The sequence below is a fragment of the Dichotomopilus funicola genome (genome assembly GCF_033296635.1).
Source record: "Dichotomopilus funicola strain CBS 141.50 unplaced genomic scaffold C8A04scaffold_2, whole genome shotgun sequence".
Lineage (NCBI taxonomy): Eukaryota > Fungi > Ascomycota > Sordariomycetes > Sordariales > Chaetomiaceae > Dichotomopilus > Dichotomopilus funicola.
Genome location: NW_026944023.1, coordinates 1 through 62,513, shown reverse-complemented (window position 1 = coordinate 62,513; position 62,513 = coordinate 1). Strand labels below are relative to the sequence as shown.

The 62,513-nt window shown below is 57.2% G+C and overlaps 8 protein-coding genes across 8 annotated transcripts; 7 read left to right on the top strand and 1 right to left on the bottom strand.

The window, feature by feature from the left end:
• Window positions 1-24,110: 24,110 nt before the first annotated feature.
• On the top strand, window positions 24,111-25,682 carry C8A04DRAFT_8780 (uncharacterized protein; the record flags this gene model as incomplete). The annotated part of the gene is made up of 1 exon (XM_062785240.1): window positions 24,111-25,682. The coding sequence occupies one exon, from the start codon at window positions 24,111-24,113 to the stop codon at window positions 25,680-25,682; it is 1,572 nt and encodes a 523-aa protein (XP_062640972.1).
• A 7,973-nt stretch (window positions 25,683-33,655) lies between these two features.
• Window positions 33,656-40,241, top strand: C8A04DRAFT_8746 (uncharacterized protein; the record flags this gene model as incomplete). The annotated part of the gene is made up of 4 exons (XM_062785228.1): window positions 33,656-33,788; window positions 33,990-38,785; window positions 38,886-40,061; window positions 40,125-40,241. 4 exons carry the CDS (start codon window positions 33,656-33,658, stop codon window positions 40,239-40,241), a joined length of 6,222 nt encoding a protein of 2,073 aa, XP_062640971.1.
• An 8,170-nt stretch (window positions 40,242-48,411) lies between these two features.
• On the top strand, window positions 48,412-50,031 carry C8A04DRAFT_33769 (velvet factor-domain-containing protein; the record flags this gene model as incomplete). Its single annotated transcript, XM_062782593.1, has 6 exons — window positions 48,412-48,719; window positions 48,809-48,863; window positions 48,932-49,011; window positions 49,082-49,344; window positions 49,422-49,722; window positions 49,782-50,031. The coding sequence occupies 6 exons, from the start codon at window positions 48,412-48,414 to the stop codon at window positions 50,029-50,031; spliced, it is 1,257 nt and encodes a 418-aa protein (XP_062640970.1).
• Window positions 50,032-51,953: 1,922 nt separating this feature from the next.
• On the top strand, window positions 51,954-52,613 carry C8A04DRAFT_24142 (uncharacterized protein; the record flags this gene model as incomplete). The annotated part of the gene is made up of 2 exons (XM_062778998.1): window positions 51,954-52,153; window positions 52,238-52,613. 2 exons carry the CDS (start codon window positions 51,954-51,956, stop codon window positions 52,611-52,613), a joined length of 576 nt encoding a protein of 191 aa, XP_062640969.1.
• Window positions 52,614-53,423: 810 nt separating this feature from the next.
• On the top strand, window positions 53,424-54,848 carry C8A04DRAFT_24141 (uncharacterized protein; the record flags this gene model as incomplete). Its single annotated transcript, XM_062778997.1, has 5 exons — window positions 53,424-54,253; window positions 54,356-54,429; window positions 54,500-54,531; window positions 54,585-54,757; window positions 54,809-54,848. 5 exons carry the CDS (start codon window positions 53,424-53,426, stop codon window positions 54,846-54,848), a joined length of 1,149 nt encoding a protein of 382 aa, XP_062640968.1.
• Window positions 54,849-54,934: 86 nt separating this feature from the next.
• Window positions 54,935-56,474, bottom strand: C8A04DRAFT_24140 (Uroporphyrinogen decarboxylase; the record flags this gene model as incomplete). Its single annotated transcript, XM_062778996.1, has 5 exons — window positions 54,935-55,017; window positions 55,081-55,477; window positions 55,534-56,069; window positions 56,152-56,193; window positions 56,420-56,474. The coding sequence occupies 5 exons, from the start codon at window positions 56,472-56,474 to the stop codon at window positions 54,935-54,937; spliced, it is 1,113 nt and encodes a 370-aa protein (XP_062640967.1).
• Window positions 56,475-56,594: 120 nt separating this feature from the next.
• On the top strand, window positions 56,595-58,184 carry C8A04DRAFT_33767 (kinetochore Sim4 complex subunit FTA2-domain-containing protein; the record flags this gene model as incomplete). Its single annotated transcript, XM_062782592.1, has 4 exons — window positions 56,595-56,640; window positions 57,120-57,331; window positions 57,421-58,014; window positions 58,080-58,184. 4 exons carry the CDS (start codon window positions 56,595-56,597, stop codon window positions 58,182-58,184), a joined length of 957 nt encoding a protein of 318 aa, XP_062640966.1.
• Window positions 58,185-59,381: 1,197 nt separating this feature from the next.
• Window positions 59,382-61,574, top strand: C8A04DRAFT_8808 (uncharacterized protein; the record flags this gene model as incomplete). Its single annotated transcript, XM_062785247.1, has 1 exon — window positions 59,382-61,574. One exon carries the CDS (start codon window positions 59,382-59,384, stop codon window positions 61,572-61,574), a length of 2,193 nt encoding a protein of 730 aa, XP_062640965.1.
• Window positions 61,575-62,513: the final 939 nt, after the last annotated feature.

Here is a 62,513-nt window from a genome sequence, read left to right as displayed (position 1 = left end):
GATCCAGGCGCCGAAGCCGAGAGTGCCCGTTTCACCGCGCGTGTTGGAGGAGCAGCGCGGCGTTGCGGTGGAGCGTGAGCAGCAGCGTGAGCAACCGCGTGAGCAGATCCCGCAACATGTCCAGGACGGCAGTCCCCGCGAGCGACGGTCGAAGCGCGATCGTGACCGCGATTCGGATCGGTCGGCGCGGAACCCAGTCGAAGCGGTGGTCTCTGGGGCCTTGCCTGCTGTCGTCGGTGCTGCGGCGGGCGCGGCACTCGCCGGCATTGTTGGCGGGAGCAAGGAGGATGACGGCAGGCGGAAGGAGGAGAAGAAGTACCGCGATGAGCCGCGGCGGTACGAGGCTGCCCACCCTGTTGACGACCATGTGTACGACACTGGTACGAGGCGGGATCCGCCGCGGGGTAGCGGTCGGTATGACGACGCTGCCCAGTCCACAGCCGTCCCTGTGATCCCTGCGGTCTCCGATGTCCCCAGACCGCGCGAAGACCGCGAGTACCGCGACGAGCGCCGTCAGTACGAGCGGGAACGACAGCCTGAGCCGGAGAAGCAGCGCCAGCAGCCACCGCGACCGCGCGACGACGATCGGTACTCCTACCCGCCCGCGGAGGTCCCTGCCGAGTACGAGCGACGCGCCCGTGAAGAACGTGAGACGCGATACAGGGAGGAGCGGTTCGGCACCGGTTACTCCAACAGCAACAGTGCGGTGCGCGAGCGGTCGGAACCAGAAGACCGGCTGGCGCGGGATGCTGAACGGAAGCGGGATCGTGAAGAGCGTCGGCAGACGGAAACGCGTGAGTACCGGGAGGAGCGCAGTCGGGAGCGGGAGGAGGAGCGGCGACGGGCTGCTGAGAAGGCTCGTTCGCGAGAGGAAGTTGCGCCTGTTGTTGTGGATGAGCGTTCTCGCGGTGTTCGTGGCAGTGAGCCCTCCGTTGTTTCGTCCACGGCCCCTTCTGCTTCTGTTGTGTCTAGGCCGAAGGAGGAGAAGCCGAAGCAGAGTGGGAGTGGCAGTGGCAGTGGTGGGCTGGTGCCGGGGTCGACGAAGCCGTCGCGGGAGGAACGCCGGGCTAAGAGGGAGGAGACGCGGCGGATGATTGAGGAGATTCACCGTCAGATTGAGGCGGAGAAGCAACGGATTGCGGAGATGGATCGGGGGAAGGAGGATAAGGGGAAGGGACCGGCTGTGGGGGAGATCTCGGCTCGTGAACCTGAGGCTGTGGTTGTGGACAAGGGGAAGGGTCCGGCGGAACCTGAAGTAGCTACCGGCTCTACTAGTGCACCTGCACCTGCTCCGGTTCCGGCCCCGGTTCCCGTTATTCGCACCGTTGAACGCGTACCGCCGTGGGCGCGTGAGGAAGCCAGCCGGGGTGCTGCCTCTGGTTCCGCTTCTGGCTCTGGCTCCGGCTCTGGATCTCGGCCCGGCCTTCCCGTGCGCGAAGAGAGGCTCAGCCGGCGCTGCTCGTTTGAGCGTGAGATCCAAGAGGCCCAGGCTAGCGGGGGTGATGTCGCTAACGACACGACGAACGACCCCACAGCTACTGGTATTTCGGACGAGTTTGGGGCACCCACCCCCCTTCCCGGCGCAGACCAACAAGACCGCGCTCGCTCGCGTTCCCGCCAACCGTCTCGGGGCAGAGAGCGAGACCGCGAGCCGGTGCGCGACCTCGTGCAGGAAGAGGTCGACCGGCGGTACCGCGAGGAGAAGCTGGCGGAGCGCGTGGCTGATGAGGAGATGCGGTCGCGCACGCCGTCACCGGCGCGGTCGGTGGTGGATAAGTACGACGATGACGACCACGACGGTGATCATGCCAGTAACAAGGGTACCGACGAGCCCATCAGCCGTATCGTCACGCCCCCCGAGATGAAGCGCGCCCCCGTCAAGAGCAAGTATGACGGCCCCAATGCTGATGTGCGCATCGACAATGTAATCATGCCGCATGATATCTACCGTTTCCAGGCGCCTCCTGCTCCTGCTGCTCCGATGGGTGTTGCCGGCGGTCTGGGTCCTGTGATGATGCCCATCTTCAAATCACGTGACCCCTCATGCGAGCGCGAGCGCCCGATGCTGAACCTCGTGTTGCCCACCCCGCGCACGTCGCCGTCGCTGGAGAAGATGAAGGCGCGGCAGGCCGCGGCGCAGGCGGCTGCGGACGACGCCGGGATGTCGGAGGACGAGAAGAGCAGGAAGGGCGGCGCTCCGTCCTCGACATCTTCTCAGCCTGAGATTCCTACCCAGGAAGAGCGTAAACCCCGGATCATCATGAACCACCGCGGGCAGGCGGTCGAGGTGCCGGATGATTATGGCACGGGCCGGGCGGTCGAGTCGGCTGATAGTCGGGATTCGTCGCAGGAGCGGCCGGCGCTGAAGTTTAAGTTTGGCGGGCGCAAGAAGAATGCGTGGGGGAGTCTGATTGCTGCGGCCGTTACCGGGGCGGCGGCGAAAGGGGAAGTGAAGGAGAAGACGGCCGCTAACGTGGTTGCGAGCACGAGTCCTACGAGTACGCGTGCAAAGGGTCTGGGCGCGATTGCGAGCGCGACCACAAGCGGGAACGCGACGGCGCGTGCGCTGGCTAGGGCTGTTCAGGCTGTCAAGGCTGCCGAGGCTGCAAAGGCTGCTAAGGCTGCTGAAGCTACAGAGGGCGTCTCAGCTGCATCTCAATCAGAAGAACAGCCGCCGTTACCCACAACCGAGAAGACCGCGGAAGCCGAACCCCAGCAGGGACAAGCATCGGCTGTTGCTGCTGATCCCCAGTCGTCCCCTGCCCGGAGCATCGTCTCGCAAACCCCGTCTACCCCCCCGCGCCGGTCCCGTGTGCCGTTCGAGTTCGAGGACGAGCCGCCCCAGATCGGGCCCAAGCCGACGACGGCGACCGGCAGCCCCGAAACGGTCCGTGACGAGTCAGCCCGTGGTGCCGAGGACATTGACTTTCCCGCCACCGTAGCCGCTGGGCTGGAGATTGCTGGGTTCAACCCGAACATCGTGATCGATGACCTGAGCTACCGACGGCGGGATTCACCACCTGGGTCGAACGAGTTGGCCATGCAGGAGCAGTCCACAGCCAAGAGCAGCGGCGGCGATGGAAATGTGGTCCCGGAACCGTCGGTGGCGGATGCCGACGATGAGTGGTCCAAGAGCTCTGCCGTGTCGACCTCCAGTAAGAAGGGCCGCAAGAGCAGCATCGGCAGCACCGGCATGGTTACGCTGAAAGATCGTGTCTCGGGGGACATACCAGGGCGCGATGATGAACCGCCGGACCGACCGGGGACGTCTAAGTCTAATGGTGATTATGAGCATTCTGTGTCTGCTACCAACGGACACGCTTCTACTCAGAATGGGGACGGCCAGAATGGAACAGACGAGAAGAACGGCGAGAAGCATTCTTTTTTAGGTAATGCCGGCACCTTTGGCGCAGGTGCCGGCCTGGTGGGAGCTGCCGCGGCTGTGATTGCTGCTCAGCTCTCCCGCCCTAAAGCCGCCCAGGACTCGTCCTCCGCCGTCCATGACGAGAACCCAGACCAAGAACCAAGGTCGTTCGAGCTCGAGCGCAGTCCCAGCTACGACTCGCAAACAGTCGACCCCGAAATCGTCCAGCGGGCCATCAAACCCTCCATTGACCCCCAGTACGGCGATCTCCTGCCGCTTCCGCCCAGTGAACCTGCCTCGCCCGTTTCTACGGCCCCCGACCCGATGGCTGGTTATGACTTTTTACGAGGGGACGCTCACCTCCTCGCTCGCTTCATCCCCCTCCCTGACAGCGATGATGAGGCCTCACCTACATCTCCTCAGCAAAGCACGACGACAGCCACCCGTCCGCGTCGGGGGGCCATTCACTCCCATACCCGCCAGCGTAGTTCTGTCGAGCAGCAACAACCCAAGACACCTAGCCGCACGGCTGTGCCTGTGCAGTTCCGCCTCGGCACCGGCCGTGCAGCTGGCTCGCTCCCGTCGACGCCTGCGAACTTCCCCTTTCATTTCTCCTCGATGTTCTACCAGCCCGCTCTTCCCCTGGTCCCGGTCAACCAGCCCAAGCTGCCGGAACTTGAGCCTGCCGGGGGTAGTAGTGAACAGCCCAAGAGTGAAAGTGCCAGTGTTTCGCCCGATCGCCGAAGAAACCGCTCGCGTCCGACATCCTGGGATAGTTCGCGGGATTTCTTGCCGTTGTATCTGCTCGAGAAGAAGGCCGCTGCCTCTGCCTCTGCCTCTGTTCCCGGTCAAGAGAAAGCGTTACCGGGTGAAGAAGCGAAAGAAGAGCAAGAATACCCACCCCTTCCGCCCAGCGAACCGTCATCCTCTCATCACAGCCCTGCCTTGGAACAACTGGCGCGACAACTCAGCAACGAGGACGAAAGCGAGGACCACGAAACGTTTGATTACCTCGATGTTGGACTCCGTGTGGCTGCTGGCATGGGTGCGTCGGTGGGGTTGCTTAAGGCTTTGCAGCTGGACTCTTCTGCTAGTCAGGGTGCGGATGCGGGACCGGTCGAGTTTGGTGAGCCGCTTGCCGCTGCTGGGCCCATCTCCCGTGCTTGGGGTGCGCGTGGCGGTGTGGTGTTTGAGGAGGAGTTGCCGCCTTTGCCTGAGAGTCGGAAGGGGTCTGTTGGTTGGGAGGAGGAGGATGTGGAAATCATCGGACAGCAGAAGCAGGAGCAGACTGTGTTGCCTGTGTTTGAAGAGTGGGAAAACCTACCTGCGCTGCCTGACAGCGTCCCTGCTTCACCAGTCCTCCTGCCTGTGTTGTCCGCAGCTGCAGCTTCTCTCCCCCAGGACGATGAACTCGAGGGCTTGCCCGCTCTCCTTGACAGTCTACCCGCTTCGCCCGTCATTCCCCTGCAGACGCTACCCGAGCCCGATATCTCGTCTCTTCCGTTACCCTCAGACGACGACCTTGAACAACTCCCCGCGCTTCCGGAGAGTCTACCAGCCTCGCCTGTTCTTGAGCCTTCCCTGCCTGCTCCCACAACAACAGAAATTCCCTCAGAGGAAGATGTCCCTGCCCCGGTTCTACCGCGCCTTATGGATAGCTTGCCCGGCTCACCAAGCTACGAAGCCGCCACGCCGAGTTATGAATCCTTCTCGCCTGTCCAGCTTGCGTTTTCTCCCGTTGTTGCCGCGCGGGAGTTGGCTGTGGAGGAGGATATTCCGTCCCTGGAGTCGGAGCAGGTCGAGCAGGTTGAATTGCCATGGGCACTGGACCTCCCGCCTTTGCCTGAGAGCCGTCCGTTTTCGCCTGTTGAGGAAGAGCAGGAGACCTTTGACACCCCGCCTGAGCTCCCTTCGCCGTCGCCCGCTCTCGCTCGCGCTCTCGACGATGACGCCCTCGATGACCTGCCACCCCTCCCCGACAGCCGGCCGCTTTCGCCTGAGCTGGAGGGTCCCCTTACTGCTGCCGCTGCTGGTCTCGCTGCGGCTGCCGCGGTCAGTGTCGTTGCCGATGAGGATAAGGAGGTTGATCAAGCCCCGACGGAACAGTCGACAGAACAACCAACGGAACAAACCCCGCTTGTGTGGGAGCAGGAGCTGGATGCGCTGCCTGCGCTGCCGGAGAGTCCACCTGATTCGCCTGTTGAGCGTTCGGTTCTTGTTGAGGTGCCTGTCAAGCCTACTGCGGAGGCCCCTTTCGAGGAGGCTGTTCAGGTCCCCGAGGAGGCTGATGAGCAAGGTCTCGAGACGATCCCCGAAGAGGCCGCTATCCAGCCTGACGGTTTCGATCTGGACAACTTGCCTGCCCTTCCGGATAGCCGGCCAGAGTCTCCTGTTGCTGAGGAAGTGCTTGTCTCTGCTGAGCCTGTTGTGGAGGAGGTTCTTGCCGAAGAGATTCTTGTTGAGGAGATCTTGGTGGAGAAGACTCTTGTGGACGATGTTCCGGTTGAGGTTGTGCCTGAGCAGTTCAGCTTGGAAGAGTTACCAGCCCTCCCCGAAAGCCGGCCCGAATCGCCTTATGAAGCCGAGCTGCCTCCCTCTGACCTTATTGTCGACGAGGTGCCAGAGGAGATCCCGGTTGTTTCGAAGGAGCTTTCAGAGGAAATTCCCGAGATCCCCGAGGTCGCTTCCAAAGAGATCACCGAGGAAGTCCTGCCTGTGCAAGACCGAAGCTTTGAAGCCGACTTGGAGAACCTGCCTGCCCTCCCTGAAAGTCGACCGGACTCACCATTCCAGCCTCCGGTTGAGGTTGTTGTTCCTTCATCACCTGCGCTGGTTCCCGCTGAGGTCACTGCCGAGGTCATCCCCACTGCTAAAGAGATCACACCGGTACAAGACAAAGCACAAGAACCCACCTTTGACAACATTGACCTGGACGACTTACCTGCGCTCCCTGAGAGTCGTCCCGAGACGCCTGTTGCGGTCGAGTCTGTGGAGACCGCCATTGAGGAAATCTTGCCAGCACAAGAACGGGTTGTGGATGTTGTGGAGGAAGAGTGGCCTGCCCTCCCGGAGAGTCGGCCTGATTCGCCGGTTGAGGTTGAGTTGGCGCCCGTTGAGGCTACTCCGGTTGAGGCTGCTGCGGTTGAGCCTGTCGTCGAGGACGCTCCGGTCGAGACAGCTCTGGTTGAGACAGCCCCGGTTGAGATTGTTGAATCAGAAGTGCTTCCCTCTGTGGAGACTGCTCCCGTCGAGACTATCACCGAGGACGCTCTAGTGCACGACCCGGAGTCTGGTTTCAATCTCGACGACTTGCCCGCCCTCCTAGAGAGTCGCCCCGATTCACCTCTTGAGTTTGAGATGGCCCCGGTCGAGACCATTGTTGAGGCTGGCCCGCAGGAACTCGGCGTTGAGGTGGATTTTGAGAACCTCCCTGCCCTCCCTGACAGCCGGCCGGAATCACCTGTTGAGGTCCAGGCTGCTCCGGTTGAGGTTGCTGATCCTGTGGTTATCGAGGAGTCTGCCCCCGTTCAAAGCCTCCCCGTTGAGAGCCGGGACCTCGCTTCTGAGGTGGACGAGCTGCCGCCTCTGCCAGAAAGCCGCCCCGAGTCTCCTCTTGCTCGCGAAGCAATCGAATTTGCAGCTCTGGAGCCCGAGCCTGTTCCGGAGGCTGCAGTCAGCGAGTCGGCACCCGAAGAGGACTTCAAAGACCTGCCTCCTCTTCCCGAAAGTCGCCCGATTTCGGCCACGGATGCGCCGGTCTCTCAGGATGAGCTCGAGACCACAGAACCCGCCCCTCAATTGGACGAGACACCCGCCCCCAAAGCTATCGAGCCCACCTTCAGCCAAGAGTCCACGATCCAAGAACTGGATTTCGCCAAGATCCCCTCCAAGGACTCCCAATTTGACCAGCCATACCAACCGCCGTCGACTTACGAGGACCTCAAGCACGCCGGCTTCGAGAAACGGGCCCTAAGCCCCATCTCTGCGGAAAAGCAACGCCCCTGGGACATTAGCGAGAAGGAAAAGCCCGGCATCCTCGGTCCAGCAGCAGCCAGCACCGCAGCCGGCGGTCTCATGGTTGCTCACATGCGCCACGATGAGCAGCGCACCGACGCCTACGATAATCTCGGCTACGAAAAGCCACACAGCTCGGATACCTACGAGCGCGCTGAGAGTGTCGACTCCTTCAACGAGGACGCGTCTACGGTGGCCGCTTCAGAAGCGTTCACATATCTGTCCGGTTCGACCTTTGTTGACCAGCCCCAACAGTCGTCGTCGTCGTACTCCGACCGGCACCAACAGCGGGTCGAGAAGCAGGATGAGCCACCCCCGCGACCGGGCACGCTTGCTTACCTCTTGGCTAAGAGAGGCGGGTTTGGATCCGGATCGCCGCGGCTGCGGGATGAGGAATGGACCGCCGCTCCTGGTGTTTCTCAGAGGGATCAAAGGGACAGGCGTGGGGATCGTGATGGTGATCTTCCCACTGATGAGAGGGAGCTTGCAGAGGCGGGTGGCACACGGGAAAGGAGGAGGAGGAGGTCTAGCAAGAAGGAGGTTTCGTGGTTTGAGCCCCGGGCTGAAGCTGAGACTGAGGTCCAAACGCCCGCTGAGGCCGACAAGCCTGCCCCTGCCTCCGAGTCCGACAAGAAAGGCAAGAAAACGAAGAAGGGCAAGAAAGGCGATGAAGCCGCCGAAGCAGGTCTGACACAGCGGGAGCCCGAATCGCCAAAGACACCCGAAAAGAAGGAGGCTGAGGCTGAGGCACCACGGCCGACGTCGTCTGCCTCCTCGTCTTCCTCGCCGACGCAGCAAAAGGCCAAGAAGAGCGGTGGCATGTGGCCTTCCCCGTTTTCTGTGCTTGGCGGCGTGGGCTCGCTTTGGGGAAGGAATAAAAGGCAGTCGCTTGATTCGCAGGCGGAACAGCAGGCCGAGTCTCGGCCTGTGTCACAGGGAGAGTCGCAGACCCGGGAGGTGGCCGCTGAGAAGGACACCTCTACGGTCGTCGAGTCTCTGGAACAGCAGAAGCAGGAGCAGCAGCCGAGTGCGGTTCCTCCCGTCGAATCCAGCAGGGAAATCCCTGCGGTTGAGCTGCAGCAATCAGAGCCGCAACAGGAGCAGCCAGAGGAACAACAGCAAGAGGAGCAGCAGCAAGACAAGCAGCCGGACACCACCACACTTGACTCACCCGACAACAAGCCCCAAGCTGCTGATATCCCTCCTGTGGTAGCCGACGACATCCAAGAAGCACCAGTCGTCGCCGACAGTGAAACTGCCGTCCCCCCTCTAGTTGTCGCCGATGCACCCCAGCCTGAACCCGAGCTGGCTGAATCTACGGTTCAACAAGAAGCGCCAACCGTCCCAGAGCCTGTGCGCGAGCTCGAGGTCGAGCCTGTTCCTGTTCCTGTTCCTTCCTCCGAGGAGACTACGAAAGCGGTTGACGAACCTGTTCCTGATCTTCCCACTGCCGAGGCTGAGGCTGAGGCCAAGACTGAAGGAGACATCAAGATTGAGACTGAGGTCAAGGCCGAGGCTGAAGCTCCTGCTGATGAGGAAGCGCAGACTGCCGGTGGCAAGAAGAAAAAGGCCAAGAACAAGAAGAAGAAGAAGGCTGCTGCCGCCGCGGCTGCCGCTGTTGAGGCTGAGGCTGAGGCTGCTGAGACAAGTCCACCCGCTCCCGTTGAGGCAGAGACGGCTGCCGTTCCTGAGGCTGTCCCCGAAGCTGTCCCCGAAGCTGTCCCCGAAGCTGCGCCGGAGACTGCCCCCGAAGCTGTTCCGGAGGTGGCGCCCGAGCCGGTTTCCGAGCCGGTTCCTGAACCTGTGGCTCCCAAGGTCCAAGAAGCTGAGCCCAAAGAACCGGTTGCACCCACAGACACCACCGTGGCCGAGCCCGCCGAGCCCGCCGAACCCGCCGCAGCCACTCCGAGCAAGAAGAGCAAGAAGAAAAAGAAGAAGGCCGGCTCGGTTTCCGTGGACACGCAGAATGACACCCCTACCACGACGACGACAACCGACCAGGCAAACGGCCAGAACGGCCACAATGGAGACACAACGATAGCAGCGGACGCCGTTGTTCTCTCCCCAACTACGACAACAACTCAAGATGACACCGTTGACAACGTTGACAACGCCTATCAAGATGAGGCTGATGGCGATGGCAAGGGCACGAGCAAGTCGAAGAAAAACAAGAAGAAGAAGAAGCGGGCGAGCATCGCCGCTACGGAGCCGACGGATAATACGGCGAAGGACACTAGATTGGATCATGATGATGATGAAACGGCACGGTCTGTCATGCAACGGGTGGAGGAGGTTGGGGGAAAGGGGCTGGAGGAGCAGGAGCAGGAGGAGGATTTTGGTAAAAGTACGTCGTCTTTGATTGATGGATGATGATGAAATTTGAGAAAATATAGCGTTGTTGGATTTTTGCTGTTGTTTTCTTTTACTTTTTTTTTCAATTTTGTTTCCCTTTTTTTGTTTCTCCTGTCTTGTTAGGTTACTTACGCGGTGGTTTTTGTTGTTATCGTGAGCTGATTTATTGGTGTTTTCTTCAGAATCTGCCGTTGCCGATTCCCGAGCTTCGTCCCCGTCCACGTCCACGTTTCCGTCCACATCCGCGTCTAAGTTAACCGACGACAATGCTATTGCCGAGGACTCGCAGCATCCACCGCAGCATCCACAAGATGCACAACATCCACAACAACACCAAGCAAAAGAGCCACTTTCCAGCGCACAGGGTGACACGGCCGCTGCAGAGGTCGCTCCATCAGGCCCTGCGGCCGCGACCGCCGCGTCCGACGCTCCACTGGACGATGCGCGCAGCACCACTGAAGCGCTGCCAAGTGGTGCTGTGGGCGCAGGGGGGTGGGGGCCAATAATAGGCGCACCCGCCTCTGACCCCTGGCTGGTGACAGGGGGGTTTGCCGAGCCGAGACAGGCAGGGGCTGCCGATCTGGAGGCTGAAGAGAAAAATGGTAAGTGAGAAAGAGAGAGAGTGTGTGAGGAGGTGGTGTTGGTTGTTTTGTTGAATCCTGTTGTGGTCGACAACTAACATCTGTTGTTGTTGTTGTGTTAGCCCCTACCGTCATCGATGAAGCCCAATCATCCACTCTTCAGGACACCAGTGCGACCGCTGCGGCCCAACTAAGCGAGGGTGAGTTGCCATTTTTGGACAGTTTCTTTGTTACTCCCCTCCCCCCTGCAGCCTAACCTACGTCCACCCCACATACCTTTGCTTTGATACCTTACCAGCCACCCCCAGGGACTCACCGCTAATGCACTATTAGACACCGTAAACACCGTGGACACCACGCACACCGTGGACGCTGTGGACGCCGTAGTCACCGTGAACGTCCCGGACCTTCTAGACACCGAGAAGGGTGAATCCCCAGCCACACCACCACCACCACACGAGGCTCAGCAAGCCGCCCTACTGCAGGAGGCCGCGTCAACCCCTATCCCTGACCACCCGGACTCCGACTTGGAGTTGTCTTATCAGTCCGAGGGCGAAGAGGAGAAGTCACTGGTTGAGGTTGTTTCTGAGCCTGAACCTGCTCGTGAGCTTGAAGTTGAGACTGGGTCTGAGCTTGAGACTCAGGGTGAGACTCAGATTGAGGCTGAGACTGAGATTGCGACTGGGCCTGAGGTTGAGCCTGAGCCGTGGCCCGTCAATGAGCCGGCTACTGTTGATACCCCCCACATTGACCACGACGACGACCCGTATGCCGTCCTCGCTGACCGCCAGCAGCTCGACACCATCGACGAGGTGAGCGAGCCGCCGTCGGAGGCTGGTGAGGTTGTTGCCGAGCGCGAGATGGAGGCCGTGGTTGGACCTGAGCTTGAGCCTGAGGTGCTGAAGTCAGCGTTGACAAGAAAACCTGAGACCACCGTCGTGGAGGGGTTTCGGGAACCCCCTGTTGGGGAGGCCGAGCCTGAGGCTGTTGCTGCGGGCAAGAAGGGCAAGAAAAAGGGCAAGAAGAAGAAGAAGGGGTCGCAGTCGGCTGACGATGTGACGCCCACTGCCCCGGCCGAGTCTGCCGCGGTGGTGGAGGAGGAACCGGCGAAATCTACTGTAGAGCCTGTCCTGCCTGCTGAGACCTCTGTCTCTGCTGATGAGCCTGTTCTAGAGGCGCCTTTGGCGGTTGAGGCGGATGCCACCAGGGAGATTGCTGGCGAGACACCGGCTGTTGTGGTTGAGCAGCCTGTTGAACAGCCCACTGAACCGCTGATTGGGGAGCCAGGTGAACAGTCCGTTGAACCGCCGGCGGAGCAAGCAGTTGAGCAGCCAAAAGAAGAACTGGTGGAACAGTCAGCAGAGTTGCCCGCAGAGCAAACTGATGAGAAACTGGAAGAGCAAGAACCGCAACCAGCAGAGATCCCAGCAGAAGAACCAGCAGAACAACTCCCCGAACCACAGTCAGAACAAGTGGCTGAGGTGGCAAAAGAGCAACCAGCAGAGAGGTCCCTTCAAGATCAGACTGAACAACCAGCTGAGGCTCCTGCAGAAGCATCAGAAGCACTACAGGTGGCAGAGGCACCGGAGGCACCTGCCATTGAGGCGATCCCCACCAAAAAGTCAAAGAAGAGCAAGAAAAAGAAGGGATCGCAGGCACAAGAATCTGCAGAGCCTGAGCCTGAGCCTGCACCGCCTGCCGAGGATATTGCCACGCCTGCTGAGATTTCTGCCCCATCTGATGTTGCGGAACCACCGGTTTCTGTTCAAGAAATCTCGCCCATTCAAGAGACCTCGCACGCTGAGGAACCTTCCGCTTTTCAGGAACGTTCTGTTGTTCAGGAACCCACCGCTTCTCAAGAACCTTCCGCCTCGCAAGAAACCCCCGCGCCCGCGGAGGAGCCGACAGCCTTAGCAGATATTGCTACCATCGCTGAATCGGTTGTCCACGAGACTCCCAGTGTCGACGTCAAGCCACTTCCAGAAACGCTAGCGGGGCCGCCCGCGGAACAAACCAAAGAGTCGATAGAACAACCCGCAGACCAACCCTCAGAAGAACCCCCAGCCGAACCTGCGTCGCCCAAGATGTCCAAGAAAGCAAAGAAGCGGGCGGCCAAGAAGGCGAAGGAGCAGAGCGAGGCTGCGGCCGTTGTGGCTGCAGCTGCAGCCGCAGCCGAAGCATCGGCATCCGTTACTGCTGATGTGCTCGGTGATGCGCCTGCCACTCAAGAGGAGACTATGGAAGAGGTTCTCCCCACTGTGCAAGAAGAGTCTGTGTCTGTGGATAAAGCCGTTCCGGTGGAAGAAACTCAAGCTCTGATCACCGAGGAGGTTCCCGCCCCTGAAGAGGTTGCAGCTAAGCCTACACCTACTGAGGAGGTCGCTCCCGTTCCCGTTTCTGCTGAGGATACCACCCTAGTTGCCGAAGAGCCCGTGCTTGCCGAGACTGTTTCTGTCCCTCAAGGCTCCACGGAAGAAGCCGAGGGTGATAGGTCTCTGCCAGTGGAAGAGACTGTCCCCGCGCCCGTTTTGGTTGAGAAGAGCCCTGTCGAGGAGCCGGTCAAGGAGGAGCGAGCTGCCACGGAAGAATCTGTGCCTGTCGCCGAGGAGCCAACCACAATTGAGCAACCAGCCACACTCGAGGAGACCTCAGCCATCACCGAGGAAAAGACAGCTCTGCCACAAGATGAGCCTGTCGCGACCACTGCAACGACCGAAGCACCCACAGAAACCGCCGCACCACCCGCCACGGAAACCCAAGAACCCCCCGTGTCCCGCAAGAAAGCAAAGAAGGACAAGAAAAAGAAGAAGGGGGTTTTCCAAGATGCGGGGCCATCCGAACCGATCTTGGAGCCCTCTACTTCGGGGGCTGTGGAAGAGCCTGTAACAGCGCCCGAGGAGCCGGTATCAGTCGCTCAGGATCCGATTACTGCTGCCGTCGAAGAAGAGCCCGTGACTGAGGCGCGCGAGCTGGTATCAGAACCCGCTGAGCCAGATGCTGAGGTGGTGTCGGAACAACCCCCCGCTGATGCACTAGTCAATGCTCCCGAGGCGCAGGTTGAGGAGACCACGGCTGACCCACCCGTTGATCCGCTTGTCGATGTCCCAGCTGAGGCTCCAGTCGAATCCGTTGCGGAAGCTTCCGCCGAGCCGGTCGAGCCGGTCGAGTCCGCCCTGCCAACACCCGCTGAAGTCACAACCAAGGAGATCTCACCGTTAGAGCCTGCACCCGCTCCAGTCGAACAGCCGGTTGAGGAACAACCCACAACGAAGAAGGGCAAGAAGAAAAAGAAGAAGGGCAAAGGTTCGAAGGACGCGGAGCCCGAGCCTGAGATTGCACCTGACGCAGCATCTTCATCCGTGCTAGAAGAGCCTGCCCCTGTTTTCGTCGGTACTGAACCGGCCCCATCTGAACCTGAAGCTGAACCTGAGGCGGCTGTTGTTGAGTCTACCGTCGTGGAGCTTGCTGGTGTTGAGCCCGTCCAGGAAGAGACGTCAATCGAACTCGCCGTGGCTGAACAAGCGCCAGAGGTGGACCAAACCTCTGAGGTCGCTCGCGAGCCAGTTCTCGAAGAGCCCGTTATCGCTCAAGACCTGGCTTTTGTTCCTGAAGAACCCGTCACCCTTTCTGCAGACCCCGTTCCTGTCTCCGAAGAGGCCGCTCTACTGGTGGAAGAGCCCACCGTCACGGTCGAAGAACCCGTCTCCACGGAAGAACAGCAAGAAACCACTACTTCTTCTGGCCTGCCCGACAAACCCGGCAGTCCTGTTCCCGAAGTCCCTAATACCCCTGTCCCAGAGGTACCGAGCAAGCCCGTTCCTGAGTTGCCCGGCAAGGAACCTGAGCCTGTTCCTGAACGGCCGAGCGAGCCTGTACCAGATAAGCCCGCGCCCGAGACAATTGCGGATGAGCGCGAGGTTGCCACGGAGGTGGCTTCTTTCCCTGAACCCGGGAAGAAGGGTAAGAAGGACAAGAAAAAGAAGAAGGGTAAGGGGTCTCAGGTTGTTAAGCCTGATGCTGTGGTCGAGTCTGGCTCAGGGACTGCTTTGGAGGAGCAGACGCCTGCCGTGGAAGAACCGGTGTCGGTTCTGGACGAGCCCGCCTCTGTCCCTAAGGAAGTACCCCCAGTTGAAGAACCTGAAGTCACAGTCCCTGCTACCGAGGAGGGCTTGCCCACTCTGGAAGCAACCCAGCCTGAGCCCAAGCTTGAGACGGCGCCTACGGCAGAACCCACAGCAGAACTCGTCCCCGATGCAGCAATATCCGTCGAGGAACCCGCTCCTGCCGTCGAGGAGCCAGTCGTCAACCCCGAGGAGTCCGTCGTTCCCGCAGAACCCACAGAGCCTACCCTTCCTACTTCCGCACCGGCCGCTGAAGAGCCGTCGTCAGTGTCAGTCCCCGATGCACCGCAGACCGAGTCCCAGACCGAGCGTGAACCGCCCTCAGAATCCCAGCCGACACCGCAGGCCGCGTCTCAAACTGAGACTACTGAGCAAGAACAACCGGTCGATTTCGGCAAGAAGCCTGCCAAGAAGAGAGGCAAGATTGCGGCGCTCATGTCCCTCTTTGAGTCCCAGTCCCGGTCTCAGGGCGGTGCGTCTACCCCTGAGCCTGCTGGTCGGCCTGGGAAGTTGAGGGGGCTACCGAAGGGTCTGGGGTCTGCCGAGGAGGCTACTCCCGTCAATGAGTCTACTTCGGAGGGTGTTCAAGAGCCTGCTTTGGATTCTGAGTCCACACCCGTGCTGGCAGACGAGTCTGCTCAGCCCGTTGAGGAGCCCGTTGTGCAAGAACTTCCTGCGGCTGCAGAGGCGGCTCCGGCTGTTGAAGAGCCAGTCCCGATCGCTGAAGAGCCCACTCCCGTTGCCGAACCCACTTCTGTCGCCGAAGATCCTTCTCCTGTTGCCGAAAAGCCCGCCCTCGTCGAAGAGACCGCTCCAGCCAGCGAGGTATCCGCGCCCGTCAATCTCGAAGAATCACTTCCGACTCAGACTCTCGAACGAGCTGCTCCCGAGGAAGAACCCACGCTTGCATCGGAGCCACCCAGCGCTTTTGCCGAAGACCCAACCCCAGCTGTCCCGGAGCCCGAGCCAACTGTCGAACCAGTGGCCGCGGAAGAGCCCAAGGCCGACCCCCAAACTCACGAGACGCTCGCTGAGGATGAGCCAGCTGCCTCTGCCAAGAAGTCCAAGAAGAAGAAGAAGAAGGGAAAGGGTGCAAAGGCCGCAGAGCCAGAACCAGAGCCAGAGCCGGTTCCGTCTGATGTCACAGTTCCCGCGGAGGAACCAACACCGGCCCCAGAAGAAGTGTCTGCAGCCCCTGAGCTACCCACAGTCTTGGAACCCGCACTTCTTGAGCCACCAAGCACATCTCGAGAGCCCGAAGCCGAAATCCCTATTGAGACTCCCGTTCAGTCGGCCCATGCCAAAGAGGAAGCAGCGATCCCCGAAGAGCCAACCCTCCCAGTAGTGGACAAACAACAACCGGCTGAGCCAACCCATGAGACGCAGCCCCAACCCGAGCCCGAGCCTGAGCAGACTACCGACGTCCCCACGAAGAAGTCCAAGAAGAAAAAGAAGAAGGGCAAAGGGGCCGAGACTGTCGAGGCCGATCCCTCCAACTTGGCCGTGCCGCCAGCCGTTGAGGGAGAAGTCAAATCTGAGACTATCGTCGAGCCACTCGTCGAGCCAGCCGCCGAGCCAGTCGCTGAGCCAATCTCAACTGCAGAAGAACCCGCCTCGCGAAAACTCGAGGTGGAGGCGCCCGCTGCAGAAACGACCGCTGAACCAGTCGAAGTCGTTTCTACTCAGACAGTCGAGGAACCTTCTGGTCCCGTCCCTGAAGAGCCGGCCACGGAAACCGAACAGCCTGCTCCCGCGGTTGTTGAAGAACTGGCCCAGGCTTCGGTCCAGGCTTCAGACACTCTCTCGGAACAGCCCGAGCCAAGCGTGGACGCTCCTGTCAAGAGATCCAAGAAGGACAAAAAGAAGAAGAAGGGATCCAAGGGGGTTGTCGAGCCTGAGCCTGAGCCTGTTTCTGAGCTAGCGGGTCCTGTCGTGGAGGAGCAGAACGTTGAAGAGCCTCTAGTCCAGGAGCCGGTCGTTGAGGAACCGCCTGTCGTCGACCAACCAGATGTTGTTGAGAAGCCTGTTACCGAGCCAGCCATTATCGAGAAGGCCATTGTCGAGGAGCCTGTTGCTGAGGACCCTGCACCCATCCAAGAACCCATCTCCGAGACTCTGGCCACAGAAGAGACGCCAGCTGAACAAATCAACCCCGTCGCTGGCGAGGAGCTTATCCCAGAGCCTTCTATCGCCCAAGAGACGCAACCCGAGCGATCGATGAGCCAAGACGAGCCAGCTCCTGTGACTCTTGAGGAACCTGCCACCGTGGAAGAGCCGGTTCTTGACGCCCCAGCACCTGATCTCGAGCCTGCGGCGGAGATTCCCTCAACGTCGGTTCTCGAGGATGCTCCAGTTGTCGAGGCGCCTGTGGAAGCCCAGCTAGATGTGGTCCCGACCAAGAAAAAGAAGGGCAAGAAGGGGAAGAAGAAGGCTGTTGAGGCCGAGCCTGAATCTGTTGTCGAGCCTGCTGTCGAGGAAGCCACTCCAGCCATTGATGAGCCAACTACCCTGGAGGAACCGGCAGCTGCCCCTGAGCAAGTTCTCGAGGAGCCGGTTCCCCAGAAGCTCTCCCCAGTGGAAGAAACCGCGGCACCAAAACCAGCTGATGAGCAATCAGCTCTTGAGCTGCCCACTGAGCTATCCACAGAGGAACAGATCGCCGAGGAGCCAGTCAAGCCTGCACCCGAGACCGTGGATCTGCCGGAAATAGTACCTGTGGCTGCGGAGGGACCGGTCGAGACTCCCGAAGCGAAGGAAGAAGCCCTCCCAGAGCCAGTAGAGACACCCCGGGAGCTCTCGGAGCCCACAGAGGAGGTTCAGCCTGCCAGCGATGACGCTCAGCAACCGCCCGCTGAGCCTGAACTCGTAAGTTTCCACACCCCAGATAACATGACAGTCACTTTCAGCCTTGCTAACCTTCTACAGCTACCCGAGCCCACTCCCGCGGAGGAACCCACCCCGCTTACCTCGGAAGTACTTGAACACCAAGACCCTGAAGAAGTTCTCCCCAAGCCTGTGGAGGTTGCAGAGACCACGCAAACCGCAGAGACCACACAGCCAGACGCGCCCACAGACGAACCGTCCGCTGCTACCTCGTCCAAGAAGAGCAAGAAGGACAGGAAGAAGGAGAAGAAGCGAAAGGGCAAGGCCGTTGAGTCCGAGTCTCAGCCTGAAACCCAACTCGAGACCCAGCCAGAGACCCAACCTGAGCTTGAACCTGAGCCTGTCCGGGAACACCTAACCGCTCCTGTCCCTGAGCTGGAAGTGGCCGAGACCACAAGGGACCTCGAGACGGAGACAGAACCTGCTGCCTCTGGGTCACAGTCGGTCGTTGCTGAGCCTCAGACAACTGAGGTTGTACAGGCTGCAGAGACTGTGGAGCCCATCAAAGCCGTGGAATTGACGGAGGTGTCCGAGCCAGAACTGCCTGCCACAAGCACCCTCGAACTGGAGATGACAGCCCCCTCGGGGCCGAAGTTGGCCCAAGAAACAGAACGCGACGTTGACCTTGCAGAACCCACTTTCGCCATCGAGGACGTCCAGCAAGTCGAGGTCTCGGAGGAAGCCGCCCTGGGAAATGTTGACACTGCGATACAGCCTGAAGAAACCACTCTGGAGGCCGTCCAGACAGAAGTACAGCCCGAGACTCAACCTGAAGTCCAGCCTGAAACGCAGCCTGAAACCCACCTCGATGAACCCACTCCGGCACCCACTAAGAAGAGCAAAAAGGACAAGAAGAAGAAGGGCAAAAACAAGGCAGTCGAGACCGTCCCCGAACCCCCGGCTGAACCCGAATCTTCTGTTCTCCAGGCTGAGTCCGCCGAGCCCAAGGAACTTTCTCCCGCTGCTGTCGAGGAAGTCTCAACTGAGCTCGTCCCCGAGGTTTACAGCACCACCCAGCCGCCGCAGTCCGAGGAGAAGACCGAAGAAGCCCTCTCGTCACTCACAAATAAGGAGGCTGTCGAGGCTATTGAGCCCGAGTCCAAGCTTGAAACCGAGCCTGAGCCTGTAAGGGAGCTCTTGGCTGAACTGGCTGAACCGACTGAGCACACGGCAGAGGCTGTGCTTGACAAGGAGCCGGAAGCCGTCCCCGAACAAACTCTCCAAGAGGCCCCTGAACCGCCAGCCACCGCCGAAGCCAAGGCCGAGGTCGACACTTCTCTCGTCACGCTCGCCAAGGAACTGATTTCCGAACCCAAGAAGTCGGAACGGGAGATTGTGGCTGCTGTTCCCACGCCACCAGAACCTGAGAAGCCCAAGCCGCAAGACAAGCCCGCACCACCAGCCAAGAAGAGCCGGTTTGCGTCCTGGATGTCCTTCTTTGACGGGAGCTCTGCGACTGAGCCTGAGCCACTTTCCAAGGCCGCTGCCGAGCCTGAGCCCGTTCTTTCTCCACAGCCCTCGAAACCCGAGGTTGAGGCAGAAGCTTCCAACACCACCATTGCAGAAGACAGCCAAGAGCCAACACTGGAGGTACCAACCAAGAAAGGGAAGAAGGGCAAGAAGGGGAAGAAAAACAAGAATGCGGAGCCAGCACCAGAGGCACAGCCAGAGCCCTCAGAGCCTGAGCCAAAGATCGAGGCTGTTCCCGAACCCACCCCCGAAGCACAGCCCACCACAATCGCCGACCTCGCCGAACCCATCAAGGCCGTCGACACCCCAGATGACGCTCTTCCTTCCCCCGTCCCCGCTCCGGTCCAAGAGGGGCCTTCTGAACGACAAGAACAAGAGGAAGAAACCATCCCAGACCCCTTCGCGAAACCCGAGCAAGAAGCCACCGAGGAGGAGTTGTGGGTGGCCTCAGGCAAGTTTAGCAAAGGGGGTAGGATTAGAAAGGGCAGGTATCGGTCTGTCTCGCCTGAGCCTGAGTCGGAGATTGACGTGTCGAGTGATTCGGAGGCTGAGGGGGTGTCGAGGTTCCGGGATGTTGTGCCGGAGCCGGTGGAGGATCTTGAGGAGGTTGAGGATGAGGTACCCGTGCTCTCTGAGGAGCCGGTCGTCGAGGAGGAGCCTGTTGTCGAAGAGCCGGCTGTCGACGACGAGCCCAGTGTGGTCGAGGAACCTGTCAAGACCGATGAACCCGCCACAATCGAAGAGACTGTCGTTCCCAAAGAGGTCCCGCCAGTCGAGGAGCCTGTCATTACCACAGACCGCAGCCTCGTCGACAACGACGACCCAGCTCAAGATATTACTCCCATCACGTCTGAGCCTCGACCGCAAGACCTCGAGCTCGATCTCTCAGCGGAGCCTCAGTCCCAGCCGCAGTTCGAATCCCAGCTTGAATCCCAACCTGAGCCTCCCTCTGAACCACAGCCCGAGCCCGCCGTGGCAGACGTCCCGACAAAGAAGAGCAAAAAGGACAAGAAAAAGAAGGGAAAGGACAAAGGCAAGGCAATTGAGCTTGAAGCGGAACCTGAGACTGCCCCTGAGCCTAAGGCTGAGGTCGAGCAGGAAACACCGGTCACTGCTTCTGAGACTCCAGCCACCCAGGAGTTTGAGGAGCCCATTGCTCGTGACCTAGAAACTACGGTTTCTCGAGACATCACTTCCCAGGCTCCGGTGGAAGCTGTTCCAGAGCCTGAGACTGAGCTTCTCCCTGAGATTGCCATCCAACCAGCGGCCGAACAAGGTCTCGAGATCCTTCCTGCACAACCCACCGTCGACGAGCCTACCGATGAGACCGCCTCTGAAGGCCCCACGACTGAACCCACAATTGACACCGCGGCCGAGGTTATCCCTGAGCCAATGACCGAGGCCGTTACGGAACCGGTCGTTGAGACTATCGAGAAGGCTGTCCCTGAACGTCCGACCGAGCCCCAAGTCGAGACGATCAACATTCCCCGGGAGGAGAGCATCTCTGCACCCACCATCCTACCTGCTGAGAACCAAGAAGCCATCAAACATGAGACTCTCCCGGAGGTGCCGCCAACGCGTTCACTCCCAGCACCCGAACCTCAAGTTCAAGCCCAAGCCGAGCCCGAACTTGACACCGTCCAAAGCGAACCGGTGAAAAAGTCCAAGAAGGGCAAGAAGAAGGGGAAAAGGGTGGCGTTCAAGATCGAGGATGATGAGGTTCCCGTGCTTGCCAGAGAGGAGCCCGCTGTGTCGGAACCTGCACAAGTTGAAGCGTCTACTTCGGTGTCTGAGCCAGCTGAAGTTGGCGAGATCGAGGCACGTCATGTACCAGACCCGGTCCCGGAGACAACACAATTCGAGGAGACAGTCGTGCCGGGATTCGCTCAAGTCGAAGAAACGCCTGCCCATTCGGAGCCAGCGCATACCGAGGAGTTGCCTACACTTTCGGAGCCCATCCAATCTGAGACATCCACGTTCGAACCTGTCTTGCTCGAGGAGCCGGTAACCCGTGAGTTAGCCGAGCCCGCGTTCGCGCCCAGCAACGTCCAACCCCTCGACAACCAGGACGACGTTGACGCTCCCGCTGTGGTCGTCGTTCCCTCTGAAGACGTTCCCACAGAAGATGCCCTGAGAGAGGAGGCCGTCGTCGAGCGCACGGGCAAGAAAGCCAGGAAGGACAAGAAAAAGAAGCGCAATGGTGCGATCGCATTAGTTGAGGACGAGCAAGAGGCCGAGGCGAGCAGAGATATCGCGGCTCAGGATCCCCCGGTCGAGGTTGAAGTCGAGGATAAGGCAACCATGCCTGACCGACCAGAGACACCCGTTCCCACAGAGCAGGCCGGTATCCCCTTCGTGGTGCCTGAAGCTTCTCCCAAAGACAAACACAGCTCGCCCACTCTCGAACCGACACTCTCGTCGACAATCCCAGCCCCAGTACCAACCCTCCCAACCATCGGCCTCGGCTTGATCCCCGACCCGCCCGAGCCATACCCCGAGGACGCACCCTCGCCCAAGCTCCTGTCCGACCTCCAATCCCCTCCACCTCTGTTCTCCCACTCCGGCTTCATGGAGGAGGAAGACATCAACCCAACCGGTCAGGAACGAGGAGGGCCACCACCCTCGAGGAGTGTTCTAGGCGTTAGCTTAGGCGATATCCTGACGACGGACGATGGCAATAACAATAACAGAATGACCGTGCCGGAGCAGATCCGCAGTCGTAGCCGGAGCCGCAGTCGGAGTCGGGCGATGGAGCGGGAGATGTCGTTTGATTATGATGCGCATCGGAAGAGGGCGGGGAGTGGGGGGGCTGAGGTTTTGCAGATGAGGGAGGAGAGTGAGAGTGAGAGGAAGGAGATGGAGATGGAGGAAGAGAAGGTGGAGGAAGGAAATGAAGAAGAGGAGGAGGAGGAAGAAGAAGTACCAGTTGTTACGGTCGAGGACGTTGAGGACTTCTTGGCTGGTGATGAGGATGAGGATGAGGATGACGTTCCGGGCGAGAAAGCTAAGGAGATTGACGTGGATGAAGACAAGTCGGGCGTGGGAGAGGAACCGGAAGAGCAAAAGACAAGTGAACGTATCGTGGAGGATGATGACGAGGTGACAGAACAAGAAACGGAAGAGGACATGAAGGAAGAACACACGACAGAAGAACGCGCAATGGATATGAATGAGTCGGAGGAGGAACGCACGACGGAAGAGAACGAGTCGGAGGAACAAGACAAATCGGTGGACGACCGTGATAACGCAGAACTCGCTGCGATAGCAGGCGCACTGACTGGTGGTGCATCCCTGCTGGCGGAGAGGTTCATGGCAAACAAGGAAGCCGATGAGCAGGAGAAGATGGATGAGACCCCGGAGGAAACATCTACGGAACGGAGTCTGGATGTTGACGAGATGGACACCGAAGCTGGGGAAGCACTGAAAGAAGACGACGACGTCAAAGACGAACACGACACGATGAGAGCTGAGGATCACGATATGGAGTCACCGGCAACACCCGAAGCGGATGAGCAACAAACAGAGACTACGGAACGGAGTTTGGACGAGGAAGAGACGGGAAGTGAGAAGGCCACCGCCAGCGTACCCGGGCTGGGCCGCATGGACTCGGAGACGATCCCTAAGTCAATCCGGGATCTCTCCGCTGATGCAAGTGAGCCGTCGGGGCCGGAACGAAAACGAGGACGCCAAAGCCGGGCTCGGGGCCGGACGCCATCGCCCGAGCCGGAGGTCCAACGGGCGTTTTCGTTCCCCGACGACATTGCGGACGAGGAGGTGTTTAGCGCCAGGGACAATACTCAACACCACTCTGGGGGACATGATCGAGACTACGACGATGACAATCAAGACAAGGACATTGACATCGACGACAACAGCAGCGAAGCCGAGGCAGACCAGGCGGTCCGACTCCCGACGTTGTCCCATTTTTCCGAGTTCATGCGGTCGCAGTCTAGTCTGGCCCCCGTGCAAGAGGAGCTCTCGGACGAGGAGGAGTCCGGGAGCCCACCGGCCAGGCCCCGATCACTTGGACGGCCGACAGCCGTCCGGACACCCGATGTGCACCGAGACAGTGGGTTCTCCTCCAGTTCGCCGCATCGCCGGGCACCCGCACAACACGAACCCCTGAGAGACAGCGGTGTGCACTTCCGCGATTCAGTCGAAGGACCAGGAAAAAATCTTCCTTTTACCCCCGTGCGACAACAAGATCTCGAACACCACCGCCAGTCGTTGTCGCCGTCGCCGCCGAGAATTCCCGAAGACAAGGGGGAGACGAAAAAACCTGCAGAAAATGAGGGATTTGGGAGAGAAACACCCAGCAGCGGCCGGCTGCTGCGGCGGTCACCGCTCAGCGCCCACAGGGGCCCGATTGGCCCCGACACCCCACGCCTACACGGGCCTTCACCGCCCCTGCGCACGCCTGAACCAGAAAAGCCTACAGGCGGGCTGCATGTCCCCAAGCAGCGTGCTCCACCCGCGACAGTCCCTGCCAGTGGCACGACGCCCTCTGCCAGCGCAGCCGACAGCTGGAATCCACCTGCAACTGCACCTGCACCTGCCCTCGCGGGGGCTGCAGCAATAGTCCGACAGATGCCGTCCAATACCAGTTTGGCCCGTCTGCGCAACACCCCCGAGCCTGCACGGCCAAACACGCCGGGGAGTTTGCGTTCGTTCAGTGCAGGCAGCAACAGAAACAGCAGCACCCCTTCCCCATCGCCTTCGCTGCAGCTCCGCCGGATGGACAAGCGGGCCAGTGGTGACCTCCGCTCGGCCTCTTACAGCAGCGGACAGCGAGACCTGGCCGCCAAGGCCCGCGAGCAAGAACTGCAGCACCCGGGAGCCGCTGCAGCCGCCGCTGCGATTGGCGGCGGAGCTGCCCTACTGGGGGCTCCCCTCTCGCTGCAATCACAAACAAGACTTGCAACAGCGACACCGCTGTCTTCGACTTCCCAACAACAACCACCAAACTCGTCGGCTTCGCAGCGATCCGCGCACAGCACCACCCCCGTCGCGAATGAGGGCCGTGTCCGCGCCAAGGACATGGCCGACGTCTATGTAAGTGTCTCTTGCTATTTTTATATTTGTTTTCCCCGTTTTCGTCTTGTTCTTTTTTTCTCTTCTTCTTTTGATTTTCTTCCCGCTTTCTTCGGCCCCACTCTGGCTGGATTGGGCTCGAACTCGATCAAAACACACACCGCCTCAGCCATTCAACATCGACACCCTCAGCAATTGTCGTCGTTCGTCGTCAATTACTAACTCCGCCCCTTGTAGGATGGCTACGGCGAGGGCCGCATCGGCTCCCCCCGTTCCCCGACCCGCCCGCACAGCATGCGTCGCCGTCAGAGCATGCAAGTGCTCGAGCTCGAGTCGCGCGTCGAGCAGCTGCTAGCCGAGAACCGCATGCTCGCCGAAGCCCATGTCCACTCCGAGTCGTCTCAGTCTCAATCCCACCGCACTGCCACCGTCCTGGCCGAGCGCGAGTCCGAGATCGAGTCGCTCAAGCGCGCCGTCCGCGAGGCCAACGCCGTCATCGAGCGCCTCACACAAACCAATGAAGGGCTCCGCAGCTCAACCTCGGCCATCGCCCTCAAACACACCGACGAGCTGCGCCGTCTCGAGGCCGACCATGCCGCTCAGACTACCCAAACGGCCCGCTCCATTCAGGAGAAGGACGCCGAGATCGCCCGCCTGCGCGCCCAGCTCGACGCGTCGGACGCCCAGATCCGCGAGCTCCAGGCCCAGATCCTTGCCCAGGCCGGGGACGACCCGACCGACTTTTTGGACGCCCACGACATTGACTTCTTTGACCACCGCTGCCAGCAGCTGTGTGCCCACGTGAAGCAATGGGTGCTGCGCTTCTCCAAGTTCAGCGACATGCGCGCGTGCCGCCTGACCTCGGAGCTCAGCGACGAGAAGCTCATCGACCGCCTCGACAACGCCGTGCTCGACGGCTCCAACGTCGATACCTACCTCGCCGACCGCGTGCGCCGCCGCGCCATCTTCATGAGCATGACCATGACCATGATCTGGGAATTTGTGTTTACCCGCTACCTCTTCGGCATGGACCGCGAGCAGCGCCAGAAGCTCAAGCACCTCGAGAAGCAGCTCCTCGATGTCGGCCCGCCTCACGCCGTACGCCAGTGGCGCGCCGTTACCCTCACCTTACTCTCGCGCCGCCCCACCTTCAAGAAACAGCGCGACCAAGACACCGAGGCCGTCGTCCAGGCCGTCCTCGACACCCTCTGCAAGATCCTACCCCCACCTTCCCACCTCGAGGACCAGATCCAGTCCCAGCTCCGCCGCGTCATCCGCGAGGCCGTCGCCCTCGCCATCGCCATGCGCTGCCAGCGCGCCGAGTACATGATGCTCCCACCCTTACAACCCGAGTACGACGACGCCGGCGAGCTCACCGAAACCGTCACCTTCAACGCGGCCCTCATGAACGAGGCCTCGGACCGCAGCGCTTCCGACCCACAACAACAATCCAACGAGGTCCTCGAAGCCACCAACGCCACCGTCCGCATCGTCCTGTTCCCCCTCGTCCTCCGCAAGGGCGACGACCACGGCCGCGGCGAAGACGAGATTGTCGTCACCCCGGCCCAGGTCCTAGCCGGGGATCTATTCTCCCATGTCGCCCGCCGCGGGTCTCCCGGTGCCATCTCCACCGTGTCAGCCGCCAACAATAACAACAACATGACCAGTCCCAACAGCAGGGGCCGATCGGTCGGTCGCATGCTCACGCCCGTGTCGGATGCCGGCGGCGCGAGTCTGGAGGCTACTAAAAGTCTGCTGAGTGATCGCAGTCCTAGAGGAGGGGCTGCGGGGAGTAGTGTGCGTGGAGGGGCCGGGTTGGGGCCGCAGAGTGATGTGAGTATGGAGGGGGCCGGGGGGTATTTGTGATTGTTTAGATGAATGAATGGAAGGGAGTGGAAGGGACTAAAAAGGGGGGGTATGAGGATACATGGATATCATGACCATGTGGAGGAGAAATCTATGGATTAAGGGGTATTGAGATGATGAATATGAACTTGGCTTAAGGATGGGGAATGGGGAATGGAATGGGGGAATGGAAGGGATACCATGGGGGGAACGGATGGGAAAATCACGTTACATTTCGATTTTTCTTTTCTTTTTTATTTTTCGACATTTTCTTCGTTTATTCTTTTTGGTTCTCTTCGATTTCTATCTTGTCTTATTGTCTTCTGATCTTGTTTTCTTATGGATTGCTTGCTTGCTTACTTGCTTGATGTTGGAGTCTGGGAGTCTTTTGCTTTTGACTTATGTCGAGGTGATGAGGATGTGGGTTTTAAGGGGTCGGATATCTACCTATTCCCTTTTGTTGCTTTGAATTGGTTTATTTCCAGTTATTGGTAATTGATGAATGAGTTTTTGGTTGATCGCAAATGGTTTGATTTTGATAAGCAGTTCACTCTGAGGATGAGTGAAGATGAGGATGAGTCGAGATGGGATGAGGATGAACGAGGATGAACGAGGATGAACGAGGATGAGTGAAGATGGAAATGAGGATGGGGGTAAAAATGAGATGAGAGAGGTTAAGGCCTATGGGGCAGGGGTTAATTTTGCGATTCCGTTCATGAAGTTGGTTGCTGCTTTGCCTTGCTGTTTTGTCTGCTCTTATGCTTTGTTCTTGGGCATTAAATACGTCGTCCCTTTCCTTGGCTCGTGGTTCGTCTTCTCATGTGTCTGGCACGGTTACGGGTTTCTTATGCTATCTGCTATGTTCATGTTGCGCTGCGTTCTCTTCTGTTCATCTGGTTTCAGTTTCTTCTCTCGGTTTCCCCTCGATTGACGACCACGACGATATGAATGTATCATGGCTTGACATGACATACATGGCTGGATGAGATGCGAAGGAGAAAGGGTACATATACGAACCGATAGAGTTTATGAATGAATGACGATCACAACCCAAGGCTTCCTACATGTACGTAAGCGTCCAACATTCCAGTCTATCCTGCCTCATACATCGAAGCCTCTCCCACCACCCTCGACAACAACGCCACATCAACCCCCTTCCCACCCCCCAGCGTCTTCTCCTCATCCTCCAGCCACGCCAGCACTTTCCCATACCCTGTCTGTTTCTTCGCTAGCACCTCCTTACACGCGACCATGGCCAACCTATCACATCTGGTAAGCACTCTAACAATGTCTTGGACGGCTACATGGATGGGAACCATGACGGTGGCCCTCTACGTTGCACAGGTGGTGATGGAAGAGAACTCACCAAGCTACCTCTTTCTTTCGTACCGAGCACACATACCCCGGATGCCGCTCTTGCCGCGTTTTGCTTGTCAGCAGCACGAAAGCAACGTCAATCAGGGTCTTGATCGTGTCTGTTTTCAGATATTGAATTAGCTAGCTTGTTGTTACATATCCCCCCTCCTTTTATGAGTTCCTTCCCCTCTACGAACACGGCGTCGAAAGGGAGTAACATACCAATTACAACCGCCGTTCCCGGCCGGCTCACCATACACCGAGCATATGCCCACATCTTGGTCGCCGTCTCGGAAAAGGCAGCATAGATATTGGCCAGCACGCGCCGGCGGAAGTTGTGGGCCATGTCGAAGAACATGAGATGGGATTGGATCTTGAACGCGTCTTTGACATTGGTTAGTGACTGAGTGTAAAACGGGAAAGAAAATAGGTAAGCGTCTCCAACTTACTGATGACCTTCCGCTTAAAGTTCACGCCGGGAGACCGCGAGTACTCAACCGTCAATGAGTTGAATATGCCTGTGTCAGTATAAGTTAGCTTGTTCCATCCACCAATCGCATGTCTCACGGACAGGGAACAAACATACCATTACTCGCACCGCCTCCTCTACCAGTCTGCCCTCTCGAAACGGCCAACGTCTCGGTCCCAATCAACAACCCACAGTACGGGAACAGGTGCTCCCGCCTCCCCGCGTTGTTCTTCTCCCCAGCCCCAACCCGCGGCACCTCTACCCCATCCACAACTAGTCCAAAATTGACCAGGCTTTTCCCGGGGCTGACGACCACACCATACTCAGGCACGCCCCGATGCATAACCTCCACGAACCTCTTTGCTTTCTCGCGATCCGTGGTGATGAGCAAGAAATCGTCAATCAGACGCATCAGCAGAGAGTCCCTCAGACCATCGCCGTCTTGCTCAGCGTTCTCAGCGTTCTCACTACCCCCACTTCTAAGGAAGCCCAATACCTGCCTCTCGAGGTCCGCGTAAAAGTAACTACACAAAACTGTCGACAGAACCGACCCCTGTGGGATGCCTGCCCGTTGCCGGTAGTACTTCTTACCGATACGCACGAGATGCTGGCCGACGTGAGCAGATGCGAGCGCAAGCACTTCACGCCGCGAGAGAACGGTGCGCGCCGCGCTGCCAACGAAGACGGTGCCTTGCTTGCGTTGAGCCAGAGCCGGTGGTTGTGGACGGCCGTTGGTATTCCCGGTATCCTCGAGCCGGTCTGTAAATGGGCGGGTGTCGTTGGGCGCGGCGGCCGTAGCGTGCCAGCGTCTGGTGGGTTTGGGCTTGGGCCGTATGGCAACTGTGGGAGGAGCAGAGTCAGGTGGTGGTGCTGCTCCGTGGGGGAGGGAAACCTCGACATGTTTGTGAAGGTGGTATTGGCTGTAGCCTGGAATCTTTTGGAGAAGCTCCATCATGGCCGCCTGCGGGATCGAGTCGAACGCGGCTTGGACGTCAACTTTGGCAAAGTACAAGGCCCCAGGTTGATCCCCGAGCTGGGCTTTGAAGGCCTTGATACGCTCGTAGATGTCTCCTACGGAGAAGAGTGACGAGCCCAGGACGTCTGGATTCAGGCTCTGATGTATGTTAAAACACACAAAGTCTACCGTACTACGGGCGCAAGGGGCAAGGGCTCTCACCTTCTCAAGCTTCAGCACTGAGCTAACTGGCACCAACGTGGAGTTGATGCTGCGCCCCAGAACTTTCTTATTCCCCTGCAGGAGGGTCCGCCGCCGCAGGTTCATGATCGGGCGCATCTTGGTCTGCTTGGGCAGCAGGCGCACCTGGGCGTAACCCAGCCGGCGAGACTCGAGGATCCGTCGTGCATCCTCCGTCTTGACTTCCTCAAACATGTCCGTCTTGAGCGTAGCCATGGCCGGCTCAGCTACATAGCGCCAGACATCGTGGCGAAAGAAGAAGAGACGATACCGGTCCACGTTGGACTCGGTGACGTAGAAGTTGCTGCGGATCAGGGGTATCAAGAATGAATCAAACAGGTAGTACAGAAACTCATAGAAGATCTCGGTCCGCTTCCGCGTGTCGGACAGGGAGGCCTTCTGATTGCTAAGCTTAGGAGGGGCCAGCCATTCTATGTCATTAATCTGCCTACCTGTTAGCCCTCCATTAGGAGCATGGACATACTTGCACGCCTTACCTTCATCCCCTGCATCACCTCGTGGAGACACATGCTCTCGAACCGCCGGAGATGGACAAAACGGTGCACTGCCTTCAAAAAGCGGGATTTATTGTGCGCCTGGGTGGTGCTATTACCCCAGAACCCATTCGGAATCACTTTAGAGAGCACCGCCTGGCAAAAGGCCGAAACCTTCGCGGCGGGCGTAGCGAGGTCCGTGATCGAAGTATACTGAATATTGGAGCTGGAAAGGGCCGGCGGTCGTGACTTCTTCGTGGCCCTGGGCTGTTTGGCCAGTGATCTAGAAGACGGCGGCGCTTTGGTGGAAGCCACCTGGGTTGGCTCTTGATCGTTCTTTTGCCCGAGAACCTGACATGTCAGTGATAAAACTGGCAGTTCGGCCGTGCTAAAACTAACGTACCGGACAATAGTGGTGCAGCATCTCCGTGTAGGAGCAGCGTGTATGAAACACCTGAAGACGGCCAACTAAGTGAGCCGCTTTCCCGCGTAGCCGTTTCGGAACATGACAAGAAAGCTTTTTTATCTTGTCCCTCGGCTCTCCGTCTTTGGCTACGGGAAACTTGGCGGTGATCTCTTCTTCTCGGAGAGTATAGTCCTGGAACTTCTGCGCGGTCATCCGCCGGTCCACGGCCGAGGTGAAGACGTTGTGGAGGCCGAATTGCCGGGGAAACATGTACATCATAACATGCACGACGCTCTCATCCGGCTCGCTGGTTTCCCCGGTGGTCTGGGCTTTAGGAGGATATCGATTCAGAACATCTAAACCGCCTTGTGAGCACCGTGTTTGACAAGCGAGTTCAGCGACTCAACATACGAATATGGCGTAACCCAAAATGGACGAGGCCGCGAGCGTTGAGGGCAGCCCTAGCATACAGCATCCTACTCCTGATAAAGGAGATCTCGGACGGGCGAAGCTCGACGGCCTGCTGCCCATCGGCTGCCGTAGAACGGTCCTTTTGGGTTTCACTTTGCTCGAATGGCTCGAGTTCAGAGATGGGGGCTCCGCTCAACTGATAAAAGTTCCCCCTACCGGCTTTTACAGACCGGAATACGGCACAATCAACAAGTAGGTCTATCATGATACGTTCCCCTTCTTTCCCCAGCAGCATGAGCAGCTGGGGCCAAGGCGCTTGCTTCAAAGCGTGGGCATGCTGGTTGGGATACAGCGGAAACAGTCCTGGGATGGTCGTCGTGGTAGCCAGCTCAGGTCGCAGCCCCGGACCTAGGCCGGCCTGCCTCCGATATCCATCACAGAGAATATGCTTCGGCCAAGGGCCGGCCTGTTCTCGGGAAAAGAGGAGCCATATGACGAAGTCTACGATCTTGAAGCGCAACGACATGTAAGTCGGACTTTCCTCATGCGGCCAGTCGGCGTTTGTAGGGAGGGTTCTATTGTATCCTTACCTCAGCCTGAGAAAATATTGACCCCTTGAGGCCGGAGAGTGTCACATATGACTCGTCACCTTTTTGTGAGAAGTTCACCCACTGATTCCAGCGGTGATCGGGATCAGCATCCGGGAGTGGTCGGCGTCCCACCAGGGTCGAGTCGAGAAGGTCCCCAAGTGCCTGTTCTTCCGCACTGGTGGGCTTCTTCGGGTCGGACCGGTCGGATCCTACCAACGCAATTTTCCTCCGGCGAATCCGCGACGAGGACGGCAGCTTTGAGAGGGCATATTGCCTCAGGGTTTGGATTTCTGGGTAATACTGAGCGAGCAGTGCGTGCCTAACGACGATGCCGCGTAATCCCCTTTCACACTTGATGTCCTTCGTGGGTGGTTCGGCTGGACGGTCCCATCCCCCGGCCTGGCTCCGCGCCCTTTTCCTCGACCCGGAATCGGATCCAGGGTCCGGCAAAGGGGCCTGCGCCATCACTGATGTGGGGCCGGCCGTTGAAGTCGGGCTCTCTCGGTTGGTGATTCCTGCGGCTGCCCGACGATACCACCCCGCGCTCCCCCTGATGACCCCCAATGCTTCTTTGCTCCAGAATTCCAAAAGAAGCACTTTGATAATGGGAAATTTGCTGCAGGCGAGGGACCAAACCCTATCAGCGCCGGGCTGACATGTGCTCCTGAATGATTGGGTACAAATAGCGTGGGGAGCCCCAGGGCGGAAGGGAGGGAATTGACGAAAGGCCTCGTTTTTTTTCAACCGTCAATAGGCAGGTTTCCCCATAAAGCACCGCCAGTGAGATGGTCGTGGGGAATGTCTTGCGATTGGATACGCGAGACACGGGGGACTCCAAGGGGCAGCCAAGCCCGAGGGGACGCTGTGGGTGAGGGCCCAATGTTTCAACCGGATTTTGTGAAAGCGCGTCGGCGCGTCGAAAGTTGCGAAGGGAGTGCCAATGGCTGACGGCGGTCCTGTTGATTTCTTGCCTCTTCTTTTTGGTGAATCACAATTGTTTGGAGGGAAGGGAGGGGGTCCTCGCAGGCTCACCCCCAATTCAGTGTTAGTACTTGTTTCGTCGGTTGCGGGCTGGGATGTTGAAATCATTGCTTGCTTGTGGAGCGCCTTTGGATTTCTTGGCAACCTCGGGAAATCGCGAGTGTGCCGTGATCGAATTGCGGCGTCATTGGGCAGCCACGCCGCGAGCCGAAGGGTTGATTGTGTAACGTTATGCCTCCCGTTTGAGCCTGTGCCGGTCGTTCGCATCGAGTCGGTTGTCCGGTTGTCCCATCCGGTGCTGGCAAGCTGTTTCCCGCTTTCGAACGAACGATTCCCGGAATTGAACAGTGCGAGCGAGCCACAAAGACCAATTGACCAGGTGGAGAAATCCAGCGTTCTGGGAAGTGATTACTCTGCGGAAGAACGCGACATTCTGCCCTGCGCTGGCCGGATTTTCAACAAGGGGGTTATCGGAATGGTTTGCTTATGCCCCTCGTTCGCAGCGATCTGAGGGGGGTCTCAGCTGCACGTCACGACATGCAAAATGTGGTGAGCAATGATATCCACCATTTCATGGTCCTTCTTTGTTTGCCATGGTCGGATGAAAATACAGCAAGACAGAAAAGAAACATGGAGTACATGGGGCAACGCGGAACAGAAATTGGAGGGGAAAAAGAAACTGAAATCGACCGAGCAGGAGCATTCAGCCCCGAGTCCAATGGAACTTGGTCTCCTTGACTGAGTAATCCGAATCGGGCAGTCGCGTTCCACCTTCGATTTCGATTTGATTTCAGGCTTGTTGCTTCTCACCCCCAACTCCATTTCCTCAGGCACGGAGTACCTACCGGCTGATGTTCAAGGTCCTGCTCATTTATGGGTTGCCTTGTCTCTGTCAACGATTCTCGATCTGTTAAGGTGGAGGTAAGCAGTAATTTACACATGACCGTTGTTCTTGTTATTCCACCTTGATCCTCCTCCTGTATCTCGAAACAGTGGTGCCCGAATTGGTTGAACCCACTCTCCAACTGCGGATTGCAACCCGGCCGGTGCGACTTTTTCTTGCCGGCGCGGCTGTCGTATCGAACCGACAGGAGGATCCGGGGCTCGGACCCCTCTTCTGCCCTAGGAAATTACGCTGATGTTGCTCAAACTCTCGCCGGAAACAACAATATGGCAGGTATCACAGGGCTGGACCTAAGGGAGACAGAATCCTCGAAACAATGCAAACTGCAAAAACGGATGCATTTAGAATAGAGCTTGACATTGGGACAAGAGACGGAACCCAACCGTGCTGATCACAGGAACCTGACGCTTTCCGTATGCCCAAATCCTAAATGCAGAGAAAAAAAGCCCGATTAACGGCCGCTAAGATAATCTGCGAATGAGGGAGGAGGTCGACCCGAGCCAAGGCTGAAGGAAGCCGGGGTCCGGGGGAGTTGCGAGCCTCCCTCGTAGCCAGCCTTGGTGATGGTGTGAGGGTGTCCACCGTTCACAGGCGGGTGGAAGGCCTGCCGCGGGCCCGCATCGGCTGGGTCTGAGCGGATGTGGAAGGGCTTTCAGTGGGAGACAACGGGAAAGTGGATGGGGCCTGGACGGGCGGCCGGCCGAGAAGGTGGATCCTCGGAGCACCTTTCCATTCATCGTGGTTTCCTTCAGGGCGGCTGTCCGCTGCCCCTGTCCAATTCCGCCTGCCGGGCATCATCCCATGGATGGGCGCCCCATGGATCCACACCATCCACATGCGTTCTTCTTTCCCCCCAGCATTGCTTCTGCAGGCAGCCCGTCCGGCCCAGATCCAACCAATCTCTGTGCTTGCCAGCGCATCGACGTTGACAGGCTCACTGCCTCCAGGCTCATAGGCCCCCCCTCTTCGACGTCCCGCCGACCAAGCAAAGGTCACCGAGCAAAGTCCACCAAGCAAAACCGAGCAAAGCAACCCACCTGAGCCGCCCCCCTCGCTGCCCGCATGGGACATCGATGATCATTCGAATCCGCAAATCCTGTTCGCTCCGCTGCGCGTGCACCGTCGCAGTCAGCCCGCCTGGAGCTGCCACAGAGTGATGGGACCAGCGACGAAGAGACCGACACCACCATGGACCATGGCAGTCTCCGAGACGAGGCTGTTTCGCGCTCCGGCCCGTTCCTCGACCACCCGGACCACCCCGATCACTTTGACCCCCTAGATCGCCTCGATTGCCTCAATCGCCTCGACGACCGTTCCGATCGTTCTACCGATCCCGAGAACCCAGAGCAGTTCAGGCGGTTCGACAAGTTGGACGAATTCGACCGCTTCGACTATCGCCACGGCTATCCCCCCGATCAAAATCAAAATCAAAACCGCAATCATCAATCGTCGCTTGTCCCACCTCAGCGCGTCGAACACTACCACCACTACCCCGAGCCCCTCGACAGTGCCTCGCCCGGAGACGACCACGATCCGCACACCTTCGCAGTGAGCCTCCTCGCCGCTGCCGCTGCCGCTACTCCCCATGCCCCGCACCCTTCCGGCGACTGCGAATCTGGAGATCCCGACGATTTTTATCGCAGCTACCGGGGCGTGACCGAACCCTCGACCACGGACAACAACTCCGGGAATGCCTCCCCGCCCGTAGGACACGACGCCATGGCCCAGGCCGTCTCGAGCAGCACCCGTCAGCTGCCGCCGTCGCTGCGTTCCAACGGGAACGGGACAACCCCGAAGCACCCCGCCGTCCCGCCATCCCATCGCGGTGCCTTCCGATCGAGCCAGCGTTCGGTCTCGAACCCCACTGACAGCCGATCACCTGCAGGCGCTGCTGCGGGAGCGTCGCGGCCGTCAGGCACAGCAGAGGACCGTCGTGGCACAGCCGGCGGCACGCCGCCCAGTGTCAAGGATCTGAAAAAGAAATTCGATCAGTCGCCGACTCACCAATCCGCCTCGGGCACCCGGAAAAGCGCGTCAAGAAGTTCGACAACGCGAGACACAACTTCAAGCAGGCTTGGTGCCAGGTCACCTAGTGCTAGCGGTGGTGCAACATCGCATGGCCGTACATCACGGCCAGCGAGCAGGGCACGAGACACAACGCGCGACACGAGGAGAGGTTCCGAAGCCCGCAGTTCGCCCCGATTGAAGCCCGCTGCCGACGCCCCGCACACGGGCACCTCCGGCAACTCGTCCCAGTCGTTCGCGAGCAGGCTATCCAGGCCTCGCGGCGCAGGGTCTCATCCCACCAGCCCTTCCCCTTCCAATAAATTATCCAAAAAGTCCATGGCACCCCAGTCGCCCACGGCCCCGCGCCAGAATGGGCTTCTATTTGGCGAGATTCTCCCCGAGCAGAGCGACTCGGTCACACCAGGCTTCGGCATCGAACCGGCCCGGCCGAGCAGGAGAACTTCGGACTCCAACCTTGCCGAATCGGTGCGACCACATGTGCGCAGCTTTTCAGATCCCGACATCGAACCCCCGTCGCCCACCGATTGGTACCGAGCGGCCGGGTCAGCCGGACAACAACAGCAGCAGCAGCAACAGGCGCAGCCGGAGCAGCAACCGCAACAAGAGAAACAAGAGAAGCACCTTCGACAAAATACAGGTCATCAAACATCAAAGATACCCAAATCCCAACACGCCCGGGCCCAGAGCGACCTTGCCACCACGAAACTCACATTAAGCCGTCCGGATTACAGTGCAGCCAGGTACGATGTCGGCTCACCGATATCGCCCATATCACCCACCTCGCCCACCTCACCAACCTCGCGCCTCCCACGCATGGCCCGAAGACTGAACGGTGCCACCTCGGGGCATGCAAGCCCGGCCTCGACACGCTCCAACTCTCCGTCCACCTTCAATACCAAATACTCCACAGCGAGTGGGAGATCCTCGCGGCAACACCATGCGCCCCCGGGTTCACGCGCGAGGACGCCTACTACCGCATCCGTCCCGAAAACCTCGTCGGGGAGGACACCAACCTCGGCCCGCAAAGCGCCCCCATCCAACATCTCGACTTCGCAACAGCCAACGCAGGCGCCGAGCAGCCGGCTTAATGCGTATGTTTCCGTACCACCCGCAAAGCTGTCCCCCAGTCTACGGAGCTCTCGACCACGCCAGTCCGTAGCCACGGCAACGACCGCTGCCTCGAGAATGCGAGCCGTGGAGCAGGGTGCCTCGGCTCCGAAGCAGTCACAACGGTCGGCCCAGAAGGCAGACGAGACGACTCCCCGGAGACGCAAGGTATCCGTCGGCGCGATAGACTTTGCCCAGCGGCGCGAGACTATCAAGCTAGCCTACAGCAAGTCCATACGAGAGACACAGGCTAGGGAAGTAAGGCGGGCCGCCGCAGAGAAGCGGAAGGAAGAGTTAGCTGCTGCGGCCAAGGCCAAGGTGGAAGCTGAGGCGGCCACGGCAGCGGCCATGGAAAACGCTCGTGCAGCGGCCGCGGCCGCGGCCGCCAACGCCACAAAGGGCCCCAAAAAGGCTGAGAGTGGTAATAATCGGGACGGAAGTGCCCGGGATAGCGGCAGCCAGCTCTCAGAACCGGCTTCTGACCACGAGGTGCCCAGGATAGAGGAGCCTCGAGAGATTGAAAGGGATCCTCCTACTCCCTCTCAACCACCCCCCGAGGAGTTTTACAATCCACCTGCCCCCGCTGAACCCCTTAGACTGGAGATTCCGGGCAGTTTCCCTAACACAGAATCGCCATTCGACGAGCACGACGCCGCCCCATTCTCGGCCATTTCCATGACGAGCGCGATTACCGAATTTGACACCGAAATTCAAACCGAACCCCCCAGGCCGGAGAATCCACAACCCACTACTGACCGCTCACCTTCGGTTGTGGCTTGGCCGAACCCGGTGGAAGTCAACGACCCTCAGCCCGAAGCGGTCGAAGACCCTCCTGTCCAAGTCGCAACACCAGTACTCCGCCAACGAACATCGTACCAATCCCCCTTCTCCGATGAAGCCGACGACAGCGTTTCCATACAAATATCGCTCGATACATCTTCAGTGCCCCACCAGCAACCATCGTCTGAGTATGAGCTTACGCCTACACGCGCCACATTTGAGCCCGATACGCAACCCGCGACCGCCCCGGCCCCGGCCCCTACAACAGAGGACGATGAGTATGTGCCCCAGCCGTACACATTTTCCGATAAGTATGAGACCACGGTAACGATTCTGGGCCCTGAACCCGATTTCAGGCCGTTGTCGCACCAGGAGCCGCCTCGTGCCACTGTGCCGCAGAGCCACGTGCCTCAATCAATTGAGCCGTCACATGCCAGCATCCCGGAGATGGCTGCATCTGGGACCCCGCAACCGGTTAGTACACCACGCTTTGGGGGGTCTGATGTGGGTAGCGAGACGCTGGATCGGCTCGAAGACTTCTACACGGGGCCACGCCTGCACGATAACATTGCGTTGTTGCGTGACTCGACGTTCACTCCCTCAGATCCCAGTACACCTCTAGATGGCACGCCACCTGCATCAGAATACCACAAAGCGCCGTCAGAGGCGTCACACAGTTTGGCCGTGCCTGGCCTGCTGGCCCCGGGAAACCGCACGAGCCAACACTCTGCTTGGACCGATTTTACCTTTGCCAGCGAAGACCGCAATGCCAGCCAACCCAACTTTGCATCGCAGCCGCATCAATCTGAGACCCACCGTTATGAAGATGGCCACGATGACCACCACGATGACGATGACGATGCATCATTTAAAGTTGCACCCTCCGCCGGGGATCTCAGTACCTGCGCATCCAGCCAAGACGGCATCACCCAAAGTCCAGAGTCGCTTTCATTCGTTCAGTCGGGTGCTCCACCATCCCCTATGATCCCCGAGTTACCAGCTGGCCAGCATCATTTCCCAGAATTCAGCTCTGCGAACACACACTCAACACGCCTCGGATCCGAGCCTGAAAGAATAGCGTCGGTAACGAGACGCGATCCCTCTCTTCCGCCTTCTTCAGAGCGTGTATACGAACGAGAGAGCACCTTGTATCTCGCCGAAAGCCGACCGGAGAGCCTTGCGTACAGCCAAGACGGGGGCGGCCCCTCAGGCGCCGTGTCGCCACCGCAATCTATTTCCCAGCTCGGCCTGGGCGAGGAGCCGTCTCAGGTTTCACTGGGCGAGACCCTCTACGATGGCCAGACACCGCTTACCGACAAGGAGCAAGAAGAGCAAAAGAGGCTCCGGCAGAGGCAGCTGGTCATCCGCGAGCTCATCGACACGGAAGACGCCTTTGTTCGAGACATGACAGTCGTGGAGGAGATCTACAAGGGCACGGCCGAGGCGTGTCCCAACCTAGACAACAAGACCGTCAAGCTGATCTTCAGGAACACCGACGAGATCATTGCTTTCCATGCCGCGTTACTGATCGAGTTCAAAGAGGGCGCCTCGACCGTATACACCCCGAAAGGCAGGCGTTCCCCGCTGCCCACACCAGATATAAAAGACTCCGACACGGCGACTCTCAACTCGCTCTTCTCGTCGAATCGGCCCGAGCGGAACGACGAAAAGGACCGCCTCACTTTGCTCGGCCCGGTTTTCGCCAAGAACATCGAGCAGCTCAAGGCAGTGCACGAGGTGTATCTCCGGTCGAGCGACAGCTCTTCGAAGCGACTGGTGCAAATCCAGGAGGACGAGGCCGTCATGGTCTGGCTGAGCGAGTGCAACGAGGTGGCCAAAGAGCTGACCAGCGCCTGGAACCTGGACTCGCTTCTGATCAAGCCAATGCAGCGCATCACCAAATATCCCGATATCATCACCCACCTCCTCAAGTACACCCCCGAGGACCACCCAGACCGCGAAGCGCTCACCAACGCCAGGACGGTCGTCATCGATGCCATCGACGAGATCAACAAGACCAAGAAGAACTTTGAGCTGGTGGGTCAGATCGTCAGCAACAGAAAGCGGAAAGAGTCGGATGTGAGAGCCGGCCTCGCGAGGGCGTTTGGGAAACGTGTCGACAAGCTGCAGGTGGCCGCCACCAAGACAGCGGAAGACGAGGACTACCAAAAGTACCAGCAGCAGTTTGGGGATGACTACTTGCGGCTTCAGGTGGTGCTGCGTGATGTGGAGTTCTACACGAGAAACATTACCACTTATGTCCATGACTTTCTGCAACAACTGTCGTCCATGGAGCTAGTCATGCGTCTCCAACCGTCTCGAGACTATGCGCATCTGGAGAGCAAATGGGTGCAGTTTAATGTCTCTATGAGAGACATTGAGAAGATTGCCCTGGAAAAGCATGTGAGTTATTCTTTTGGTTTTCCTATACATCTTTCTTCGCTTTATCCCACCTCCGAGTCGGTCGGTATGCCCATTTACTGATATCACAACGCAACGGTAGCTAGCAGATGTGCGGAAACACGTCATTGAGCCGTTTGAGCAAGTCATTCGGTGCTACGGTAACCCCTCGCTGGCCATGAAGAAGCGGGCAAAGCGGCGTTTGGACTACGAGAAATACATGGCGCTCAAAGCCAACGGCAAGAAGATAGACAAGCAACTCGCAGAGCTGGTTGAGCAGTACGAGGCGCTCAATGACACTCTCAAGAAGGAACTGCCCAAGCTGTCCGCGATGACCGCCAAGATTGGGAACATTTGCCTCGGCAAGTTCATCAGCATCCAGGCGACGTGGTTCTCGATCTGGAAAGAGAAAGTCAAGGCGCCCTTATCGGATGTCGCGCAAGTTCCCGAGGTCTCCGAGATCGTGTCCAGTTTCCAGCGGGAATTTGCTCTGCAGGAAGAGCGAGCCAAAGCGCTGAGCATCGTCAACCCCACGCTCAAAGGCAGAGCGTCCCAGTCCACCGCTGACGACTCGTCCTCCATCCTTTCCAAGACTCGATCGCGCCCGAGCGATATCTTATCATCACGCGGGAGGGGTCTCTCGATCAACAGCGACCACATTCCCTCGCTGCCGACGCCCGACTTTGCTAAGCGCAACAGCGGGCAGTTCAGCCTCTCCCCGGCCAGCAGCGCCCTGCCCAGCCCCGCAAACTACTACCGTGACTACTACTCGGGCATCAACAACCAAGGCCGCGCCACCGGTGCCGGCTCCGGCTCCCCCGTCACCCCCGCCGATCCACCGCCACCATCACACAACGTATCCCGCCCACCTCCCGTATCCGCCAACCTACCCCCAGCTCGCCCCGCCACCGGCCGCAGTTTCGACTCGACCAGCCTGCCGCGGCAGAGCTCCGACTCGGCCACCCTGCCCCCGGCGATGATCAGCCATCGCGACTCGAACTCAACCTTCAACTCAACGAGCTACCCGAGCCAGTATACACCGGGCAGCACCGACCAGCCCGCAACGCGCCGTCTTTCTGGGTTGTTCAACTCGGCCATGCCCATGCCCGACGGGCCGGAGGGGAGTGCGCGGTCGTCGAGGGCGTCGTCGAGGGACAGGAGCGGGGCGGCTGCGAATGGGTACAATGTGCTTTGGCTGGCGGCGTCGCTGTTTGAGTTCAATATTGAGACGACCAAGCATGAGGCGGGGTATCCTTATTTGACGTATCAGGCGGGCGAGGTGAGTTAACGCGGGTTTCTTCTAACACTATCTTACAAATGAAACTGACTCGATAAACACCAGATCTTTGATGTCATTGCTGAAAAGGGCGAGCTCTGGTTAGCCAAGAACCAGGACGATCCGCGCGATGTGGTCGGGTGGATTTGGTCGAAGCATTTTGCCAAGTTGGCGGATTCTTAAGTCTTCCGGGGGACTGCCACTTCGCTGCTGCTCTCTCGTAGGAGTGGTAGGTTACCGCTTGGATAACCCAGCACCCAGCCAGCGCCCAGCAGAGCATGCGTGGCTGGCTGAACGATCTACTACACTCATACTCATTCTTGGCCCCGCCGTGCCTTTTGATTTACCAATGTTTTCTGTTTCCCCTTTTTTGGTGTTATCCATCATTGGGCTGGCGTGCCGGGAGAGACACACAAATAAACCTCGAGTCCTGGGAATCCACTCAAAGAGGCCACGCAAACAAATATCCTTTTTTTTTTCTTTTGTCCTTTTTTGGGGCGGGACTCAAACTCAGAGCAAACAACAAAAGCAGGACTACTGAGCGGAGATTTTTTTGCTACCAATGTTTTGTGTCGGTTGGTTTTGGTTTTGGGTGTTTTATTCCCCTCCCGTCCCCCTGCCCCCTTTTTCGTTTCCTTTTGTATTATTTATTTATTTATTCCCCTTTTTTGGTATGCCTCTTTTTTTCTCTAAGTGAGATCAGTCAAGAAAAAGGCGAATTCTGGCGTTTTAAAGGCGGGGATGGGGTGGTGGAATGGGGGGATAGGTCGGACGGGGTAAAACGGAGCAGTGCCTAACTTTGGTGTTTTTTTTAGTACATACATATACCTTATTGGGGGAAGGAGAGGAGGGGGAATGGAGAATAGGAATATTGATTGAATGAGGCGAGTTGAATTGAGTAACTATGCCATGAGTTTTGGTTTTATATTTTGGTTGTTGGTTTAACGTTGCAGCTTTGTGTGGTTCTTGCGGTGCTTGACTATGTTTGACTTTTCGGTCCTCTTTTAATTCTGGGAAGAACGATTGCATTGGGATATGGTTAGTATCTGTGGAAATGGGACTAGACAGCGGAGTATATACGCTGTTTCCCTGTCCAGCTACCTAACCAGGCGGCCCGTAATGGGTGTGCATTAGTTACCGGTGGTTAGTTAGTACTGTTTATTTCCCGACTGTTTACTTTACCCCTTTTCCTATTACTCGTCCCCCTTTCTTCGCCTCCTCCACCTTAGTTTTTGGCTTCCCATTCTGCCGCAGAGATGGAAAGACGTGACTTGACCACTAGAAACCCCAAATCCCTTAGATGCAACGTTAACAGCACGGAAAGAGCATACCCCAAGAACCGACAACCTCGGTCAAGGACACTAAGCCACGCCGGAGCTCAGACGCCCACGGTCCCTTCCCCTGTGACGATCTTGTCCAGCACCCCTTGTTCTCCCGTCAACTTTCCGTCACGGGTAGGAATCCAGGTACGCGGGACACATACCCCCGACGCGGACGGAACCGCGGTTCCGGGTCACCGGGACTTGTCTTTGCCGTCCCGCTTGGGGCTTGGGAATCTGTGCTCTGTCTCCTTGTCTGGCGGCCCAGACACAGAGAGAGACAGGGAAAAAAAAAAAAGAGAGAGAGAGAGAGAGAGAGAAGGAAGTAAGGATAGGAGGCTAGGTACGCTGGAGAATACGTTTCCGCCTCCTAAAATGGTATCGTATCCTTCACACAAAATAAACCCAACGTAAGCTATCATGACAAGACACAGATTCAGTCATCCAATGCTACAACACCATCCCATACGATCCATCCCATACCCGTCCGTCGTCTCAAGTACGGATTTTTCTTTTTTTTTTTTTTTTCAAATCTCGATCCCGTCTCATCCAGACGCTAGATCGACAGAGTAGCCGTTACAGTGCAGTCGATCATCCGGGGTCGTTTTCCCCCGCGCTATGTGCTAACGTTACCTCCTCTGAAGCTCAGACGAGGCCCGTGCCGTCCCGCGGATGATTTCTTCTGGGGTGGTGTTAGTGCGGCTACGGGGCTACCTATTGAGTGAGTGGACTTTTGAAGGCACTGTTGTAAAGGGCGGAAGGAATAGAAATCTGGAAAGAATGACGGGGGATTACAACATAAAGTGAATGATGAGAGAAGTAGACTAAATCACACCGCGGTAAAAGTATCAAAATACTGAAGCACTGAGAACCGAAGACTCGAATCGTATGGAAATGTTTAATAAAGCTATCAGGGACTCAATATAATTTCACAAAACTCTACCTTGAGCCAAACCCAGTTTGGGTCAGAAGTAACCCTCGTAGAAAGGAACAACGCCAAGATCTAAAAAGTCAGAAGCATGCTACCAATATCACGCCCTCAATGGCGTTCCGACCAAATGCTAGTCCGGGTTCAAAGGCACGGGAAATCCCCGCGGCCCGCCCCCGAGAATGAACTTGAGCGGTTGAGTTCCCTCCCCGAGCAAACCGATGGGGTCACACCCTTACTTACTCATCAGAAAAACGTACAAAAGAAAGGCTGACGAGTTACAAACGGTGCCGAAAGGGGGAGAGGTGGGGGCTACGTGCTGCGCAAGGCTCTTTTGATGTGCGTAGCCGACGGGAAGCTCTCATGCCGCGTCCACGTCAGCACGGAACCGGTAAGGATGTCGAGGGTGAGGCGAGGCGGTCAAGCAGCCAGCCCGGTCGGTCAGGTCACGGTTCGTTCTGTTAAAAGCAGGTCAGCATGAAATCAGACAGCCTCAACCAATGCTGCGTGATACCCCATTAACTTGCCATAGGTGTATCGTGGGAAAATCCCGGTTTGGAGATGCCCCGCGGACCCTGCCGTCTTGACCCATGGATGGGGGCTTTGGGACAGGCTCTTTGGGATACCGCGGACTCTCTCGCCTTTCCATCTCGCATACCCGTTCTGTGCCCGCTCCAGATTCGTTTCTTTGGGATTTGACCGTCCCATAGTATGGCTGCCACTGGCACTTTCATGCCCCAGGATGAAGTGGAAGTCGGCGAGGCCCCCTCATCCCCCTCATCCACCATCCTCGAGCGCATCAGCCGACCCCCCCATCTCCACACCACCTTCCTTGACCCCCGGTGCATAGCATCGATGCTCTAGGGCAAAGGTGGTCCGAGTCGGTGGTCTCATCCACCTATAAGAGAGGCGGGAAAGGCGCACTGTACTGCCCGGTCTCATCCTCCTCCGCCGACAACGGTGATCACGTTGGAGGCGAGGGCTGTCCCCCGTTATTGATGGCCAACGTTCCCCTTCGATCGCTTATCGGCAGATGAACCAGGGGGGCCGAGCAGGCTGCGCTTCCCCATCGGCCATCGCCCACCACTGGCCCAGACCAGACTCGGCATCTTCGGCGTGCGGGGAGAACATCATTGGATAGGATGGGTGCCCCTCTTGATGGCGGAGAACCAGCGAAGCTACCGCGGCGGTACCGAGCCCGGCCCATCAACGACGGGCCCGTTCTGAGACGGGCACCCTTGGCGGGCGGGCGGCCTCCTGCGTTTAGTGTGAGTCGATGGACAACAACTGGTGCGAGGAAGCGACTCGTCATGGCGTACAGAGCTGCCCCGTTGGTATGTTGCCCCGAGTAGGTTCCCAATGTCCCCTCAGACGAGGGGAGCTGGATAAGACAGGTCTGTCATGAGCTGCCCCGGGCCTCAGGCGGGTCTGTGAACCATCGCTGGGATCAAGCACCTTGCAAACGGCTTCAATGCTCCAATCAATCGGCTGTATCTGTTTCAGTTGGCGGGTTGATTGTAGCACGATGCGACCCATTTCTCGCAGTCTCTGGTCACGCACGTAGCCGCTGGAGTGGGTTGAAGTAACATATATCTGACCAGTTGACCCCGATCTGTCGGTTTCGCTCATCTACGGCCCGGGGGACGGACCGTCAATGAGACGGTGCCTCTCGAATCTGGATGCCCAGGGTGGGTTTGAGGACCGGGGAACACTTTGACGGGCCTGATGAGGTCTAATCAGTTGATGACCACCGGAAATCTGAGAGAGCCTTGACCCCTGGCACAGAAAAATGACCTAACAGAGGTACCCAGGTACAGATAGGAGATGCCTAGTGTGTATACTATGTAGTATGGTCTTGGCTCGCACCGCAATATTTTGTCACATATCGATTGCAGCAGCGGCGTGTTGGCGTACCCAAATCGTCTGCAAGGATCATCGAGATCTGAGAGGAGACCACGGGAGGCCACAGGCGGAACTCTTGTGCTCAATGCTCCGAACCGGGATCCAAATCTCGAAGGTAAGGGGGTGCCAGGGCTGTTCGTTTGCTGGCCCGGCCAGGTAACGTTCAAGGTCGATTCGGGTAGTCGTCATGGATTGATAGCATTGTCCCCTTTGGGCAAACAACTCATCGAAATGCCGGCGGTTGAGGCGAGTGACGGCCACAATCCTCAAGGAAGACCGGCGGTCCCACGGATGTTGCATAAACTTCCAAGGGGAGAAAGCCCCTGATGACCTGCTTGCAAGGACCTTTCAAAACGTCTAGAATCCTTCCCTGAACGCAACGCCAAGAATGAGCCATGGAAGGCGATGTGGCATTTCTTACCGGGCCCATCAATGCGCGCTTAAAGGGGGTATGTTTCCGAAGGAGAGTCTAAGTGAACGATTTCATGAAGTTATTCGCCGGTTTTAACGGGGGACCCGGCTCCTTTCGCTACATGACTATGTAGTTGAACCTTTGCAGTGAGGGGGGGTTGGAAAACCGAAAGATCGGTGCCGGTTGAGTTCGATCGATGAAAGCACAACGAGACCCATCTTGTCCGCTTAGCGCGGCTCGTGGGTGCCAATTTTTTCTTTTTCGAGGGTTGGTCTCGGGGGCTCGGGCGCGCAGCTGGGCATCCTCGATGGTTGTCTAGTTAGAGGCTTTTTTTCCCCTTTTCTTTTTCTTTTTCTTTGCCGTCGGAGGCTCGGTCTCGTTAACTATGTTCACCGGTCCATTTTTTCTCTTTCGATCCTCGTTCTGCCTTCACCGGAAGTCGGAATCATCAAGGTGGGGGATATTAGGTGGCCGGGGGCGGGGGGCAGGGAGGTTCCCATCGGCGTTTCAGACTGCCATTTTCTAGCAGGGTCGCTGACCCTGTGGGCAGCGAGATTGATGCAGAGATAATTTGCATGATGCCCTCGCGCATCGGAGAGCCATGGAAGCCCTGTGGAAACCGAGTCGAAGCTGCAGGGGGTGTAGCAAGAGCTGGCAAAAGACGCGCACAGACAAGACTTGACGTCGTCCCGTCTGGAGATCCAAAGAAAGTTCAGACGGACAGTTCCCGTTTTGGGGTTCTTCTCTCATTTGACACTCACCTTTTTGGCCGTTTAGGCCTGTGCTCTGGCTGGTTTGGGGGATCGCCCAAAAAAAACCATCTTGGCGGGCGGCAGGCGCTGCCTTCCAGCCCGGCCTGGCGCCGGCGCACGGACTTTAGGTACTGACCTGACCTAGGCGGGCAAGTGCGGGACCGACACAACCAGCACCCATGCTTCTTAGGTACAGTACACACTGCACGGTGACCATCCACGATGGGAGCTGTTTCCCGCACTGATGAGCTCTGACAGGAACCTGGCCCACAGAAGCTGGGAGCTTGACAAAAGGCGTCCCGCCGATTCGGCATAACATTATTCATCCCAAGATCCCGTCCCTGCCGTCATGGTTTCCTCCGCAAAGTGGCTTGGGCTGAGACGGCTTTCATCACCCGATTGAGTGATCACGATTTGTGATGGGAGTCCCGGGAATCTGGACCTTCCCAGGTATCGTGCTGTGGTCACGGCACGCCCCTTACCTGGCGAGCAGATAACTGTGCATGCACACAACTAGTACCTGCTTCAAAAGATGCCGCTCGCCTTTCACCTCTATCGCCCAACCCGCCCCGCGCATTCGCTCGATAGTAAAGGCATTGGGAAAACGTGCGACGGGAGGAGGGCCTTCCTTCCAGCCCGCTCGGCAAAGCTGCCGTGAGAATGACCAAAGGGTCACGCGGCTCTCCGCGGTGCTATTTCTGGACATCAAGACGCGACTTGCGTACCCCCCCATGATGAGAAAACCGACATCATAATATTAAAGAGCAGGGTTCAGCACGTCCTTCGAGCGTCCCTAACCCCGCCAAAGGGACTCTGCGAGGTGGCGAGCCAATTGACTCGGACTTTTGATATGTGTTCGAGGGGAAAAGCCTGCCGGTTCGGTCGCTGGCTCAGGAGCGGGGCTTGGTTGTCAACTCTTGTCCGCCTTGAGTTATACTGCGGTATCTTAACTTGCAGGGATCATGTCGCGATGTGTCGCTGAGCTCCCCGCAGGCTTCTAATAAACATGCTCATACTTAGAGCTACCTAGCGCGTATGTATCGGTTCCGAGCCTTTCCCGATCCATCTGATACTCAGCTCAAGTCTCTCGAAAACTAGCTGTTTGTACCTTGGTTCTTTTCCTCGGGGCCGGAAAAGCGTTGAGGCGATGCGGACACGTCTCAAACGGGGGTTATCCATTCCGCGCCTTGGCAGATGGCATCTAGACGCGGCGAGGCAAAGCTGCCATGAAGGAGCACATGCCACCTGCGAGCGACGGCAGCGGGAACTAAATTGCAATATCTGACCACACCACCTGCTAACTGGCTGACCGTCCAGGTGGGAACGCCACACTTGCTTGTCGAGCCGCACCTGCCGTGTTGCGTGGCCAATGAAACTTGGCAGTGGGTGTCGTGTCGCTGTACCGGTGTGGGACGGGAGCTTGATCGATGGTGGGGGGTGACGGTGCGTTCCTCGAGGGCTTAGTTTTAGAAAGGGAAGGGAAGACTGACAGCGCTTCATGATGGGGATCTGACGTCCCTTGACAATGCGAACTATGTAGAGGAGTGTATTCATGAGGCTGGACTGTCGGGATAGCGCTGTCCGGTCGCACCAGTCCCCCCATTGGGCGGGCGGATTTGAGAGTTCCTGATAACTATTCAACTCGGCTCTCCTCTGAAGGTGGCGGTTCAAGCTCAAGCTCAAGCTCAAGCGCACGCTGCACTATCATGTCTTTGCGGCGGGATTCCGGGTCCTGAATCTCCGAAATCCAAGATAGCTAGCAACGTCTGGATCAAACTGCCCGTCATTAAGAAATATTGGTATCAACTTTGGAAGGGAGATGGGAACGCAACGTAGTAGTTATTTTGGTGGATGGCCCGTGCCCTATGTTCCTGTTCTGTACTTTTCCAGCCCCGGGCAGGGTAACAGTTTGAAGTTACTTTGGAACCTGAGGCTGACCGTTGGAGACCGAGCCCGTCGTGCTCCTCAAATTGCTCCTGCCGCGTCGGGCCGTGTGGTACTTTCAGGGCCCAGGCGACGGCTCTTCTCTAGGTTTCCTGGTTGTGGAGGGGGGGCTTGGCAGAAATCACCTCGGACAGTCCTGTCAAAGTTAAGGTGGCCGCGAGGTGGGAAGCTTGATCTCAACCTGGGAACTTTCAAACGTCTGTCGTGACGATTGACATGATTTATTGAAACGACATGTCGCCTCCTGCCGGGCCGAGCGGGAACAACAAGTTCACGGTTTGGAATGTTCTTTGGTAACTTTAACGTTAGTTAGTATAGAGTGGAATGTAGTGCAAGGTCTGTGGATGAAGCATGGACATATTATTTTGGCCTCCGTACCGTCCGAAACTGAACCCAAGCTGGGGGTGTGGCATTGGAGGGGTCAACCTACCCCTGTCACAGTGTTGGAGAGGCATTTGGTTCACTGTCCCCCCCATGGCGCTGTGGGTCAGGAAAACACGCGAAGGCGGGCGGCCAAGCTGTGCCCGCGTCCCCGGAATGAAAGAGCAAGTCGACCATCATCAGCACTCCCCACCACGACCAGGGCCCGCACCTGCAGTTCAGCCCGGTACATTTGCGATTTGGACCGGGCTCGAGAACACGGACCTTCGAGGAGGAGTTTCAACTCCCACTTACCGAGCTCGCCGATACATAAGCGATTGCGGCCGGCCCTTCCTCTTATCTCGGTTCTAAGCTTGGGAATCCTTTCTTACTTCTTCACGGAAACGAAGCAGCTGTTGCCCACTCTACACTAATAGTTCTCTCTTCTTCATCGCCCGTCATCCTGTCTTCGCGACATCGAATTCAATTGCACTCCGCCGACGGACCATTTTCCCCGTAGATACCTTCCCCACGCCTCTCGCTGCGGAAACGAGCACACGCTGCCCACTCAACCTTGACTACCGATCGTTCGTTTTTATATTTGGCCCTGGCCACTGACCGGAACTCTGCGCTGTACCGCCGCAGCAACGCCAACAACGTCCCATCAGAGGCAGTCGACGGCCAGTTTTGAATCCGCGCTTGACGCGGTGCCGACGACGCGAATCCTTTCGGTACAATGCACCAACCGCCGTACCCCCCGAGCCAGGGGCAGCCGTTACCGGCCGATATGCACCCGCACGCCCAGTATCCTGCACATCAGATGCAGCAACTCCCGTCGATGCCGCCACCAGGTGCCCAGTACCAGGAGGGTGTCCCAATGGGTGGTTCCGCAGCGCTGCAACCCGGCCAGCAGCCAGGTGACGCTGCCCAAGCGTCGTCCTCGCAGCCGCAGGAACGCGTGCCGCTCACCGCGGAGCAAAAGCGGCAGCAAGAGCTGAATCTTAAGCCATACTCGTCCGAGGATGGCCAAGACCGAGTATATTCGTAAGAGATATCTTTGCTTGGGGAGCGGCATGTGCCAGAACAGCTTGCCCACCTGCCATTTATGTGTATGCTGATCGGGGTTCCGGTAGACTTGACGTTGTGCAACAACCACAACGTGCGCGGATGTGTGGTTTCGGCGACAAGGTATGCTTGTGCTTTTGGCCTCAGCCCGAGTAAACTACGCGGGACGGTAGCTGACAGCAGCTGAACAGGATCGCCGGCCCATAACCCCACCACCATGCGTACGGTTGGTAGTCAAAGACGCGAAAAGTGGGAAAGAGATTGACTGCAAGTGAGTTGTCAACCGTCCCTATTTTGCCAGTAACCGGGCCGCAGTTAACCGAAAGTGTGTTTCCCAACAGTGAGATCGAGCATACCATGTATGTCCTCAATGTGGATCTCTGGTCTGAGGATGCATTGAAGGAAGTCAACCTTGTCCGGCACACGACGGCAACCCCATCGATATCATCTACGTCTCCCGCCTCGTACGCTCAGATAGAGCAAAACACGCCCGCCTTCTCACACATCTTACCGTCTAGCCGGGATATGGGGTATGCGCAACAGATGGGCTACCCGCCCCCTGGCCAAGTCAGTCCCTACGGTATGCAACAACCATACGGTCAAGGTAAGTTCTGCATCACCGCGCCTTACGGCCCACGGATCATGGCCCCCAAGTGCTTTCTGACAAAAATGGATGAGTAGGCTTTGTCTCACCCAATGGAGGCGGGTACCAACCACCAAACCAATACTATCCCCAGGCCGACCTACAAGGTTTGGCCCAGATGGTTGCCTCGCCGTACGGACCCGCGAGAGTCTATGAACCCCAGCTCGGCAACATGCCCCAGCGCATGTCCATGAGCGGCAACCCCCCATCGGGTATGTTCACTCGCAACCTCATTGGAAGCTTGGCTGCGAGCGCTTTCCGCCTACAAGACCCCCAAGACAAAATCGGGATCTGGTTCATCCTCCAAGATCTGAGTGTCCGCACGGAGGGGTGTTTCAGGTAAACCGTCCCGCCTGAGAGTTTATGTGTTTACCTGTCAACTGACCTTCAATCTCTAGGCTCCGCTTCTCATTCGTGAACGTCGGTGCCCCTGGCCAGCTCGGTAACGGCTCCATCAACCTTGGAAAGGCTCCGGTTCTCGCGTCGGTCTTTAGCGATGTGTTCCAGGTTTACTCCGCCAAGAAATTCCCGGGGGTTTGCGAGAGCACCGCCCTAAGCAAATGCTTTGCGAGTCAAGGTATCAAGATTCCCATTCGCAAGGATAACCCGAACAAGGCCGGGGGCCAAGACGACGACGACTACGATTGAATTTCTTCCTCGATCGCAGCCAAAATGGAACCCCTACTGGTCACAAACGGCCACGACCGGGCAACTATCTCAGACCCTAACTATGTTTCTCTCGGCACGCACCTGTCGGACGGAGGTGGGTGGCCTGTAGCTTCACATGCCCGGTTGAAGCGCAGCTTTCGGCTCGGTGAATATTGGGAGGATAAATGATGGGTTATCATGCAGGCGGATGGACGCCGCAATATACGCTCCGATGGGGACAGGATCTTGTTTTATTTTGAACCACTTGTTTCTCTTTTAGGCCGTGCCACGACAGAGGGTTGTTCAGTCGGGAACCATACTTTTCCATCTGAGCGGAGGGGTCCGGAGGTCACAAGCAGAGTAGGCGGGCCAACTCGTCCATCAACGGTTTCCCCTTTTTTCTCTTTTTTTCTTTTGTTCAGTCAGTTTGACATGGTTCTTTCATCTTCGCTGTCTTACGGAAGGGTCCCATTCTTCAACGTCACAGATACCAGAACCAGAGTAGACGGGTCGGTGGATAGGTACATTTGCGTACACAGTTTGCGCTACCAGCTAGATAGATTAGGATCCGAGTCCTCTTGTGGGAGAAATATGCCAATGATAGCCACTTCGGTATCCGGTCACAGTATACCCAAGCCCATTAAGTGGCTCGGAACAGAGAGGTACAGTACCTGGCTGGCATTACGGATATATGTCCGAACTTTTTAGTCCCAATCGTTCGTTGCACCGACGACGTGCAACATCAACCCGGCCTAACTGGTTGAGGCTACTCCCAATTGGTGATCTATAACGCGTGTCTGGGAGGTATACGATGTACTGAGGGTTGCTGCTATTGGTGGCGCAACTCGGCCCAGGAGCAGGTAGATTCGTTCCTACACCCTTAGATCCTTACCCCAAAAATAAGGAGAACGGAGTTCGAAATGGATTTTAGTTTTAAGTCTGTTTTCAAGGTTCCCTTTTACACCCTATGTCGTGAACAGGCCAGAGAGTCGTGGAAGACTGAACCGGGCCTTGCTTCTCGCCTTCGGCGTGGCAGTTGGTGGAGCTCAAGGTTATATCGCAAGCAGACAGACAGGGTTGTTTCGAAAATCTGTGTTTGGATGGTCATCTCTGTCTTATCTCCATCCAGAAAGCTTGATTTGTTTGGGCCGGCTCGCCGGGAGGAACAAACAGCGGCCTACTATTGAAGATTTTTTCCTCATTCAAAGTGGCCATGAAGTGACCATCAAGGTTCGTATGGAACTTCGAATTCAAGAGCTGACCTGCAGGGGTAAAGGGCAAAATTGCCGAAGCTCCGGGCACTGAGGGGAGAATGAGGGGCACAGTGGGTTCCAGGTGTTAGTGTTCAGGTGATGTCAGGCCAAGACGAGAACGCAATCGTCTCCCCCTGTTTTCCCCAATTCCCAAACGGCACAAAAATCCCATAGTCTAGGGAAGAAAAAAAATCTGTGTTCCTTGTGATCAGTTGGACTCGATCTAGAGCATGGCCGGACCGTCGAGAAAGAGGCTTTGAAGCATGGGCCATGGGGTGTGTCGCACTTGACCTTGTCCCACGTTGTATGTTGAGATTTTCTCGTAGGTCGGTAGCAGCACACCGAAGACGAGGATGAAGAAAGTTGGAAAACCTTCTTCCCTGCGCCGCCCTGGGATGTTGCACGCCTTCTTCCCCAAGTTTTTTTTACAAGGAAGATATAACCCACCTCGGGCCCCAGGTTTTCTTCACTGAATCTGTGCAAATAATAAAAATCCCCAACGCTGTAATATCCAACATCCGTGCGTCTCAACTTCTTTGCCACCGAAACGAAAAGCTTTGGAAAACGCCAACTGCCGACTTGTGCGTGGGGATTGTCGTTTGTCTCCCTCCAAACCAGCGAATACCTCCGCAATCCCGCAAAAAAACGTACAGCGGAGAAGCCGAAACAATGTCGTCACATCTCCAATCCTCCGGCCGTGGCGGCGCCGGCAACATCGTTGACGCCTCCAAGACTCCGCCGCTCCAGCCTGCAGACCTCAAAACCCCGACCCTCAAGACCTCCATGGTGACCACCGGTCGTGGTGGGACAGGCAACTTTGCCGCCAACCTCGACGCGGACGAGAAACGTCGTCGTCAGGATGTTGAGCCGTAAGTCCTAGTTTTGGAAACAAATCAACGGCCTCCCTGCGCCAACTCATACAGTTGCTAACCCGCGAAATGCAACCCTTCCAGAGTCGTCCGCCGTCAAAGCCACGGCGCACAGCACATCGGTCGCGGCGGCACCGGCAACGTGGTCAAGGCTGGCGACGAACAGAGCAGCAGCACCCAGCCAGGCACGGCGACTTCGACCTCCGACAAGCGAAAACAACAACCGGGAAGTCCCCCGCTCAGTGATACTGGCAAGGAACAGGGAAGCCCACGGGTAGGAGAAGAGCGCGGGTTAGCGGGGGAAGACAAGGCTGTGTCGCCTTTGGAGGGTGGTCCGTTGGGTGGTGAACGGGTCCGGGGGGAAGATAGTGATGGGGATGTAGCTGTGCCAGCAGCAAGGCCGGAGGAGACGGTTGGGTGGGCGGAGAAGGGGAGGAATTTGTTGTTTGGGAAGAAGTGAGGAAATGTGGTGGTTTTATTTAGATGGGCCGGCCGATTGGGGAGGGGGGTTATCAGGAGGCGTTCCTGCAGACGCTATCATACTGTTTTGGGTTTATCTCTCGATGGTTATTGGGTGGGTGGTTCACGGTGTGTTTACGGTGTGTGAGGGGTTGTTTTGCTTTTTTTTTTTGGTTCTCTCCTTTTCTTTGGGTTGTTCTTCCCCTTTGTTGGTTGGTGGAAGGTTCTCTACAGCGGCTGGAATCTTCATACCCTGGTAATGGCGTTGAAAAGTATATGATAATCCAGAATATGTTATTTTAGGTATGTTATTTAGGGGAAACGGGGATTTGTACATTCGTATTGGGGAAAGTATGGGCTGTACACCAAGATTGGTTACCACCAGACATCGGTGTACTGATGCGTACTAAATAACGTGTAAGCAGAGCGACCCAACCGAACAGCTTTCCCCTCTCTAAAGAAAGAACCAAAACAGTAAACAAGCTGAGGTCGGTGGGATTCTTCACAACGACCAGGCCCCCCATCTCGATCTTCTGACCAACCCCGACAAAAACCGGGGCATCCGTCGTCCACCGCTTTCATGACTCACACGTTCCTACTGTAACTCCATCCCAGAAAGTCCCGTCTCGAGCAAGTACGAGGTAGCTATGTCACAAGCTATTAATAGCCGCCATTACCTAACACTTCGTTGACATTTGATGATTTGGGGTATATATCAATACCAAATTTACTTCAAATAAACAGAAATAAACCTCTCTCCATCCTCTTCCATGTGCCAATAACAACACGTAGCCCAGAAAACACAACGAAAATGACCGCAATCAACAACACCACCACCATCCAGGTGGACAACACCAACCGGCCCAACACCACCATTCTCCTCCAAGACACCCCCACCCCGTCACCCGCCCTTCTAGCCCGCCTCACCTCTCACCTCCCTTACTCCCTCCCCCTCCTCCGCCGTCTACAGTTCGCGGACAAATTCAAGGGGGGTAGAACCGACGAGACTCATGTCCTGTACGCACGCCTCGGTCGACACCCCGGGGTTGATGGAAGTGCCAGTGGAGATGATCATGATGGGAATGGGGATGGGGTTGAGACCGGACACTTCGCCGCGGCGTATGTCGACCTCTCACAGGGGCCGGAGACGCAGGTGTGGGTGTACTCGTCGCTAGAGCCGGATGCTGCTGGTGGGGATCGTGACAGTAGTGATGAGCTGTACAGTTGGGCCAAGCCAGGGAGTGAAGGGGGTGAAGGGAGGGTGAGGTCTGCGCTGGAGGAGGAGGCGCTGGATCTGGCGCTGGCACTGTTTCGGAGGATTAGGACGATCGCTGCTGGGGGTGCTGGCGGTTCTTCTCCTGCCAATGCTACATCCGCACCTTCACCTGCGCCCGTTCTGGCTGGCACCGTTCATGAGGTTCTGCGCCATGGCCTGCTGGCGCGTGGGGTGCGGTTGTTGAAACCGTCCGGTATTATCGCGGAGCGGGACTGGGAGGTCTGCGGGAAGTGGCTTTTCCGTGTGGAGGACATACCGACGGTGGCTAAGGATAATCACGGATTACCCGAGGGGATGCGGTGGGATCGTGTGTGGCCAAGTGACATTGACGTTGCGCGGTCGCGGACGAATATCAAGCGACGAGTGTAACGACCTACCTTCTTCCCTTCTCTCACTCTATTTTCCCTTCTTTTACATTCTCGAGTACCGGATCAGGGTACTTACTAACACTGTGGCGGTGTGACTAGGGAGACGATGCTGAAGTTGCCAGGCATGGTTGTACGTCTAGAGAACGAGGCACCTGCCGCGTGGGCGTTTCTGGGTACGAATCTCCAGGGGTGAAAGCTAAATTCAGCCCTTATGGGTAACTGACGCTTGACTCTCACACGCAGGACTTGATGGATCTTTGATGGTTCACGTCGAGGTACCGTTACCCAGTGACTATGAGATGTGACCAGGCTACTGATAAGCTCTTAGGAAGCGTATCGCCAACTAGGTCTTGCCAGGCTTTTGGTTTCCAAATTGATGGTGGAACACATTGCAGACTTCAGCGATGATGGCTGGGGGACTGCTGATGTGTTCACCGGGAACTATCAAAGCCAGGGGCTTTGCCGAAAGATTGGGGGCAAGAATACCTGGGCACTGTCATGGTAAGAGTGAAATGGTTAGAGAGATGCGGCATCTTGGCTAATGTTTCCTAGGGCATTGGTCGACGTGACAACTGTTGGGGACGCAGTATGAGACATATCGCAAAACTCGTGCATATTTTGTAGGAATGGACTCAGCACCGAGTCCGTGGATATATACACGTCTTAGAATCGACGGTACTATTGGGTACCAGTCCTGGTCAGACGGTGGATCTCTTGAAAGAAGAATTTCAGATCGTCCGGGTTAACGAAGGGCGTAATTCCTGGGACCAGGTTAACGGTGTATTCAGAATGATAGCTTGACGCATTACTCAATTTCGACTCACCATGTCCGAGGTTGACAATCCAACCCTTCTTCCGGTTCGCCCAATCGAACCCCTTGACCATTTCTTGCACAAGCTCTGTGATGGCGGCATGCGAACCGTACAGAACGCCCGGGTCCGCATTACCCTGGAGGACCACGGGGCGGTCACCGACAGTCTTAACAGCCTCCGCCGGGTCGTGCAGCCAGTCGAGGCCAACAATATCATAGCCCATATCACAGGCAGCATCGAGAGCGTACCATGCTCCCTTGGGGAAAACAACCATCGGGACGGGCTCGAGTCCCATCTCCTTGAGTCTGAGAGGCAAGTTCTTGGCGATGTATTCAAGGTAAGGCTGTGAGAACTTCTTGAATGATGATGGCGACAGCTCGCCCGCCCATGAGTCGAACACTTGGATCAGCTGCAAGGGATATCAGCATGGGTTCAAATAGGAGGGAAGCAAAATTATTTCAGTACCTGAGCTCCAGCCTTGACCTGGAGAGCAAGATACTCAACGCAAAGCTCAGAGATCTTCTGCAAAAGCGCCTTAGTCTCCTCGGGATACTTGTAAATCCAGGTCTTGGTCTCCTTGAAAATCTTGGAACCGCCGCCTTCCACCATGTAACAGAACAGAGTCCAAGGAGCACCACAAAAGCCAAACAATGGCACCCTCCCCTGCAACTTCTTCCTAGTCAAGGTGATGGCCTTGTAGACGTAGTCGAGTTCACGTGCGACGTCGACATCACGCTTCAGCACCTCGGCGTACTGTCCGTCATCCGGGTTCTGCAGGGGGTTCGGGAAGTGAGGTCCCTTCTTGTCGACCATCTCAACCACCATTCCCATAGCCTGTGGGATTACTAGGATGTCGGAGAAGATGATGGAGGCATCAAGCAGCCCAGCGAAGCGTTCGATGGGTTGCAGGGTTAGGGTGGAAGCAACCTCCGGGTCCCGACAACATTCGAAAAAGTCACGGCCTCCTTTGGCTTCATGGTATTCGGGGAGATACCGGCCGGCTATGCTGCAAATATTAGCACCCGAGGGCTCATCCCATTGATCTAGGGGAACGACAGCTTTCGGAAAGCCCGGGCAACTCACCCTGCCGCATCACCCAAATGGGCGGCCGTTCGACTTTCTCGCCTGGGGTCTCATGTCAGTATTTCATTCTATTCGTCCAGAATAAGCCACGAGAGGAATAGTAAACAAGAAGAAGAAAGAGGGGTTGTGTTAAATAATAATATAAATAGATATGACCACGATGAGAAAGAAAGGAAATGTAAAAATTAACAATAAATTAAAACTTATAGTTCACAAAACCAAGTGAGTGAAGACAAATTCATGAGATGAGAACACATCGATTACTCACCTCGCGCGACCCGCAGGATCAGGTCATTTTGGAGAGGGGGGAATGAGTGCTCCATGGTTGCGGAAGTTGATGCTCAAGCAGCGAACGAGAGGCAGTTTCGGGCCACGGGAACTAAAATGGCAGTCTTGACCCGCCATTTTTGGAAGGCCACTCAGTGCACCCCCGACAAATACATATGCCCCACATCAAATGTACCTGTCGGAGTCTGTGGGACTTAAACGGTACGGCCTGCCCCAAGGCTCGAGCGGGCGGCGCAGCACCAAAAACTGCTCCAGATGGAACTAGAACTCGGCCGTGTCTAGCAATTAGAGATGTAGGTCGGCCGGGCCTAGGTGGGAGTGTCCCTCAGACATGTCCGCTACGATCAACCTCGGAGTTCGGGCCATCTGCCATTTGGAGTACTCATTGTAACTGTCAGAGAGAATACGTTGGCTCGGAAGATAACTACTGTGGTCGCGTGCAAAAAGAAAACCCCAAGCCAATTACGTGGGCCTGCCGATGGTCTTGCCTTTGTTTATCTCTAGCACGTCGACATTCCATTGCAGAAGCTCTCAAATTCTCAGCCTTTGAGTTTAGTCATTGACTCATTCGAGTTTCTGAGAAAGCGCGACTTCTCCCTGTTGCAGTTCTTCAACTTGAGATACACCGCTACACCACACTGCCAATCCAACCCCCCCCCCCAAAAAAGACAATTAAAAAGAAATCATTGCTTCGTCCGTTTTCTACCAAACTCGCCCTCCCAGTCCGCCGGTACCGCTTCCTTGCGTCCCGGGTCCCAAACTGGCCCCCTTTACCCGGACTGCTTACGCCGATGATATTGAGTTCATCCAGTTTCTCGGTCGCGAGAACGACGTAGACTCTCTGGTCTGGAAGGTCAAAATCAACAAAGCTGGGCCCTTTGTCCTCAAGGTGGTACGTGTGAATATATAATATACTAGTTCAGCCCCGGTCCGGTCAAATCAGAATCATGCTCTAACTCTAACTCCCAGTCTTCTTCCTAGTTTTACTTCTGGCACTGGGACTTTCTCCGTAGGAACCAGGGCGGTGACCTCACAAGGCGGCTCGCTAGCCCGCAGCTCTATGTCGACTACTTTGACCCGTTCAATTGTGAGTGCCGTGCCTATGGCCGACTCAAGCAGGAAAAGCGCGAGGATCTGGCCGTTAGGGCCCTCGGCTATCTTCTTTTCAACCCCCAGCAGGAAATCGACTTGGCCCAGAAGGTTGAAGGTCGGTCTACGCCGCCCCCCTCCGCTAACGCTACTACTATGGATGGCGATTTCTGGGGGTGGCAGGAGCAGCATCGCGGACTGCCTGTCCGGGCTATCGTTAAGGACCTCGTCGCCAGCAAGGCTCCCGACCCTGCGCAGGACGCGGGCTTATGGTTGGACCTACAAGCCCTCCACTCGTTAGGCATATTCGTGAAGGATACACACGGTGGTAACTACCTAAACGGGAAGCTCGTCGACTTTAGCCGCTCGTGGACCATGTATCACCCGGCCTTAGATCAAATTGACGCCTATACACTAAGAAGCCTTATGCTAGACGAGCTACAGCATTTGCTGGACTATTACTGCGACGGGGCAAACGATTCGACAGTTATCCTCAAGACCTGGAAGCTTTCTGTTCGGGATACCTTGACCGGTATAGGAATTTTCCGAAGGCGTATAACTGGCTCAAATGGGAGACGAACGCCGATGCGGCAAAGGCGTACGTGGAACAAGAGCTGTTTGAGAGGACGCCAGGCGCTGCCGTGGACGTTTTGTAATACAAGATTACCTGGAGGATATCGGGAGTGTAGCTGCTGGACATTCATTCATCGTGGACCTGAAACCTGGCAGAGCAAGTCACCAGCAGAGAGGACATCCTCGACGGGGCGCGCCCTCCCTTCAAGAGTTGCCTCCACAGCCGAGGGGGTTCAAGAAGACGAGTATTTTCAGGTTGAGGAGATTCTGGATTCACGATGACGAGGAAGGCGGGTGGAGTGCCTGATAAAGTGGGAAGGGTGTGGGTACGAGCATGATAGTTGGGAACCTGTTGCGCATCTCGAGAAATGTTCTGAGATGCTCCAGCAGTTTCGCCAGTTGTTGTTGTTGTTGTTGTTGTTATCGATTAACGTTAAGCCTTGTTCATGATAACTAAAGGGCCACAATGCTAGTTACATAATCCCTCCTCCCGATTCTGCCTTGATCTCGTATAAAAGCCCTTAAAAGTTGTCATTCCTGAAGCATTTTTCCTCAAACAAAATGTGACCTATCGTCGGAAGCTCGTGGTCAGTTGGCGAATTGCAGGCGCGCTTAAAGGCTATGTTCTCCATATGCTTAGCCTCCTATCTCTAGCAGCTAAAGCGAGTCCGACGGTTAGTGCCACGAGGGTGCTTGGGGAGTTAGTCGAGGGAACAGAGTTTGGTGCTCTCAACCATCAGGTCGAGACCTACTTCTGGCTGGCACGGGAGAGCTTCGGGCAATGTGTGATTCAACAGCAAGTGGGGTGCATTGGAACTTGCGTGGTTCTGCGCCACATATGCAAGGGACCAAGGTTCTTCTCGCCGAGATTGGAGTGGCTGAGGTGCTGAGGTGAGGGCAGCATCAGCCACAACATGCCCCACTTGGATAGAGCTCGAGCTGCTTTCCCCAATTCCACAAAAGTCTCGGATTGAGCCTTGATATCAGATTCAAATCGAAACCAGCTCGGCCAGCAGCGCCCCCTCCGCCGGTCGGCTTCAGCGAGACGAGGACAAGTCGCTAGAGGTACCGGTGGACCTGCCGCGGCTCGGCTCCGGTTTGCCTGGCACGCCGCTCCATCCACGGTCCGACCCAATCAATGCTTGATTTCGTTGGATGGAGCTGGCATCAACCCCTCAGCCTCGTCTCTCAATCGTCCGTTGGCCCCGATTCACACCACTTAGCGAACGACCTTTCCATGCGCCCCTTGACGGCCCTCTTCCTTCCTTTGTACTTCGACAATGAATTCACCATCAGCGCACTGTCGACGCGCTCTCCATCGCCATATTACCCTACCCAAAGACTCGATATGGATCACCGATGGTTTACTCGCCCACGCGTTCGACCGGTTCTGCCGCGTGTCGACGACCTTCACTCGGAAAGCCAGCAAAGTACCGGGCCCTCTCGAGGCCCAGCGCCGGCTCGGGCGACGGCGCATGGCAGTCGCCAACGACTGGCACGGCCCGCCGACACCACCACCCTGGGCATTCCTGATGCCTCTGAACTTAACACGTTGGACCTGGAAACCCCCAACCCCGACTGAGGCTCGAAGGAGTAACCCGTCTCGCCTGGCCGATTCCACTGCCGCGCTTGCTGCTTTGCTGCCCCAGTGGCTTCGAGAATCTTCTCAAGAGTTGGATGGGTTATCAATGGTAGCGATGGCGAACGCGGCGGGGAGTGATCAGGCCGCCTCTGATCCGGCTCCTCTCGTGGCACCGACCGATCCTCAAGCGGCTTTCATGGATGGTTTCCGGCGGGCGGCCGACGGCGTCCACAACCGACGTTTTCTGTTTGAAGTCAACAAGATATGCGGCCAAATGAGACAGCGTATTATCCTGGGCGACATCTCACCAGGGGAGGTCTTGGCGCTGTCCAACGAGATATGGAGGACACTAGAGTCGCGGCTGCCGGGCTCGCCTAGAGGCCGCCGCTGGTCGTTGTCGTTTTGCAGGGCTATAATTAGCGGATTGTCAGCCTCCAAGGTCTTTCCGGCCTCGTCGCTTGACACCCGTTTCTGGAACGCCTTTTTTAGCCAAGTCTCCAAACTCCCGGTCAATGACACCGTTTGCAACCTTTTCGCCAAGGCTTTAGCTACCATGCCTATTGCCTATCGATCTCATGTTTCTGGCAGGCTTCTGTCCGTTCTCGCCTCCTTTTTCTCGGCCTGGAACCACTCAACATCCCCTTTGGAGGGCAGCGAGATCGGGCGGCTGACGGATATGGCAATTCTAGGGGGGATGTACGCTAAACAACAAGAAGTGAGGGCATTACCGGCGTCCCTGCGTCAAGCTCTGACCATCTCAGACGTGTTGCAAGACGCTAGTCAGGAAGCAACAAAGGAGTTTTGCTCTATGGCTTATACCGAGGTGCTGAAAGAAATCCTCAACGGAGTGACTGATGGTCGAATGCTGCGGTACGGGTGGCTTTACATTCTCGCCCGCAACCCTGATGTGAACCAAGACTTTTTTTTCGACTTTGCTGCCTCGCTATCAGAAGGGTCGCTGCATCTACCGCCCTTGTCAGTTGTGGAGGTTTCCTCCCTGCTTCTGACGCAGTGGGGAAGTCGTGGGTACCTTAGAGCACCGAAGGAAGTTTACAAGTCGTACCGGCGCCACTGCGGTACACGCGACGAGGCCGCGCTGGCGTCGCTCTTCTTAGCGGTCTTCGCACGCGGGGAGGAGGAAACAAAAACGGGGCTTTATTACAGTGCTTGGAAGTTCCTGACAAGGATTCGGCGGAAAGATTACGTTCTTCGGTCCCTGCAGTTTGACACGAGTACCGGCATGCTCCCCGTGCGTATGCTTGAGGACCTCGCCTTCACCGCCGACGACCACAATATCGCCGTCCAGCTCCACGACTTGTGGTCAGAGGACCTCAAATCCGACCCAGGCCATCGCCGGACACAGCCGCAGTGGTTCCCCGGCGTGTTTGACAAGTACGCCGAGACCATGATCCACGACGCCAAGCTTTCACCAAAGGAAATCTGGCGCGTCCTCGACATCGGCAAACTGGAGCGTCCCCCCCTCCACGCACAGCTGCGCCACCACCGCGGCACCTTTGGCCAGCGTCGCGCAGCCGTCGTCGAGAAGATGGCCCACGCCTTCACAGAAGCACCACACCTGACCAACCGCGCCGCTTTCCGCCATGTATCACGGTCCTTGGCCTTTCTCCGTGAGATCCGCGGTCCGGGCGGTGTCCCGGAAGCCGTTATTCAAGACCTCTACCAGATCATCACTCAGGACCTGTGGGAGGAACGACCCGGTCGGACAATGCGGTTGCTGTGGTTTCTGCGCATCATTGAGCAGCGCCATGGCCTGGAGATGGCTTGGCACTGCCGCGTGGCGCTGCGGCGCTGGCGCGCGAGGCTGAAGCAGATTGTGATGCGCAAGTACGGCATCAAGAATATTGAGTCGCGGTCTACGTCGGGTTGGTAGGCGGCTTTCATGCATGACGGACCGTGGGGTGGGTGTTTAGCTCGTAGGCAGGGAAGCACCGACGTCATAAAAGGACCTGTGTATAAAACCTTTGTAGCTGTCAAGCTGCCCTGTATATTGCATGTGATGTCTTGTTTATTCCATCCGATTTTACCCTCTTTCCTCGCTTCCCAGGGGCAGTTATTACACGCCAGCGACTTCCTTTACCTCATCTACCTACAAGGTTAATGAGAGTCCTTTCCTGTCTCCAGTGTCTACATGGTTTCGCCTCACCTTGTTCATCATTCGCCGTTACACAAGACTAGGTCCTCGAAGTAAAAAAAAGTTTAACAAGAGTCAAGCGGCAAGGAAAGTCGAGAAGGAGGGTAGTCAGGTAAACAGAAGAACCAACTCATCCCCAGCGCCGAAGGCTCTTGGGTCCCGTAATATCGCAATACTTGCCCGGGGCATGGTCCCTCTCTCCCGCTTGCTCATCCTTGCACTTGGAGTGTAGAGGCTGGATTCTAGACGAGTCGAATAAACGCCATACGCCGCCCCCTCTCCCGGGGCTTATCTTGTTCGCAGATACCGCGAAGTTCCTCGAACTCCTGGGTGGACTTGAAGTCTTGGCTGGGCGGTACTGCGGTCGCGTTGGTATTAACAGCAAAATGAGTTGATTACCCTATGTGTAGACATCTGTCGTAAATACCCTCGCTAATCTAATCAACATCATCGTGCTGGATGCTCGATACTATAATTCATGATCATGGCTGGCTATTGTAACCGAGGAACATAAGAACAGAAACACATCCTCAGGCAACAACCCCCTTCCCGACCTGTCCCCAGCACCAAAATACCATACCTGCCCTCCCGCACTATATATATTAGGTCCAACGCCCCAACTCCCAACCCGCCTGCCAATGGGGCTACAAACCGACCACACCCGGTGGTGAGTTTGGC